General features: G+C 41.6%; 1 protein-coding gene across 3 annotated transcripts; it reads left to right on the top strand.

The window, feature by feature from the left end:
- The first annotated feature begins 21,309 nt into the window (after nt 1-21,309).
- On the top strand, nt 21,310-27,857 carry CCNA1 (cyclin A1). 3 transcript variants are annotated; one of them, XM_074572947.1, is made up of 9 exons: nt 21,310-21,374; nt 21,806-21,951; nt 23,242-23,485; nt 23,708-23,829; nt 24,553-24,776; nt 25,380-25,584; nt 26,483-26,596; nt 27,265-27,398; nt 27,593-27,857. In XM_074572947.1, exons 2-9 carry the CDS (start codon nt 21,823-21,825, stop codon nt 27,642-27,644), a joined length of 1,224 nt encoding a protein of 407 aa, XP_074429048.1. In that variant the 5' UTR covers nt 21,310-21,374; nt 21,806-21,822; the 3' UTR covers nt 27,645-27,857. The 3 variants fall into 3 exon arrangements, with proteins under 3 accessions (XP_074429048.1, XP_074429045.1, XP_074429047.1); XM_074572944.1 differs by lacking the exon at nt 21,310-21,374 and adding an exon at nt 21,415-21,637; XM_074572946.1 differs by lacking the exon at nt 21,310-21,374 and adding an exon at nt 21,584-21,612.
- The last annotated feature ends 44,232 nt before the right edge of the window (nt 27,858-72,089 follow it).

The raw sequence follows: 72,089 nt of genomic DNA, 5'->3' as shown, positions 1-72,089 counted from the left end.
GAATAAGGGAAGAAGATGGAATATCACAGATAGCACTGTGATACACAAGCCATTGTAGATTTAGATTTAAGCCCTTCTTTTAATTTCCTATGCAGCGAGCACCTGGCTGGGCGGGTATTTCTGGCTGCCTCTGACATCGGAGGGAAGCAGGAGCCTGTTCTGGGAGCTGCACAGGGAGATTTGTACAGTGGGACATTTCTCCCCTCTCAAGGCCACTTAATGTTTCCAGAGTGGCTCCAAAAAAGCTTGTCTTCCTGAGAGCCAGGCACCTTCTTCACTTAGAGCAGCACCAGGGTATAATTGTTTCCTCATTATTTGAGGTCTCTCTCTCCAGTCAGCCAGGGTTGCCTCTGACTCAGGGAGATGATGCACTCTGCGCTGCGAAACCTTGCGAGAGGCGAGTTGATGTTCTCATTAAAGGAACCACGAGTCCTTTGAGAACAAGAGACTCAATTTGCTGTTTGACCTGTTTTCTCCAAAGAGGCCGCTGGAGAACGTGAAGGAAAGGTTTGACCGACGGTACCCACACTGACACGTCGGGCGGAATCACGGGAATACGTCTTTTATGAATCGCTGTGTATTGATTCACCTATAGCTCTACAGAGAACACAACTTGCAAAAAACATGCTTAAAATGTTACCTGAGGTACTGCATAGCTCACCAATTAATAATCAGTAATCCACTAATAACAAGCAATTTTTACAGTTTAATAGAGTTCTGTGCTGAACTTAGATGACAGATTGTTTCAGGGGGTTTTTAGGAACTATAGATTTTATATGTGTATGTGCGTGTTTGATTCCTCACTGCCTAGGATTTTTGTATAACTGCATGCATGTGGAAAAAAGCTGGAAAGCTCTGTTAAATCACACTGGTAGTGATGCACAGTTTGGAGAGTTGCAGATGACTACATGGCTGGAGAATCAGACCCTCTTCTGTGAAGGCAGCGGTGAAAGACCGGGCTCCAAAGCCTAACTTGGACAATAAGAGATAGGAATAGCTTTGTAGCAATTCATTAAAAAATAGTGCATTTATTCTATATAGCTCTTACTGTGGTGGCTTCTCAATGTGTCATTTTAGCAATCTTTTTTTACCAAGTCTCAACTGATCATGCTAAAGCCTGAATTGTGACTTGGCAGTCACAACATTAGTCTGCTGCACATTTAAACAGACTGTTGAAAGAGAATTTTTTAACAGCTAAAATCCAAGCACCTGGCAAACAGAATGTTTTGCAAGGAGATTGGTTTATTTCACTTGACAGTTTTATTAAACTTTAATCACCTTCTCAATGCGTGCATTGTTTAGTACCCGCTGTTCCTGTGGCCTAAATCAGGGACTTTTAAAAAGATGAATGCTTATTTTTCTGATTCTCAAGCACAGTGTAGTTCTGCTGTCTTTCATTATTAACTGTAAACCAGAGACAGAAATTGGTGAGATAAAATGAGGCAATAAAACAAAATTAAAGTGCTGTCAACACTAGATTTGTCAGGAATTTAATGAGCTTTGCAATAAAGGATGCTGATTATAGGTAATATTTCACAACGCCATTCATCACTCAACAAAATAATATACTTTTAGAAGACAACTGTAACTGTGTTCTGACAGGATGGAGGAACTTACAAATGAGATTGATGGGTGCTGTGAGCAGGTGCCGTTGCCACTGTGCTCCAGTTAAAGGCTATGTGCATTGTACGAGGTTAAAGTCATCTCTTAGCCAGTGTTTGCTTTACAGAAAGCTTAAAACAGTAAGAGAACACCAAAATCAGCTCAGACTGTCTCCTGCTAGACATTCCTGTGGTTTTATGCAAATCCCATGTTTTCCCCGTTTCCTTCGGATCTCTACGTCTTCTTCCGTGCTGCAGGAATGCGTTCGGCAGGTGCGTTTGAGGCATGTTAAAACTCAGTAGCCAAAGGCATGTGACAAGGCTACTGCCCAGTCTGGCTACAGTGGAGCAGATGCCCGTTAGCAGCCAGGGCTCCAGGGGACAGCCTTTACAGCACGCACTATGCAATGTTTAAATTTCTAGCATAGAGACCATAGTGAGACACTTCAATTGCTCTGTCACTGACCCAGCAACCTGGGAAACTCACCCTCCAGTTGTTTTCTAGGAAAGTGAAACACCTGAAGAATTTACTGGTGAATTTAAAGGCAGGTTTTCCTGCTGGGTCAGATCTTTCATTTACCTTCAATCCTTTTTTCTGAACTATAACTCTGGTTGCTTGCAGAGATTACTTTCACTTCACGCTTGTGCAGATGAGCAAACGGGGGCAGTCAGATCTGCGAGGTGTCATCCTCTGCTTATTTGCATTGGCGTAACTTAAGGTAGTTGCTAAACCTGTAAAAACAAGAGAGGCATGAGGATCTATCAGCACAGTGACTCACACCTGGTAGGTGTGTGCGTATCAGAAGCGTCTTGCCTGATGGGGAATCTGCTTGGAAACTGATCCTTTGTATCCGCAAAGAGCTGTGTAGAAATGACAGCGTGAATAAAGAAGCAGCTGACTTCAGTGTGGACGCAGGTACTTAGATGTCCAAAAGCTGAAAAGAACTTCAATTGAACATGCACCTTTATCCTACTTGTTATTTTTGGCTGCAATCACACAAAACAATATTGTCTGGCTTTCTTGTTAGCAGAGATTGAGAAGATTACATCAAAGTTAATCAAAAAGCCAGTTTTAGAGCTGAAAGCTATGATATGTCAGCCCAAGTCCTGAAAATCCTAATTGAGCCTGGTAGCCTGACTCACTCAACCTCTTCCTCCTTGTCAGAGCCTTCTTCATCTGAAGAAGGAGCACTGAAAAGTCTGAGAAAATCTGGCCACATATTACCTGGAGCTGGCCCAGTACAGCTGTAAGATTCAATTCATTAGAATTTCTGAAGCTAAGAAAGAAATAATTTATATGCACTAAGATCTTAATTGGTACCTGGATCAACGGCATTCAGTATTCCTCAAATATGCAGCCATTACTTTATTTTAACCACATTTTGTCACTGGTCCTTTTGATATCAAGACATCAGGACATCAAGAATGTAGGCCTGAGCCTATGGAATATCACGTGAGGCTATCGCAGACACACTGCCTAATCCACTATGGAGAAAAAAAAAATCAAACCCACAGTTAGCTGTGATCATTATCAATGGCTTACTCCTTACTCACCATCGCCATTGAGTTACTTAGCACTGAGTGGCCCAGGGCAAGCCAGGGGCTCTAAAGCTGGGGCATTTTCTGGTGTCCTTGTAAATGTCAGCCAAGGCATATATAGTATCATTTTGCTTTTTGATGCATGCCAAATCATTTCTGGATTGAGACTTGTAAAAGTGATTTTCATTCCTTTTGTGGCACTCTGGAAGAGGCTGTCAAGGTTGTGAAAAAGGCTCACTAGCTCTTTAATATGTCCTGTAAATGCTGGAGTGAATGGAAAACTTCTTTTTTTCCAGTCATGGTTAGATGAAGACACAAATCTCCTGGGATTCATCACAAAATCCAAGCCGATGCAGGCCAGTTCAGCACCCAGTAGCCTGAAAGTCCTGAAAGTTGACTTTGATCAATATCTGGGGAGATTTTGCACAGTCATTTTCCTTTGGATAATCATAGTCTGCGGACATGATCTCTTTGGTCTTTTTCTTATTTCACAGGGACGAGATCCAAGCTCAGTGTCCACCACTGCACATACAACACAGGACACCTCCAGTCCGGTACCCGCATGACCCCACGCTCCTTATGACTGAGAGGAGAACCACACACCAGCGGCCACATTCCTTGGTAAATTCCTACTCTCAGACCACAGTTATTCAGGGTGTTATGTCATCTGTTTGAGCCTGGTTTTATTGACTGGGTAAACAACTCTCTTGATTACAGCAGTTACAGTTTTTCCTGTGGTTATGTTTGGCAACAAGATGCTCAGCCTTTTTTAACTGTGCTGTTAATTAGAAGGTCTATGCCTCCCTTCTTGTCAAAAGCAACTAAGCTGCCTGCCACTGGAATTTCTTCTTTTCCCTTCTCCTAGGGTGAGAGCGTGATTGTTTGCTTGGTTACACTTCAAGTCTTCTGTATGCTTTTAATAACATCTTTAATTAATACTCTGAGAGGTTGGGGTTTTTTTTCTGTGGCTGAGCACATCTTGAGCACTATTTTTTAATGGCAGTAAACAAAAATAAAGAATACTTAATTGCGCTCCCAGTACAGCTCTGACATTTCTCGTAATGATGCAATAGCCTTGGGTGGCTAAATGTGAATGTCTAAAAGAAGTCAGTATAGTGTTTGTAACAAGAAACCTGACCTCATTAACTAATCAAGCACTAGAGGGAAAAATCTGCCCAAACATTGACAAATCTTTGGCACTGTTAAAATCCAGGGACACTGGACCTTCTAGGAACACAGGGCAAGCCATTAGTGTCCATTTCCTAGTTTTAGAAGAAAGCAGCAATAGTCTTTGACTTGTAAAAACGTAAAAAGAACATGAAAATCTTGAACTGACTCCAGCTGAAGCCAAATTAAAAACTAGGCATGTCAATATAAGCAGAAATGAGCCCAAAACATCCACACATGGGAAACTGGTAACAGTATTCTTTCTAAATACAGAGTATATATCAATTATTGCCATCAGAGATCAGACTGAGAGTTTAGTTTTAGATTTTGAAAAAAAAAAAGATATTTATATGCTTCTAGATACAAAATAATCACAAGAGATTGGATTCATCTCACGTAACTTGCTGAGGCAATCTCCATCTACAGCCAAAGGAGGCAGAAAGGCACCTCCTGAGGCTGACTCAGCTTTTCAACCTTTAGGCTTCAGTCTAAAATGAGACGTGCCTTTCTCTTGCAAGAGAACATAAATTTCAAATTCGCCTTCAAGACAAGAAAAATTTTCAAGCAAGACATACTCTACTTTCCGTATCTGGACTACAAGAAAATTTTCGCTGACTTGTATGCCACTGATCAATATCACAACTGGAAATCTGGAATATAATGAGGATGCAGCACTTTCTGTATTCACACAATGTGCACATGAAAGGAATTTTGTATTTTTCTGAGTAATGAAGTGTTGGTCCTTGCCTGAGGTAGGCTGTTCAACTAGATGAACAACAGGTCTGCTGGGAAGACCATCATTATATACCTATTCATACATTCTTATTTTTGCCTATTTTCATGTTCTTGTAAGAGCTTTACACTACATTTTAAAACCTCAACCTGGCTTTCTGAAAGAAGTTATATTTATGTAGCCATTGAATGAAAAATGTGTTTATTGGCTCTGAAGAAACATACTATTCCCTACTATGAAGTGCCCTGTTCAATACTTACAAATCTTTTACCACTTTCTTTGTACTATAACATTTCCATATAGTTTGATTTGAAGACATCCAACTGTTTTCAGGTTTTGAGATTCCCTTGTGTACCAAGAAACTACATACATAGGTTCATGATGGTGCCTTAGGACAGAAATCACAAGTTGCATTTAAAAATTTGAGCCTGGGAGAGGGCGAAAGATGCCTTATCAATGCAGCCTTCACCATCTTTTGGAGAGATACAAGGAACGGCAACTCTGTCATGCTCAAAGTATGGGTTAAGGTGACAAGGAGGTAGACTGAATACTAGCTGGAATGCTGGGCTGAAAGGGCTGTAGTCAATGGCACAAAGTCCAGATGGAGGCAGGTCACTACCAGGGTACCCCAGGGGTCAATACTGAGGACAATCCTGTTTAACATCTTCATTAACAACCTGTATGATGGGAAAGAGTGCACCCTTAGCAAGTTTGCACAAGACAAAACTGGGAGGAGTGACTGATACACCATATGATGTGTGCTGCCCTTCAGGGAGACCTCCACAGGCTGGAGAAATGGGCTGTCAGGAACAACATGCAGTTCACCAAGGGGAAATGCCAAGTCCTGCACCTGGGGAGGAACAAGCCCAGGCTTGTTGGGGGTCATCAACAAGACGACCACACGCCAGCAATGCACTCTTGCTGTAAAGAAGGCCAATGGCCACCTGGGCTGCATTAGTGAGAATGTTGCAAGAAGGTGGAGGGAGGTGATGCATCCCCTCCACTCAGCACTGGTGAGGCCACATCTGGAGTGCTAGTCCAGTTCTGGGCTCCTCAGTACAAGATGCGTATTTACTGGAGTGAGTCCAGCACAGGGCTACGAAGATGCTTAAGGGTCTGGAGCATCTGACAGATGAGGAGAGGCTGAGAAAGCTGGGACTATTCAGCCCAGAGAAGAGAAGGCCCAGGGGTATCTCAGCAATGCATATAAATATGTGATGGGAGGGACTGAAGAAGAGGGAGCCAGGCTCTTCTCATTGGTGTCCTCCACTAACAGGACAAGAGACCATGGGCACAAACTGAAACACATGAAATTCCATCTGAACACCGTGGGGGTGGTCAAACATTGGAACATATTGCTGAGAGAAGTTGTGAAGTCTCCATCTGCAGAGGTATTCAAACCCAGCTGGGCACAATGCTGGGCAACCTGCTGTAGCTGACTGTGCTTGAGCCAGGGGGCTCGAGGGCGATCTGAAGAGCTCCCTTCCAACCTGAATGATTTTGTGACTTTGTGATCATGACCCTTGAAAATTCTGGTATTGCTAACAGCTTGCTGTAATTGCAGTTGCCTGCAGCTGCAGACTGAATGGCTGTTTGCTCTGTCTTTGTAAAAAGTTTCCAGAAGCTTGGTTAAAACTAGTCCAAACGCATTTGTTGTGTGGTTTTTTTTCCCCACAAAATCATTATTTCGATGAAAATTCCTATGAATATTTCTCCGTATATTTCATTTTGGAATATTTTAATTTCAGGAAACTTTGTAACTCCTTCATATTTGCCTGTATGCATTTTCATTTATTATTTTTAAGTGTTTAATGATAGATCAGGAATGGTAGTGCTACAGCATTGATAGAATATTTAATTCTTAAAATAAGTAAAAGCCGCTAATACATTTTACTGATTGAAACAGATTATTTTTTTTAAGATTAATATCTCAAGTAGTTTCATTGCAGTACACAGAAGGAGTCCAACCACAAAGGAGTAATTTATCTTGATGATTCTAGAGTAAAAGGAAGACAAGGAAGACATTTCAAAAAGCCATAATTTCCAGCAAATTAGGAATTCTATTTCAACTGTCTCAATTTCTCCAGATTAGGACTGTTTTACAAATCCATTTCATAAGCAGCAACTGAGAAAGAGCATCACATAAACAGCGGAGGGCCTGATCCCCTGGATGTCATACTTACATAAACCAGAGCAGAAAGTCTCCCAAAGTCAAAGGAGAGTTTCTTGTGTCATGCCAATAAATGTGAGAGAAGAATCAGGTGTAGAGGTAACCAGTTGGTTATTTAAATACTAATTAACCTTTCCAAGACTTGAGTAGATCAGTGTTTCATAGGCACACAGCAGAGAAGTCTTTCTGGGCATTTCCAGCCAGGTGCTGAGAAGCTTCAGTTTCCCCAAAAGGGGACTGTTTGTGCATATTAAAGATACTCAGCAGCATTCAGGACTGGGTCCAGATTGTCTCTGGTGAAAGAGCATATTTTGGGACTGTCAAATAACCACACTGGCACTGTGTGCTGGGGAAGGACCCTGGAGAAGCGGAATGGCCGTATGGTTCTCGAGCAGGATTGCTGCACAAAGGAGCCAGCCCTGCCTTGGACAACAAGGAGACAGTAATTACAGGAGAAGAGGAAAGCAGTGACATTTATGTCCTGTTTTGGTATATCTGTCTCCAAAAACTTCCTTATTTGCCCTAAAACAGTTGGATCCCACTTCTCCATCACCCTAATGCTGAGATCAATGCAAGAATCAGGTATAGAGCTGTCAGCAGTGCACAACCATATGCTGGAAAAGGACCACCAGGAAAATTCTTAGTGGTCTTAAAGGGTATCATACATTGCTGTCCAAAAATGAGACCTGAAACCCTAAGAAACTGGTAAAAAAGTAAAAGCTCTCTACTCTCCTGGTACTAACCAAGTATAAAAAATAAAAGAAGAAAATATGAATACATATGCTAGATATTAAAAAGAAATCTAAATTCAGTAAATGAAACAGAGTTCTCTAAGTACTGTCTCTGATAGTATATTCTATTTCAAGAAAGGCATTCATTTCTGACTATCTTATCAGTACCACAATGGTAGTCTGTAAGCTAGAGATAAACAGAATTATTTTTTTTTTCTGGCTAACGAATACTTATAGGCCTGGGCTGTTTTACAGATAACGACTCTTCTAAAATTGCTAGAGTTCCTTCACCTCTCAGATGCTTATCTCTTTTACGGAGGGCATCAGAGGCAAAGTTTTCCCTGGCTTTAGAGACAACCTGTGGGTGCTTGTTACTATCTGAGAACAGGACACAGTTGGGTTCTGGGGTGGAAAGGAGGGAACGATGAAAACAGGGAGAAAGCAGCACCTGGAGGACATAAGAACATGACACCAATCTCTTGAATTGCCAGACTAAAAAGGGAGGAAAGAGTTTGCAGTTCTCTTACTGTGTTTTCTAAGGAAAGAGCTGTTTCCAGTGTAGGGAATTAGGCAAATGTAAACGTGCAAGTGAAAACTTACAGGGTCATCTAGTCACTGATGATATAGCCCAAATATAGCTTTACAGGAACTAATTTTCAGATAAGAGTTGTTTTGATCTTAAGGGCCAAAAGTCTGCTAGATCGTCTCACTGAGCTTTCTATCAATTAGCATACCATAAAATTTTTCCCCAGTTACTCTAGTATACAGTCTGGTAGCATGTATATCTTTTAGATAATATATATCTTAAGTAAAGGCTTGCTGAAAACATTGAAAGACACCGTGTTTTCCTCTGGGGGTTTGTTGTAGTGCGTAGTCAATCTCATTGTTACAAACCTTTGCTTTATGTCTAATTGGAACCTGACTGGTTTCGGGTACCTGTCATTGAGTCTTATTATCTTAGTGTCTGCTAGAATAAATGGGCCTTTCAGGCTTGGTATCTTCTTCTCATGAGAGTCCTGATGCAATCCTGTCATCTTCCAGGCTTCTGCTTAGTAAGATGTTGAGATATTTAAATCTCTTCTGTAAGACTTTCCTTTTTTTATAAAAACTTCCACATCTTTTTATTTATTTATTCTTTTCTGCATCCCCTGCTACATTTTCAACATCTTTTTTATATGCAGACATTGGTTTTCCCTATTAAAGTCATCATTCGTGTTTTCAACATTATAGATCTCATGAGTTCCTATTCTCCACCACATTGAATTTGGAAATTCAAACTTTATGATCTCAAAGCCTTCCAAGATGTAGTCAAGATGAATGTTAGTGAGCTAAAGAGCACAGATGACTGCATGAACAGAGCTTTCAAAATTTTAAATGATGCAAAAGATGTGCTGAATTTTCCAGTCCTCAATTTTCTCCTTCTAATTACCCATCTCCACTGCTTACATACAGATTTACTCTTCATTTAGTAATTGGATTATCCTATCGTTTGAATTTCTTTTATTCACACTGTTAGGATTTCTTTTATTCACACTAGATTTTTAATATCTCTCCCTCCCACAAGGTCATTTTTTCCAGCTATGCATTGCATTTTCATGAGAGGGATACACTTGCCATTACAGGTGCTTTATGAATCATCATCACTGTGAATCACAGACATAAATAAACAAGGTTGATGAAAGACCTTTTACTGCTAACAGTTATAACATAAAACGAGTTACACAGACAAGCTGTGACCTGTGAGATCAGATTGGTATCTAGAGTTTTAATCTCTGTTCTTGGTGGCGGTAGAGAAAAATGGCTATCATTTATCACTAGCAAAGCATGCAGTAAGCAATAAGAATGTGTGAGCTCAGCTACATTAAACAGTAGCTGCTGTACACATGCATAAGCAGAGTTGTACCATACATCTACTACAAACATTTATTAGCAATATGCTGTAATTATGAACACAGATCCATTCTAGATGACTTGAAACAGCAGAATTCAGGTAATTGCAATGGGAAAGTGTAATTGCAATGGGCAAGCATCGTTAACTAATGTACTCAGATAACCAAGGGCCAACTAAAATTACCTTGTGCAGAAACCACACAGTATTCCAATTAAAACACATAAACCAAATAAAAACAAAAAAGACAGGGGAGCTCGCCAAGTTACGGCTACTTCTGTTTCTTCTTTCAATACACTTTCCTGGCCATAAGGCTAATAATCCTGGTATACAGTTTGTGATGAACAGTGCATTGTTGCAAGCAGCCATATATTTGTATTTTTCTTTAGTTTGAGAATGTCAAGACTGCAATGCTCCAGGCATGATGAGTACAGTACAGCCTATTTGCTTCACAGGTTATAAATTCCACACTAATGGCCTCATGTCTAAGGAGCTCCTCTAACAGTTTTGGCAAGTCTTATCCTTGACTTCTAGGGGAAATAGGGGAAAGAATGCCAGGGATGTGAAACCACAGGGCAATGGTTTCTGTTAAGCCATCCTCTGTCTAAGCACATATCTGTCCCTTCACCCATGCGTGGTGGCATGTAGTCACGTACTTAATACGTAAGGCATATTAAGTTCAGAGGACAACCTCTCTTCCAGTTTAGAGAAAACCATTGTGAGACTCCAGCAATGCCAAACCTTGCAGTTACTTGTTGGGATTCATTCTGATAAATAGTTGATCATTCATCATAAATTCTGATCATTCTCTCCGAAACCAAAACATGCATTGCTTTTGTTCAGAGATCGTTTGTGCCTTCAACAGAAATATTCTATTTAATTTGAAATAAATGCTTGTAATATCAAAAAGTTATATTACTGAAAGGACAGGTCTGAAAGTTTTGGGGTTTGATTTCTTTCTATTATAAGTCAAAAAGGAAATCCCATACCAAACTTCTGTTCTATTAAGAAAACTATTAAAATGGCTTCAGACAATTATAGTGACCAGTTTTGCTCACATCCTTTAGTTTAGCTGTAACAAAGTTTTACAGTATGAATTTTAGCATGTGAGAAGTCCCAAACAAGTTGCCACTCCATCAATATCCAACACACAGCATTTACACCAGCACTTCAGAGCTCTGCTGGACTGAGGCCTTCATGAATAGCCTTTGCCTTCACAACACTACAGATGTTGATCATTGCACCTACTTATCCAAACAACAAAGATAAAAAACTATTTTCCAAGATCACTGTTGCTATAAATTTTGCCTCATTTTTGGTTACAGGTAGTTGATCTCCAACTAGTCGTGCATACAAAGTTCATCTGCTATATAGGCATACAAGCCACTCCATTTGAATTACTAACACAGACAAGTAGAACTGATAGCAACAAATTAAAAATAACTGCTCTTTTAATGTCCAGATGCTGCACTCTAGGAACATGTCTGTGATTTGTAACCCGAGAAACAGGGCCCAAGGGTCAGCTTCCATAGGATCATCAAGTCAAAACATGGATTTCTTTTAAAATTTTTCAACTGTCAGCTTTTGAGTAGAAATGAACAACAGCTGTCAAAAACAGCTGAGTAACAGATGCTGTGAATGTAGGGCCATAAATTAGGGACCTGATTGAGAAAGATCTACTATACAGCAAGGGCACGTTAGCATGCACTTCAGCAATATCTGGCAGAAGGGCCTAGCACTGGAGCTACATGGTTATTAAAGAGAGTGATTTGAACAACCTGGAAATGTCTATTTCTGAATTATGCAGAACCATTTCAAGGTTCTATCAAAGTTACGGGTGTTTTCCTGTGTTATGCTGAAATGAAAAGCAGGGTTGAGATATTAATGTTCTGTGAAGGACGTTCATTTAAAACAAGCACAGCGCTGAAGTACGCTATCAGCTGCTTTACAATACAGAGAGGCTTGTAAGGGAATAAAATAAGGACAGCAGAAATGTTTGATTTTAAACTTGATATTTTCCCTTCACATGCAGCACTAAAGGGTATAGTTTATATTCTATGATCGTTTTGATACCAAGAAAACTCATTTTCTTGTCCTGGGTGAAATGGGAGTAACTGCAGTGGTGCTGGGCAATCTACGTGGTCACAAAGCTAGACGGAGCAGCCCTAGACTGCTGTGGAGAAGCAACCCCAAAGCTGAAAATGTTTGGAGCAGTATTTGTCACCTATCACACCACCAGATTCAGAAACATCTTTGGGGTCAGCTTCCGGCTATTCTGCTGATACCCTGTAGTGCAAGGCACTGGGGCTAGTGAACCTTATGATACCGGTAAGAAAGGCACTCCGACTCCACAAGCTGTTGCTTAAAATACCATTTTTCTGGAGTTAACACAAGAAAAAGAAAGAATACAGATAATCTTACAGCTTTTCAGGTGCTGGGAACCCTGAGCTGTGCAGCAGTAGACAGACCTTTGCTCAGGGCATGTGGTACAGATCCCACCCGTAGAAAGGTTCACTGACATTTTGGTTTAGACACCTCTTACAGAATTTTCTTAGACAAAAAAATATTGTATTCATCTTTTCTACCATCAAACAACCATATGTTCACATGAGGGCTTGCTGCTCCACGCTGGGATAAAGACAAGGCCATGCAGGTGGTGTAATCAACAACACCGAGTGGGAGCTGCCTGTGGGCTCCTCTCTTACCATCACCCAGCTGAGATTATGCCGTGGCCAAGAGACCTGCGCAGCCCAGCACAGGCCTGAAGGACAAGCTGTACACACAGCACAGCGCGGCACAGCACCGGCCTGTGCCTACTCAGGTTCAGTTATGTGGATCACTAAATCTTTGATGCACAATGATCTTCTGGTTAAGATTGTTACAACCCCAAGGGGGAACATCCTGCACCTGCTGGAGGCTTTAGGCTTTGCTTCCCTGCTGTGGGCATCAACTGGTGCTCTATGCCACCTTGGTAGCTTCCACTGCTCCTTGAGGTGAGTTCTGCCTACTGTCAGACATGAGACATGGTGGCGGAGAATTGTTCCCAGAGGGGTCCCTTTATTATCTAGCATGAGGGCGATGGGATTTGCAGGCAGGCTGTGCTCCAAGGTCAGGGGACCTACAGAGATAATAAAGATCCAGAGTGCATCAGGCACCCAGCATCAACCACACCATGAACAACGCAGCTGCAAGCACAGAAGCAAATGTTCTACTCCTGTAGAGGGAACAAGGTGCTTATGGCACTGTCTGGGATGTAGGATATGTTACTGCTTCTCTTCTTTCTTTGCTTAGACACCCTGGGACTTTCACAGATTATCTCTGTTTTCTGTAGCAAGTGGAGGATGAGTATGTGCACAATACAGGCAAATCTCACAGTCTTACCTTGCGCAGCATTTGCCAAGAACACAGATTGTGTACTGTAACTGAAGACATTCAACATCAGGGGAACAGAAATCTGTTTTTGAGGGCTGCTCTGGGATCATCACAGCTCTTCTTACACCAGCCTCATATGGTTGTCTCCGGGCTGTTCTGCAGAATGGATTTTCAAGAACACTCTACTTACTAAGGTCCTATATTTATTGTCCTCCCTCATGCCCCGGCTCCATATTTCTATGTAAGAATTACTCCACACCCACTTTACGTTTAATTCATTTGCTATGGTGGCATGCGGTATAGTAAGAATCAGAAATTGTCTCATAGTAACAAAAATTGTCCCATGTAACAAAATGAGCCTCTTGATTGATCCTGCAGGCAATATGAACCTCTTGTACTGATTGGTGATTTGGCTTGAGGAAAATCACTCAGTTCACTTTCCAGATAAATTTCAGCTCTCAGATTTGATAATCTGCTATCATACACATAATGAGTAAGAGTTATTAGTTTAGGCCTCTATTTAGGAAGAAAGCTTTAATTCTAAGCCTTGGAGTTAATCGATCTTATAAAGCCAGTATATTTATAAATATACAAAAGTTTGTATTACAGTGGAGCCCTAATATACATAGAGAAAATGTAATTTTGCACAATGTAAAATTGTATGTATGTAGTGGTTTCATTGCTTTCTTTTTTATAACTGAAAGGTTTGGTGCATGAAACCTAGTGGAACTTGCTTAAGAGGGAACACTGTCAAAGTTATAAGAGCAAACTTAATCACTAAACAATTCTGAAAGGCAAATATCAAGTATTTTCTAGAGAAGCCTAAGCAATATCGATGCATTCCAAATCAAAGTTACGTAGACATCATTCACAGAAGCATCACAGAGGGGAAATGTAGATTTTAAAGTACATCAGGTGCACATAAGCAACAGTTTTAAGAACTATGTTCATTGGAAGAAGCTACTTTCTTTTACATCCTGGAAATTACAGGTGAATATTGTTATTCTTATTACACATAGCATCAGCTGACAAGCATACATGTAACCCTATTTAAATTATATCCATTAACACTAATCACTACAACCTGCACCGTTAAGTTTAGATTAAGGGTTAGTAAAAAAAAAAAAAAGATAAATAGATTCTAAACATTCCAATATAGTTTCCATCTTCTATGACTCAGAACATAGTTATTTTTCTAAAACTTCCCTGAAATATTTTAGAAAAGCAATTTAGTGTTTTGAAACTCTCATTTAAACATGGTATTTCTTCCTTAGTCTCTGCCCTCTTTTTGCCTTTGAAGGCAACAGAATAAACTATAGCTCTGGTTTTCTTCTTCTTTTGGACAAGTGTAACTTTGCAAAAGCTCAGGGCATTTGGAAAAGTTACGGAATAGAAACAGGAGAAACACAAGAAGATGAAAGGAAACGAGATGGCAGATATTACTAAGTTGATTACATCCTGACAACCTCTTTCAATTATGGCCTCTTTTTTGAGTTTCTGGAGGGTGCTGAACAAGCAGAATCCTTACTCTCGGACCATTTCTTCTATGCTTATGAATGTAGGCTCAGAAAAACTTACAGTATTAGGTTCTCTTATCTGTCAAAACAGGGAGTCCACATGTCTACTGCCAATGGGGACTGGTCCCTGGCCATGCGCACCTTTGCGTTATGCTCACAAGCTGTTGAAAAGCACAATCTGCCACGAGCCTGAACTGCAGCAGGGACCATGTCAGAGCTGGACAACAACTGTACGGTATAGATGACCGAACTGCATGGTAGTGTACATTTTCTGGCCCTTTTTAATGCACTATCATAAGCAAAGCAGTAAAGACTGTGTTTCTGACTGCCTACACTACCAACGATATGTTGTCCTGTCTATTAGGTTGTTGGGTGCACAGAGCTTTTTCTCGTTGGGCTACAGAGTTGTCCAAATTCACCCATTCACTGTGAGCTTTCACACAGAGGCATACTAGGTAAGTTTGGACTTGAGTGCTGCTTTGGGCCTGTGCTAAATATCCAGTACAGGTAGAGAAAGCCACAGTGATCTATCTAATAATATATTGCCTGACAAATTTGATGGCCTTCTATGATGTTGCCATAGCATTGGTAGATAAGGGGAGAGCAACCAACGTCATCTACCTGAACTTATGCAAAGTGTTTGACACTGTCGCACATGGAATCCTGGTCTCTAAATTGGAAAAGCATGGATTTGATGGATGGACCACTCGTTGGATAAAGAACTAGCTGGATGACTGCACTCAGAGTGTTGCAGTCAATGGCTCGACGTCCACGTGGAAACCAGTGACGAGTGACGTTCCTCAGGGGTCAGTACTGGGACCAGTGCTGTTTAACATCTTTGTCAGTGACATGGAGAGTGGGATTGAGTGCACCCTCAGCAAGTTTGCTGATGACACCAAGCTGTGTGGCGTGGTCAACACGTTGGATAGAAGGGGTGCCATCTAGAGGGACCTTGACAGGCTTGAGAGGTGGGACTGTGTGAACCTCATGAAGTTCAACCAGGCGAAGTGCAAGGTCCTGCACCTGGGTCATGGCAATCCCAGGCACAAATACAGGTTGGGCAGAGAATGGCTTGAGAGCAGCCCCGAGGAGAAGGACTGCTGGTGGACGAGAAGCTCAGCATGAGCAGGCAATACGCACTTGAAGCCCAGAAAGCCACTGCATCCTGGGCTGCATCAAATGAAGCGAGGCCAGCAGGTGGAGGGAGGTGATTCTGCGACTCTACTCTGCTCTGGTGAGACTCCACCTGGAGTAGTGTGTCCAGCTCTGCAGTCCTCAGCACAAGAAGGACATGGACCTGTTGGAACGGGTCCAGTGGAGGGCCTCGAAGATGATCAGAGGGCTGGAGAACCTCTGCTATGAGGACAGGCTGAGAGAGTTGGCGTTGTTCAGCCTGGAGAAGAGAAGGCTCTGGGGAGACCTCACAGCAGCCTTCCGGTACCTAAAGGGGGCCTACAGGAGAGATGGGGAGGGACTCTTTATCAGGGAGTGTTATGATAGGACACGGGGTAACGGCCTCAAACTGAAAGAGGGTAGATTTAGATTGGATATCAGGAAGAAATTCTTTACTGTGAGGGTGGTGAGGCACTGGAACAGGTTGCCCAGAGAATCTGTGGATGCCCCATCCCTGGAAGCGTTCAAGGCCAGGCTGGATGAGGCTTTGAGCAACCTGGTCTAGTGGGAGGTGTCCCTGCCCATGGCAGGGAGATTGGAGCTAGATGATCTTTAAGGTCCCTTCCAACCCAAACCATTCTGTGATTCTGTAATTCTGTGAGAGTTGGTGACTCAGCCAAGGCTATGTCTTGGTCTTGTTTGGATATCTTGGCCAACAACTCCTGAGCCCTGGACTCATGTCTTAATTGTTGGACATTTTTCTGATTTTGGTAGTTCAGAAACGCAAGATAAAATCTACATATTCTTAAATAATGTGAAATTAATTTAGTGGTATGATAATCAAAGCAAACTGCAGCTAGGGAACTATTCACAACCCTAGGAATCATAGCCATATGAAAGAAGGGAGGTCACGTTCTTCATTGCTTTGCTACTGTAAGACTATACAACAAGGTCCTGATCAGACCTTGCAGGTCACTGAGTCCAGGCATTGTTCTTGCTGTCTAAGAGATTTCATAATGCTTTTTATAAACTTTCTTAACTCAAAGAATGCTCCCACAACACATTTTCCAGGGTGTTATGCAGCCGTGCATCAAATTTGCTATGCAGTGGGACTTCCAGGTTTGCTCTGTAATAAGCTGACCTCAGAAGAGTCTGTGGCACATGAGGACCTGCTCTGTGATTGCTCAGTACATTGGTCTGAAAAAACTTGCTGAATATCGAATGTGGCCTGGCCAAGGTCATAATAACTCTGTGTTAACCTGCCTGAATGGGTTTTCCTATATGAATATTGTATTGTAATTCAGCATAAGACTTAGAGAAACAAGGCTGGGAAGTCGCAATAGTCTTACATCAACCGCTTGCCATCTTATACTGACACGTATTTGTTAGACAATGGCTGTTTTGTTAGCAGTGAAGGTGCTACTTCCAGGCTGCAGGCCAAATAGCTATTTAGGCCAAGCTGAAAACCTAGAGATCAAAACACACTAGAGACCAAAAATGCTTCAAAGGATGAAGAGAGAAGTGGACAGCTGACAGTGGTCTGATTTGTGGACAGATGGGAGCTTCCGAAGCAGATGTGTCCTTCTCAAGCTCAAGAGAGGAAGAAATATGCAGAAAAATATTTTGAGTAAAAATATGCTATGATTTCCTTTCAAAAGGCAGTTTTGCCCCAATATGCTTATAATTAGAGCATGAATGAATTACGTAGTTCCAAGCCACAGAGGTAAAGGATGCTCCCTATAAGGGCAACATGACCAAGATCCCAGGGGGAGGGTGGTGGTGGCTCAAAAACTCTCAATTGAATGAGGAAGGGAAAACCAGAATATACTTCATCTGTCCTCCTGCTCCCAGGCACGGTACCAAGCGCCTGCATTTGTACAGGCAACACTTATCTCTCCTTTGAACAAATCTTGCAAAAACATTGATATAAAAAGGAAATTTAAAGTTAAAATCCACCTCTTCAATCTCTAAAGAAACCCTGCCCTCTGCGTCACTTCTGGGAGCTCTGGCATTGGGGCAGAACAGGAGGTCTGGCACAGTCACTCTCCATGCCCCGGATCGTGAACTGAAGCTTGTATGGAGCTTGCTGAGTGATAGCTGGGACTTAACGGTGGTCCTCAGAGAGGAAAGCAGGAGCCCGTGCCTGCTCCCATGGCATGGCAGAAGGGAAGTCCTTTTAATTGAGAAAGGTGCCAGATCAGGAAATTTCATCATTCATAGAAAAAAACTGCGAAAAGGAGGAAAAGCTAAGGAGCTAGGAAAGATTCATGAGGCAGAGGTGAGTCCTAACCAGCCCTTTAATACTATCTTCTCCAGGGCCACAGAGGAAGCATCTTCGCCAAGTCAGGAATTGCTCTTGACTTCTCTGTCTTCCTAGAAATCATAAGGCAGTAATTACTGCAAGAAGCCCTAAGGAGTCCACTCAGGCAGGCTTCAGTTTCCTCTCAAGCACACGCAGGGAAGCTCATTAATGGCCCAAAGCTTTATTTGATCTGCTGCTACAATTAAGTGGTGGCTGGCAAAGCTCACTGGCCTCCCTCAGGTACTAATCCATATTGGGCTGTTTCAAAGAGTTCCTGAGAAAATGGAGTTTAGATAACCTCATTAAAAGCTATTTGAGAGGTGTTTCAGTTACATTAATGTACTATATCACTATTGAGGATATCCATATGCTTCTCATATATAAAAATAGGAATAAGTCATCTGTTGGGTAGCTGAGATTCTTCAGTTATGTCTAAATGGTATGTGGATATGATGCGTATTTGGACATAAAGGATATTCACTGGCTGAAGATGTAAGTAACTTCCATCCGTGCGTTTGGCTAGGGGTGACACGTGATCTTTGTATGATTGTGAGTTGTCTGTTAGACCTGTAACTACCAAGTTCTGACATTTCTCATGAAAAAAAACATATGGAGAGACTGAGTTGTTATAAAAATACGTTTGAGCAGAGGTAAGATTATTTTCACAAGCTATAGACAGTTTTCACAAACAGCATTTACCAGTCTGAAAATACGTACTTGCATAATGTTTCATCTGTCTCAGTATCATACCCGGATGTTTTCACTGAAAATAAAATAAAAAAACCAAACCAACTCTGACACTGCCAAAGGAAGATCCCTTGAAAGAACAGATTATATTTTCAATGTTGACAAAGAATAGGATAACATTTTAAAAATTATGAAGAATTAAACAGCACTTAAACCAGGCATGGAGCGTTAGGTCTATAACGACAAGGGATGGCAGTACCCTCACTGCCTTCCTGAGGCTGGTACCTCAATCTCATAATTTCTTTTGGGCTGGACCTACAGTTCATGGAGCTGTCTGGAAACCCAGCTCAGAGAACTGACCTTGCTGGTAGCAACACTCTCGTGTTGTTACGGCTGTGTTATTTTTCAGGTGGACTAGGTCCTTGGTTTGTCTCATGACCACACAAAACCTTGTGCCAGCAGAAGGGTGGCAGCAGCAGTGAGTGGCTGGGAGCAGGGCAGTCCTTGTCCATGGCAGGCCAGACCATGCTGAATGTGAACGGGCGTGCAACCAGGGCAGCAGGGACATAAATGTCTGTGGGGATCTGAGCCCTAGAGCCTTCATCTCATTGACGTCCTGAGTGAATAAGTTGCCTAAGTCATCCCCTTATTTTTTATATTTTAACATTTTACTCTTGAATATACAACTTCCATTCTTCTGAGAGACTGAAATCAGAGACTGAAATCAGAGTCCTGATACTCCTGAATTAGAAAAACATTGCTAAATTGTAATCTAAAAAAAGGAAATTTTTGCTTTGATGGAAAAATCCCATTTTTTTCTTTCTTTATTCCTAAAAAGTATGAGAGTGGGCTTTTTTTCACGGATAAAATACACAATTTTCAAAAGCCTTTTCTTTTAAAATGTTACTAAAATGGAAAATTTTCATTAAAATGTGGAATATTCACACATTTAGAAATGGTTTTGATTAACATCCACCTTCTTAGACTGCTATAGATTCTACATATATTGTAGCACAGGATTTTTTCAATATTTTTTTAGTAATCCCATCAAAATAGTAGGATAAAAAGTATTAAAAGTTCCATTTAATTTCAAAGGCTGGCAGCTAGACTGATTTTTTTCCAGAAATAAAAACTTCGTATGAAAATGTTTAAAGAAGTGTCGCCAAGTGAAGCCTTCCGTGTGGAAACCTGGGGTTTAGAGGAGACATGGAAGAGAGAAGAACACAGAAGTATAGCGTAACGTTCAGTCCCTCTGACCTGCATTTGCCCACGCCCGTAGCTGTGACAGCTCCACTATGAAAACTACCTGCTTATGACCTTGCTGCTGCAAGGACATGGAGATCCTCCCTTTGAAAAGTAGTGTTACATGGCCAACAGATTGAACACGGGTAACATTTTTCACCTTGAGATATACCACTTACCTCTGATGGCAAATTAATTTGATGGGGGTGGGAAGCCAATTAAAAAATAAACATAAGAAAAGTGGGAAGAAAAAATACAGACCTTAATACAGCCTGGATGACAAGAACTGCAAAACCAAATCTGGCATAAGACCCTGCTTGATGTATCCAAATTTTGGATCATAGCTTCTACATGTCAGTCACACTGCAGAGCATCTCAAGAAGTACCACAACTGCCCAAGGTGGAGTCATTTTTGACAGTAGTTTCTTTAACTTGCTCTGCAACTGCAAAAAAGGAAGTCCCAATATTTCCCATCCTGCCTCTTCTGGAGCATCGCAAAGCTGATATCTAACCTAAATCTCATGCTGAGGTTTAAGCTGTTACACTGCTTGCTCTTTTGTCTTCACTGTGGACTTTCAGAAGGACCATGTACCACACAGGCTATATTCCTGTTTGTTCATGCTAGGAGAGCCACGAGCATGGTGACTTACGCTCAGCCTAAGGTTCACTGTAACCTCCGGGTTCTTCTTCATGGAGCTGCTACCTACCTGGCTGCTCCCCATCCTGCATTTCTGCAGCCGATGGCTCTCTCTGACCTTGCACTTCAGGGGCATCCCATTTTTCATGAACATTTTTCCAGATTGTCAAAATAATTTCTGAAATCTATTCTTGTTCCCCAGCATAGCCACAGCCCTTCCCAGTACCACCAAATTCAGTAAGTGTGCTGTCTGTGTCATTATTTACATCACCGGTGAAAATCTTTGATGGCACTGGACGAACCACTGCTTAATTCCTTTTATAAAGCTCTGCATTTCCACCGTTGACAGCTGAGAACTGCTTTTGTGTACAGCTGTGCCATCAGTTCTGTGGTTGTCCCCTTGCTTAGACTTTTACCAGAGTGTCATGAAAGTCAAATCCGTGCAGAAATAAACTAAAATTTCCTTTTTCTTTTTTTTCCTTTATCAAAGAGCGAAGTCAAATTCTTCCGACTCAACTGTTCCCGGAAAGCTGCTGTTGTCGCTTTTACCTCCTTCTCTCACATTCCGTGTATTTAGGAGCAGCGGGCAGTGCGAGGCGCGGGGCGGCAGCAGGGGCCGCGCCTCTCGGGCAGCCATCGGTGCCCGCGGCCGCTCCGCGGGCGCTGCGCGGGGCGGTGCGTGTCCTGCGCGGGGCAGCGCGGTCGGGCCCGCGGCGGGCGGCCCCCCCCGGCGTTTCCATGACGACCCCGCCGCCGCTTGGGTTGCCAGGGCGGTGGCGCCGAGGGTTGCGGCCCGGGCTTCCAACTGGCCGCGGCCAACAGCCACCGCCTTCATTGGCCGCCGCCTATATAAGGGCGGCGGGGGGCGGGCAGCCTCCGTGGCCGTGCGGGGCGCAGCGTTCTCCGGGGGCCGGTAGCGAGCGGGACCGGGCAACGCGGTGCGGGCTCTCCGGCAGCGCGACCGACCGGCAGCCTGCCTTCTTGCGGGGCGGGGGGGGATGCCCGAGGCATAACCGAGTATTTGTGCTGGTTTGGGTTTTAATTCACCCCCTACCCGCCCCCAACTTTACTTTGGGTTTTGTTTTGGTGTTTTTTTCCTCCGAAAGGTACCAACGTCGGGGCGATGCGCCGCACCGGTGAGAAGAGCCGGGCGGGCCGGCGGGAGCCCTGCCCCGCCGCCCCCCGCAGCAGCGGCGGCCGGGCCGTTCTGGGAGTGCTGGCGGAGAATGGGCAGCAGCGGCCCGGCGGCCAGGTGAGCCCCGCCGGCGGCGGCAGCCTCCTCCCTCGCTGCCCGCCGAGCCGCTGCGGCGGCTGCCGCGCATCCTCTCCCCGCCGAGGGGCCGCGGCCACCTGCCGTGCTGCCCCCGAGGAAGCCCCGGCCGGCCGGTTGCCCTCCCCGCGGGCCGGAGGGAGCTCCTTGATGCGGGCTGGGAGCTGGGGCCGGCCGCCTGCCGCGGGTGTGAGCGGGCATGCACCTTCCCTGGAGGCGGCAGGTAAAGGCCTGGGGGCGGTGGGGTAGGGAGCAGAATCGGGCTCCGGTTAATGAGCGTGAGTTTCCCGAGAAACCCTGCTAGTAACTGCTTAGTCCTTATCTGCTGACGCTCTCCCGTGGAAATGCTTTGAACAAATAATCCCTCCTGGAAGGAAGGGAGATGCAGTGAGACTTTATTTGGACACTTGCCCTCTGAAAGTGTAGGGGGTGATGGAAGAAAAGTCTTCACTGATGCTTACCCAAAGGTCCCACTGCCGTGTGGCTGGCCATGCTACCATCAGGGTGCCAGAGCCTTCAAGAAGCTGAAGTTCACAGCAGGGTGTCTGTCTGCATTTCTGTTCCTTGAGGTCTCCTGAAGTCTGCTGGTGTAGCAGGGAAGGTGGTGTTGTGCTGATTACAGGACCTGGAATAGCAGCTGTTATGTGTAAACAAACTTTTCTCAGTTGTGACTGTGTGAAGCACCTAACCCAGTTGGTGGGTCACTGATAGTAAACAGTGTGAAGGATTGCATCTTGGTTACATATTGTAGTCCTAGGGGTTGTGATGCTTGAGCTCAAAAGTTCAAAATTTGGTTTGTAACTCAGCATAAAATGCATTCTTGCAGGTGAAGTCCTTCCTAAGTCTTTTTGTTACTTTAACTTGCTGCACTTCAGAGCAGCTGCTCCTTGCCAGAACTGAATGTGGAGCAGACCCTGCGCTTGCCAGCCCCATCAGAACCGAGCAGCACCCTCACCTCATTCTCCTTGGGGGTGGGCACTGGAGATGAGGCTACTCCCCTGGTTCCTGACTTTGGCTACACCTCAGCCTTGCTGTGAGGAGTCTATTGCAGCAAGACAGCAATGAGTGGTACTTCCGAAGCACTAATGTAGTTGGTGGGTTTTCCAGTTAACTTTTATATTATTGGTGTCTGTTAGGCAAGGGAAGTGATTTTACTTTCTACAAGAAGTGATAGAAGTGTTGTTTTCTTCCTGAGTTGTAAAATGTTGTAAAACAAGTGTTGTTTTCTTCCTGAGTTGCCCTCCCACAGCATTGTTGTGTGCTCCCTTTCAGGGTGCTGCTGTTATCAGACGCTTCTCTGGCTCTGAAAACACCATCCCTTCATCTGGAAAAGATGAATTACCCAACTGCGTGGTCAATGCTGCATCAAAGCAAGGGTTTTCTATCTACATAGATGAACCAGAAGAGAAAGAAAACTACAACTGCCAAGTGGCTGAAGAGCTGGAATCAAGTCTGTGTGAACTGGATACCAGTGCAATGAAATCCAGTATTCACCTACTACTGGATCTGAGTACAGGTAATGCCTGCTACTATGAAGGTGGTATCTACAGCACAAGAACATGTAGAGTGGTTATGAATTACGATGCTGGTAAGCTAGTCAGTCGCTTATGTTACAATAAATAACGCTTCAAGATAATTTGGTTTGTGTCTACATGAGGTACAACACCTCTGTGCTAGAAATAGCAAGAGGTGAAGGGGCTAATTACTAAAAAGTCTTGCTGGTCCTCTTACCTGTTAGGATCTCCTATGGTAGTGGACACATCCTTCCAGTCCCAGCCCGAGGATCACATGGGAGATGCCATAACTTTGACTGTGGGAGAGTACGCGGAAGACATTCATCAGTACCTCCGAGAGGCTGAAGTGAGTTGCTTGTAACGAGCTCATAGGTATTTGTGGTCTCTGTGATGGGCTGCAACACTGCAAAGACACATGGCTGCCCCATGATAACTTGAGGCTGACACTGAGCTACAAAGCAAGCAGTAAAAGACATCTCTGAAGCTAGAATCACGAGCAGCTTCTCAACAGTGATAAGATCTTTCAGAATTACTCTGCATCCCAGAAATACCCCACTGTTGGAGCATCTCTGACTCCTTGGGATGAAGAATTCTTGCAGATGGGAGCTGAATACTGCAGAAATACTAAATCAGTTGGATGCCATCTCCCTGACAGTTCTCTCGTTATAGTGCTAGTTTTTCCTACCTTTCTGTATGAGCAGTGAAATGCAGCCTCCCAATAGGAAAAGGGGAAAAATGTGACTTGTTCAAAGTCATTCTCAGGTCCCTCTGAAAGGCTTGGATGTGTTTGATGTCAAAAGCTGATTATAGTCCAGGAGGTCTTTTACTATGCTGCTACTAACACAGTAGCTCCTATTTCTTCAGTGTAGAAATACTACTTTCTACAGATGCTACTAGCAGCTAATTAATACTACTAGTGCTATAATTATACTTAGTAGTAATGACTTTATTAATAGTGGAACAACTCATACTCCTTTTGCTGCAAGTATAAAGAATGTTAATCAGCTCAGCTACCAATGGCTCTCTTTCAGGGTGAGTGTCCTGATTCTTCAACTCTCTCTCCAAATAGGTAAGATTCAGGCCCAAGCCCAACTACATGAGGAAGCAACCAGATATCACAACAGGGATGCGTGCCATCTTGGTAGACTGGCTGGTGGAAGTAGGGGAAGAATATAAACTTCGGACAGAAACTTTGTACTTGGCAGTGAACTTCTTGGATAGGTTTCTTTCCTGCATGTCTGTTCTTAGAGGGAAGCTGCAGCTTGTAGGAACAGCAGCAGTTCTTCTGGCTGCGTAAGTGTTTATCATCTCCTGAAATATTGGTGTTTTTGGAATATTTTTGGGCTGAGGCTTTTAGCTTAATTTCAAGGACTGAAGCTTGCAGTTGTAGGTAGCTTTTCATGATATCTCAAGACTAGCAACTTTGCTTTGGCACTAGCAAAATTAAACATTTAATGTTTGTGATGTGAGGAACTGTAGTGTCAAAACCATAACAGCAGGAGCAAAACACTACTGTGTTAGGCTGCTAGGCTGTAGTAGATTCACAGCTGCAATCTGTAATTAGCCTTGAACTGCTTGAAGTACCCAACATAGCCTAGGAGTGCATGGGTTTTTGTCTGAAATGCATTATGTTACTGGGGCTTTCTCTCCGAGAGAGTGCTATTTTTTAAGAACTAACTATGTGAGTGTGTTTCTAGCTAGACTGATGACTTGGAGTTCTAAAAAATCTTTGCCCAAATTTGAAACTAAATTGTTACCAATCCTAGAGGCAGGACTAAAATAAGAGCTCTAGACAAGTCTTAGTAATGTCATGTCCTCATCCTGACATGGGTCCAACACAAGGCTTTCTTTTACCCTTTCAAGCTGACAAATGTGGCTTCTGTACTCCTTTTTCAGGAAATATGAAGAGATCTATCCACCAGGAGTGGATGAATTTGTGTATATAACAGATGATACCTACACAAAGAGACAGCTGCTAAGAATGGAACACCTGCTTCTCAAAGTGCTGGCTTTTGACCTAGCAGCTCCAACCACCAACCAGTTCCTCCTTCAGTATATTCAGAGGCATGGAGTCTGTATGAGGACAGAGAACTTTGCAAGGGTATGAATTATCCTCCTTTTAGGACCGAGGGGGAGAAGTGATCCTAGAAGCAGAACCGCTTGTATTTCAATAAGTTACCTGAACAGACAGGTTCTGCTACTATACTGTGCTCTAGCAGAAGATACTCTTTTTATGTCAAGTCTTATCTGGAACTGAAACAGGCCTGAGACCGGATGTTTGTGTGCTGAGACTTCTGGATAAATGTCTCATGGAAATACTAAGTTTGGTCTAACTGTCTAGTTTAGTCAGTCTGCGCTGCCCAGGCAGCTGGGTGATAGGAACATGGCTGTTTTTTCAACAGTGCCTGCATAGCAAGTCTGCCCTGGATGTGGTGGTACTACATATTGCTACACAATGACACAGCGCATGCCGGCATAACTGCATTGGCAACCCTGCTTAGAGTAACCCAAGCTTATAGCAAAACGTATGACCAGCTGCTTATCTGCACTGAGTATAGGATTGTAGAGCGGCTTGGCTCCAACAGAACCCAAATTCTATTTCTTAGAGCTGTCCATTTATCCCTGATCTCCAAGTGAGCTCCACCTATGTGAACAAGAGCCTTGGAGGATGGGAAGAGTGTATTTCATTTTTATAAAACATGAATTTTCTAAGTCTCTATTGGTAAAACTATACCAGAGCTGATGATGGGACCAGAACTTCAGATTGTAGTGTAGCTTGTTCAGGCTTTGACACGTGGTCTTTCCGTCCCCACTGAAACATTGTAAAGGTTCCATAACATCAACAGGAGTAGAATGCTATTTCTACCTACCAGACATGTAACTCATGGTTTTGTAACATGAAACAGAGACCACTGACACTTTTCAGTGCTTGTTGTAGTGGACTGACTGCACCAGCTATGCTTGTTCTGCTTGAAGGACTTGTGGCTTTTTTTGTTCAGTATCTTGCAGAGCTGAGTCTCCTTGAAGCTGATCCTTTCCTGAAGTACCTTCCTTCACAAACTGCTGCAGCAGCCTACTGTCTAGCAAACTATACTGTGAACAGGTCTTTCTGGGTAAGAACAACTACTGCATGTTAATGAGTAGCTCAAGCATTTCATGTTATCATTAGAACTAGGCTGAGAAGCAGGAGTAGCTTCAAAGTATGAAGGCTGAAATTGTAGGATGAGCTGCTGTTCCTGAGCTTGTGGGACTACCTGATAAATGAATATTAAATCAACCTGAAGTATCTTGCCTCTTCTCTGAAATGGGAGGGACCTAGCTGTCTTGCTCACTTGCATCAAGTCTGTACCTAAAGCCTTGTCAGTCTTTAATCTCTGAAATTCGTCCCCCAAAACCAATTTGGAGCTTTCTGGGAGGGAGAAGAGCTGCATGTGTCCACTCGAGCGCAGTGATCATGCTGAGCGGTTGCTTTAATGCAAGCCTTGGTAGGCCTTTCAGCTGTGTGTTGAAGGAATAGCTTCAGCAGAGAACAAAATCCCGAAGATATGTACTGCATGCCACATGCTTAGAGCAGAAGGAGCTTCTTGTCAGGTCTCCTGGCACCAAGGAAGACCTAGAGTGAAACTGATGGCAGGATACTTCTGAATCCTTCTCAAGCCTAAAGAATCTAGAGTGAACACTGAAGTAAAAACGTGTTTTGTTTCTGTATTAAATGTATCTTCTAGATGAATGTGCCTACGATAGAGTAACACTTGTTTTTTTTTTCTTCTGCTCTGTCCAGCCAGAAACGCTTGCTGCATTCACTGGGTATTCATTAAGTGAGATAGTGCCTTGTCTGACTGATCTGCATAAAGCCTGCCTTGATGCTCGCCATTGCCAACTGCAAGCAATTAAGGAGAAGTATAAGCGCTCAAAGTAAGTAACCAGGAAGCCAGTGTTCTGTAACTTGGAGGCTGTAAGCACAAGATGGCTCGGGTTTAGCAGCTTGGGCTACAGCTGCTGTAGCTGACAAACTTCTCATAGTGTTGAGAAGATATCACCTCAAGAAGGTGCTATCTTTAAATTTGTCAGCTAAACGAGTATCTTTAGTGACTGCATTTCTATTCCAGGTACCTGCAGGTGTCTCTTCTGGAACCCCCAGCAGTTCTTCCTCTACAATAGAGACTGTGGATCCTGGACTTGGAGATGACTTCCTCGCAATCAGCAAAGCTGGTCTAGTATTTCATAGAGCACTGCAGGTCATGTGTCTGTAACCATAGTGATCGGAATGGTTTTTAGCTAGTATTTTTAATTAGATGCCTTTTCAAAAAAGGATATTAGACTATAGCTCTTAATATAACTGACAGCACTTTTAATAAATGTCTTATTACACTATTGCTTTGTGAATCTTCTGATTTCTGTTAATATCTCTAGTAACAGTGGGTAAAAAGGGTTGTAATTTTTTACAAAATCGTTGTGAGCAGGGCTCTTTAGCTAGCTAAACTGGATAAAGCATGGCTTGAACCAATACAACCTGACATCCCCATAGATGCATGTGACTTGCTGCAGCATTTTATCTGTTTCCTCCTTTTCTATAAGACAAGATCACGCAACCATGAACAGAACCTATTTTCTGGAACTTGTTTACCATATTGCAGCAAAAGCATCCAGATGCAAATGGTCTATGAACTCTGAACTTGTGTTTAGAGGATCTCAATGTTGAGGTGAAAGTTAAACTTGCCTTTATTGAGGTGAATAAGGGAGATTCCTTTGTGGGAGTTTGAGTAAGGTGAGATTGTGGCTGGCAGAGCCTTACGAACACTTCAAGCACTGGTGGACAGACTGCAGTGGAGAGCACAGCTAACAGCTATGACAAAGAAACTGGGGTGTGTGAGGTACTAGAACAGTGGAGTTGCGGTAGATGGCCGTTGTTGTGATATACTTGTGGTATTGAGTAGTGTAATGGTGTAGCTGTCTGAGAGAACTTCTGCCACTAGAGCACTACTGAACATGTGTGCTCTGCAGTCCAGAGAAACACCACTTTTGGCAGGAATGAGCAGGGTGATGGGACAGGGCTATTAACTCTCTTATCCTGAGCTACTACACTTTCTTGCAGCTTCTCCCCCGCCTGCCACCCCCCCCCCCCCAGTTTTTTGTTAGATAGTGTTCTTAAAGAACAAAACCCCCTGTCTGAAGTAGTTTTAAAAAAAAAAAACACCACAAAACTCAATTGATCATGTTGGTCAACATATAGAGAACTACATTCAACCCATCTAAATGGCAAGGTAAGTTTAGAGTGTTCTCTTACTGCAAGAGTTTAAAACCTTCAGTGCCTACTGCTTCCTCAGAGTAACCTGTGCAGGGCGTGATGTGTTTCTGAGCAAGAATATGCTCAACACTTGACATTAACATGCAATTCAGCAGAATTACTAAGTATCAGTTAACAAGCCTCTTTAATTTTAAAACCTGATTACACCAGTGTGTGTGTCATGAGGCTCTTAGCTTCAGGGGTTTCTCTTCCCTATGCATGCAAAGCTTTTTCCCCTGCTTGTTCCCTGTCCAGGCTGCTGAATCCTCCTAGTAAAGCAAATGCTTGTATTCCTCCAAAATGGAGGAAGTGGTAATGACTGATTCACTTGCCTCAAAATAAATAACCTTTAAGGGAGGGGAGCCTTAAGTTTCAGTCTAGCCTATGCAGTTCTTGGTCTCTTGCTTCAAACACTTTCTAGTCAAGTAAATTAGTCTATCTTGGTATTTAGCGATAATGACAGATGTGACCAGATATCTCATACTCACCTCTATGGTATCCACTTTATGGTGGGGGGGCCTAGATCCATGGATTGTCTCCATGCAATGAATTTCATGGCTTGTGGATGAATGTCTTAAAGGTGAGCTATGAACTTCACTCATGCGTGCAGCCAGGTCCTTTAAAGCAGGTGGCTCAGTGCTAAGATCAGAGGCAGTGGTGCCTAGTTACAATGGGGAGTGATGTATTTCTTGGTTGCCTGTTTTGTAAGGAAAAGGTGAGTGTACTGAGAAGGAGTCTGCTAAATCTACCAGGCTTATGAGAACCAGCTTGTTTATGGTGTTTTGGGCTGAACATAAGGTGTCCTGAAACCCCACGTTAATCAGCCTTTCTAGTGTTATAGCAGTTTGAAAGTATTCATACAGTCTTGTCATGTAACGGGGAAGAGATGAGTCTTGATCTTATGAAAAGTCTGTGACCACAGTTGTGTCTTGTATTCCTGAGCCAACAGATATGGTACATCTCACTCAGTAGGAGGTGGGCAGGTCTGAATTTACTAAATGTTTTACTATATAGTGCCTTCTTAGAAGCCAAACTCTCCCTCTGTTTCACTTTTTTAGAGTTTACTTAGCTGCAAGACAGATACATAGTTGCATTTAACTTCCTTGAAGCTTTTAATTCTCTGGTATACAAACTTGCCTGATTAATTCTTTTTAACTGTAATATCTGGAGAAGAATGTGCTTTGTCTGTTTTCATGTTTGTCATTATTTTGTAATGGAGCTAGTGGCTTAATTATTCTTTTATTCCAAAGGCTAAAAAGGGAAAATGGAAAAAAAAAAGTTAAGTAGTTAAGGTGAACAATCATATAATGCTGCAGTGTGAATGCTAATAACAGTTTGTGCAAGATGGATTAAATTTAATTTGTGAGACAGAAGAAACTGATCTCGAAGTGGTCTCATCTGAGATCTGTGGTTAATAATGGCATTTTGAATGTTCCTGCTCTATTCTCACTTCCTTTGTATTTGTCTTACTATTCTTGTATGAGTGAGCCTTGACTCCTCCAAGGTGAAAACTGTGGGCTCTCTTCTCTCTCATTCCCTGTGAGTCATCACACTTAACTCTGGCCTGCCCCTCATGTGGGCAGTCCTCTGCAGCTGATACTTGAGAAAGGTATGAGAGCTGCTTCTGTTGGGTGTATTGTGGTAATGAGGGTGAAATAATGCTGTTTATGCATCTGCATTTAAGCACTTCATCTTCTTAAAACACTTAAGAGTACTTGAAAAATGCACTGAAAATAATCAAGTACACAGGAATATGGATTCATAAGGAGGGAGATGAAAACAACACAAAAGGAACCTTTAAGTTTTCATTGATGTAGTGCCTATACACAAAAATTAAGACCTGTAAAACTCACAGCTTTGTGTGACATCTGAAACAAACAAAACCGGACTTCTTGAAGACAGCCATACCCTGGAAAAGAAATAAAGGAGAATCAACATTACAGACTAAAGAGAGACAATCTCAATTTTTGACCATCTTACTTAGTGGCTTGTAGACCATGGCTATGAATAACACCTCATTTTCTTTGTTCAGGAAATACTTAAAATATTGCAGTTTCAGGACTTTTAAGCTTGACCTTGCTCAGTTAGCTCTGCTATAAACATCAGTCTAACTTTCAGCACGTGTATTTCAAAGGCCAAAAGTTGACTTCTATGCAGGTCACTGTATCTTCCCCCAGTTAAAATGTCCTGAGGACAACATACCAGGAATAAAACCTCTTGGTGAGACAGCAGGCTGAGTGGGTGGAGTGGGTTGGAACTGAGAAATGTTGAGGATTTTAACTTTGACTCATGATGTTCAGTTCAAGAGCTCCTTAACAGTGGTACTAGAAACAAAGAGAAAGCTCCCTAATCATATTCCAGCAGTTTCCATGCCGTGACTTTCAGAAGACCCAAATGTGCTGTGGTTGCATGATCCTGATTGTTCTGTGTTGTAGTTATTTTTTTTAACCAATAACTTTGAACATTGTAGCTGCCTGTGGCGTCCTGAGAAAGCTGTTCTTTACAGCTGGGGATGTGTTGTGGATCTGTTGTTCCCTTAAGATTAAAATGGACAAGCAGAACTCAAAATAATACTCTATGGGAAGGTACTGATTTAACAACTAGCATCTGTCTTTGTTTTCTTCTCCTCTGGAGCGAGTTAAGAATATCTGAGAGGTAATTGGGTAATTAGGGAGAATGATTTAACTGTGGTCAGGACAGTTAAGCTATTAATTCGTGACTGAAGGGTGTCTGCCTTGCTCGGAAATCTGGCTGTGTGATTAGTCTGTGTACATACCTGCTTGTTGTCAGTTCTACAAATGACTAGAGTTAGCTCTGACTGCCAAGTTTGGTACTTGTTTTTACCAGTGACCTTGAAGCAGCCTGTGGGGCTGCTGCTAAGGATGAGAAACAAGCCAGCAGCATCAGTGATTGCTTCCTGGAATTAGGCTTTTTGTCTTGCAATTTTTCTCAGCACCTGCTGTCCCAGAGCAAGACCATCTTCATATACTGACCCATCCCCTATCACTCAGGTGTTTTAGAGCCCTGTCAAGTTGAGTCTTATGAACTTTGTTAGGTCCTCTGCTGGTTATAGTGGATGCATGTATTTTACATTGCATCAGACAATTAAGAGTCTCATTGAATACTTATTTTTAGCTCTCGTGTCTGCTTCATAGTTTCACTCTCCTATGTTAAGCTCAGACTCCCTCTTGGGTGCTTGTTCAGATTGCATCCACTTAATACAAAAAATACAAAGCTTTGCATGATGAGGTTCCTGTAATGAACATCCCTGGCAAGATATTTATGAAGGGTGTGCACTTTATCTGATGCTCCTGCAGAGATGTAGAGAAACATTGGCTTAGAAAGCCTGTGTGATGAGTAGCTACTATAGCCAGTCCTAGCTCTTCTGTGCCCTGCTTGGGGTTTGTCAGTGTAGGTGGCAGCAGTGCAAACATTGAAGGGGATTAGTACAGACAAACTTCCAGGACAGTCTAAAGAACGATACTGAGCATACAATACAGTTAATCCTAAAGCACAAGCCTACCCTCATCTAATTAACTTGAGTCTAAACTAAGCCAAGGCAAGAAAGACCAGGCAGTCCTGGCTCTAATCCTTCTAAAGATGCTAAAATGACGGCTCTGTGTGCTGGACTTTTGTACAGTGCTTGTCTAGTTAGGCTGTGCTGGTATTGAAAAATAATTGCGGGTTGAGCAGGGACTGGTTCCTGGCCAAGTGTCTGTCTCCATTTGGCTAGTTTCCATGATGTTTAGGGCTAGCTCCTTTCTAAGCAGATTTGTCCTGGTGAGAGCTTGTTGGAGCAGGACAAAATAGTCAGTGTGAGCAAACAGGCTGTGTGGGTGGCTGTGTTCAGTGCTCATGCTTGCTGTCTGCCCCTCTTTTGTCCTAGCAATGTGCCCAGAATGACCGAGCGAGCGTCCCTGTCACTAATACCAGCAAATACCTAGCTAAACCCTAAGGGAGTTGTCAGTCCTTGTCTTTCAGATGGTCAGACCCTCTTTATTTGAACACAGAGGAGCATTACTGGAGCCAAGTGCTGGAAGAACAGGCTCGCGATAAAGCACTGAGTTCTGGCAAGAAATATGTCTTCTCCCTCCACCATCTGCAGCCAAGCTGCCTTTTGTGTTTGTTTATTATTGTTTGTGTTTTGATGTGTAAATAACTCAAAAAATTAGGAGAGAGCGCCTTAGAGCCTTACAGTATTCAACAGATTAGGCATTTGGTACTAATCAGTGAGCTGCTTACAGCAGAATACTGTAAATCCTATCCCTATCTAGGCAGAAACTGGAATGTGACATGTATGTCAAAACAGAATCATGCTCCATTTGGTTCTTTTTTTGTCCCTCATAAGGAGGATAGAAATATCTGGGAATTAACAAAATGGATGACAAAACAGACTGCAGATGAGGAGCAATAGCAGTGCTGTTCTCCCATGTGACAATGGAGTGAGATGTCAAGGTGGCAGAACCAGGTTCACCCCAAACCACATTTGTATAGCACGTGCTTAGGAACACTATACCTGTCCCAGTGCTGTGATATGTTGTCACCTCTGTTTACTGAAGAGGCCCATAAAAGTGTTCTCAGGTTCAGCCATACAAGAAAAGATCTCAAGCTTTTTGTTGTATTAAACCAGAAGTGAAGAGGATATTGATTTACAGTGAAAATACTAGTGATATTGTACTCTGATGGTCTCCAAAGAATAAAACCAGAAGAGGGCACCAACGTCCTTGGTCCGTGGCTTGAGTGGAAAGTCAACCTAAGTATTTATCAAAAGGATGCTGGGTCAGAGCTGAAGGGGCTATTTGGTCTTGGACTCATTTTTACATGCTTTTGGTAAACTAACAACATGTGAGATCACTCCAACAATACAGTTATGTTCAGTTATTTTGTCATTAAATGTAACTAGGATTTAGTGAAGCTGAAGCTGTCAGCTGTGCTGTCTGTCTCTCACATGTGTGCTCCAGGGATACTTGAAGAGAATAAATGCAAGTTTTCAGAACATCCATGGTCTTGTACTGTGAAGCTTGACTTTTTGCACTTGTTTATCCAACACTTTCAGTTAGCCTGGTTTGTACAGGAAAATATCTATCTGATATTTACTTAAACTTAAAACCTGCTTCAGACAGGATAAAAATATGATGGAAGCTGTTTATGTTCATGACATAAGTGTTCGGTTGAAGCAGGTCTGGTGGAGGTGCATCTCCTTATATTGCAGATTGGGCAGATGAAGCTCTTGTAGTATTACAGAGCTTGTATGGTTTGTGCAGGAAAGAGGGCATTCATGCCAGATGATTCAGCCCTATTTGGAGGAAGGTGAAAATAAAATTTAAAAAATCAATGATTATTTTAAAGTTAGAATGTGTTCTTCTTACTCATCGAAAACTCTTGTATTAATTCTTGTTTCAAGGTAATCTAGCCAGATGGAGCATGGTTATGTAAGAAAATTATTGCCTATCTTGTGTTTAATTGTCCTTTTTTGGATCTTAATCATGTTTTCCTATTCTGTTACAAACTTGAGTTGAGTTTTACTTTCACAACCTGCTCACCCATTCAGATCTATATATTTATTTTTTTTTTGGTCTGAAGCTATTTCTAAAGTCTGTTTGCTCTCTGCTTTAGCCTCTAAACAGGAGGTGCACTAGTAGAGTCAGTGGAAAGCTTGTATCCAGAGCAATCATCGGAGAGCTGGAGCAGTAGTCTAAGATTATTCAATGCAAAACTTGTTGATAAGGCACTTTTTAAGTAAAAAACAAACAAACCCCAAAAACCCCACACCACTGAACTTGGGCAGTTATGTTGCTGAGCAGTGACTGAGCCTAAGTTCTTTCTTCTTTTTGAGCTTTTGTGAATGTCTATACAGATGTATTTTAAGACAGTTGCTGAACCAGTTGTCATGTGCAAAGGCATGGGCTGCCTGAGACACTCCGTAGACCTCATCTAGAAGAAAACAAATGTTTTGCTCTGGCTAACAGTAGCAGCTTTTGGGAGGTGCTGCTGTCTCTGTAAAAGAGGTATGGGGGACAGCAGAGCCTGTTCACAACATGCATGTGTATCTTCAGTAGGCACTTGAGCCCCCTTGAACAAATGCAATTTTCTGCATGTGCCTGTGCATTTTCTAGCTGAACATTGTACTCGTTCCTCTGTCTTTTTTTCCCCTCTTCATTCAGTGACTGCTCACAACTTTCAAATGATGTGGAACGAGGATGTAGCTCTGCAGAGGGTCCTTCGCCAGCAGGATAATGCTGTGCAGGGCTGCTGGCTCAGGGCCAACAAATAATAAATCTCCCATCACGCAGCACTGACACAGTAGTGCTGAACAGAGCACACATTCTTAAAAGCATCTCCCTGCACCAAGTCTTGCAAGTGAAGTTGGATCTTAATCTTTTTTAGCTAGTTATCCTGTATCACCTGGTGAAAAGACAAGCCCAGCAGGGAGTAAATAGGCTGTGATGGCTTTATTTTTTCAGGAAGTAATCAGGACAGAAAGCTCTGCTGTTTTCTGCCTCACAAAACTGTACTTTCTGTAAATAGCCTCTTGGCTTAGTGCATGAACACTAGCCTATCATGAAACTCACAGCACAACCACTGCCAATGCTCCCAGACCACTGAGCAGGGCAGTATGTAAGGGATGTACGAGTAGGTTCTGCCATTTAATACCATTTTCTGGGCCAATTCAGAGGTTACAGTCTGGGAACTGCTGATCTCTGTAACTTCCACTTGAGTTAAAGCAAATGCTGACTGGACTTAAACTGGGAAAATCCCTTATTTTATTGTCAGATGAAATCTCCAGAACCTTTTATAGCTATCTTGTAAAGAGAAAATGGGCTTTTATAAACAAAACAAAAAACAACCTCACCAAACTTAGATTCACTAATCTAATTACGAAGAAGGCTACATTGTCAATATTGTATCAATACTGTACTGAATTGTCTCTAGCGAACACACTGTTAATTTAAAAGCTGCTGTTTCCTTGGAGAAGAGAAAATTCTGGGTGGTTTGGGATGGGAAAAGCTTCCACAGGTGGCTGGTAAGTGTTTGAAATCATAGTATTTTAGAATCTTTAGGGGTTTTTACCTTGTATGGTGTGACGTGAGTGATCACTTTAAGGATACTCAAGGAGACTCTGGGAATTTCTTTGTGCTAATTCATATTAAAGATACTGAAAAATTCAGGACTAACATTAAGTGTAATGGTATAAAATTCAATGTAGCATTAAAGCGAAAAAAAGTCTCATTACAGCATCAAATGTAATAAATCTATCTGACCTTGATGTTCTAGAATTGACTTGTCTAAAGGATTAATGGTTATCACTGGGGTTTTGTTTATTGTTCCTCGAGCGCCACTACCTTGAACTAGTGAGAACTTCAGCAAATCTCATACTGTCTTCAAATGGGGCCTGCATTTCACCTGGTATTTGAATGACCCAAAATCAGCAGCTTCATGTCTTTTTCTAGAAACAGGGAAAGGCTATTATGAATACTGCACCCAACAGTAAATGTTATAGAAATATTCAACATAGTGTAACTAGGCAATTATTGCAATATTGATTATCTATAGAGGGCTGATTCTGTATCAGGTCATGAAATGAACCGCAGCTTGTTTACCCTGTGGTCAGAATTTAAGATAAGAACATACTTTACAAATATTTTGACTACCTATGCTCTGCATCCAGGGTTGATGGTGACAATTTCTGAAAGCCCATCAACAAAAGAGGTGCTGACCTGGAACCCTGCATTGCTTGGTAAAAGGCTCATCTCCTTGCATTTTTTTCTAAGGAAAGTTCTGTATCGCACTGCAGGGAGCCAAGAAAACACATGAAGCCTCCAGTGCTCACCAGTAAGCATTTGAACAAAAATGAGTGGGTAGTCTCATTGTGGCTGATCCCGTTGTGCAGGCTGAACAGGAACATGGCTTCCTCTTGTTCAGAGCGCCCCTAATATGATCACTCTTTTTCTTAATTCATTAAGCCTCATTTGTATTCATTCTGTCTAATAAATGCTTTGTAGGGTCCTGCTGAGCAGAGTGCTTTTAATTTGTTTCACCAGGGGTTCTGCTCTCTGGACCTTTTAGCTTATTCTGTGTATGAACAGTCTCACATTGTACTTCAGCCATAGAAGAAACCTATATATGTATATATATCACCAGAGACAGGTGGGATGTTAGGATAGTTGTGGGCAATGGTTAACTAGAAGGCCCGTTGCAGTTCAGGCTTTGGCAACAAAAAGTGATTGGGTTTTTTTGCTCAAGATAGAGTCAGGGTGTATAAAGGCCTTAGTTGACACTACAGATGCACAGATTTGTATTTTTTTAAGGTCACAGAGATTATCAGATTTTCTGATGGCTTTTGTACTTGTTTAACCATTTTTATTTGCTGCTAAATAACCCTTGATATTAGAACCTCTATATTTTTTACTTCTACATAACTGTCTATAATTTCAAGTCCTTTAGTGTTTTCCTTTTCCCAACTAGGTTAAAGAGCCCTTCACTAACTGCATTTTCTTCCCATGTGAGAATGTAGTCACAATGATTAAGTTATCCCATGGTTTTCCTCTTGTAAATGAAACAAACTGATGTTTCTACGCTTTTTATGGTAATAAATTATTTCTAGCTGTTGTGTGTTTAGCACTCCTCTCCATCCTCTTAAAACATGGGCATTGGAGAACGCAGCTCTCCTTGTGGTCTCATGAACGCAATAGGTGTGAGCTGCAGAACCCCAAGGCGCGCAGTCCCTGAGGAAAATAACCTTCTAATGAGTATTGAGAGTAAGTGCTGGCAGCTACACACTGCTGAAGATATGACTCTTGCTGAAGCCTGCTTCTAATGAAAGCTGATTCACCAATTTTTTTTTTTCCCAGTGTATACAAATCAAAGGCAGTCTCTCTGCCTCCTGGCAAGTTACCAAAGCCATCAGTTAGGCCGCAGTTGGCCAGATGTCTTCTACACTGAGAAGCACTGCTAATATATACTAATTGCAATTATTATGCCAGTATTAAATATCACCATCTGTTTCTATCTGAGGTCAGTGCCACTAAAGGACTTTAAGCTCGTCAAGGTATTTCTTTAAATTTCAGAGGTGATGGCATGGATTTTGGTCCCTATTTTGTTTCCAGTAATACTTACCTCAGTGGTGCTTGGGTGGTCAAACATGGCTGGGAGGGAATTCTCAACTCTTCCTTTTTGTAAGTGTAGTGGAAGCAAGTAATTAAGGTAAAGGAGGGTAAACATTTTATGTAGGTAAAAGTCTGAAGGGGGCAGGTGACTTAGTGGGGAAGGACACAGCAAAGCCTGAGGTGGACAATGGCGTCTTTCCTGTCGGGATTTTGTTGAGGCCTCTGCTGTCTCTGAGGGCTGGGAGGGTGGAGGGCCTGCAGTAGAAGAGTATTGAGTCAGGGATCACCTAAGTAAACAGGCATTCTTGGTGTCTGTGGCAAGGTGTTGGCAGGGGAGGCTGCAGGGTGGCCTCTGTGAGGAGAGAATGGAGCCGCCCAGTACTGTACACAGCCGGTTGCAGCCAGCTCCAACAGGGCACAGCTGAGCCCCGCAGCCAAGATGGTGGCACCTCTAGGAAAGCATATTTAAGAAAGGGTGGAAAACATCAGACAGAGGAGAAAGCTGAGGGAAGACCAAGGTTGGAAGAAGAGGAGGTGCTCTCTGGCCCCAGAACAGCTATCCCCTGCAGCCCATGGAAAGGATTCATGACACAGCAGGGAGAAGCGCGAGGAAGATGGAGGGTTGAGAGGAGCCATCACAGGCTGACTGCCGCCCCCAGCACTGCTCAGAGCAGGGAGAGGAGTCTGGGGTGAAGCTGAGCCTGGCAAGGAGGGGAGAAAAGCTGTTTTAAAGTTTGCCTCTTTTGTTTCCCACTAACCAAATTGGTAGTCGAATATTTATTTTAATTGGCAATAAGTTACTTTTCCCCAACTCAAGTCTGTTTTACCCATGACTGAGGAAGCTTGTTTAGCCTGGAGAAAAGGTGGCTAAAGAAAACTCAATTATTTTCAGTTGCTTAAAGGAAGCTCATTAGAAAGCTAGAAGGGGATTTCTCTGAGGGGCATCGCTGAGGCTGGGACGCAGCAGCTGCAACTCACAGCAAGGGAGGCTCTGACTGCAAATGAGGAAAAATACTTCACCATGAGACTGGTTAAGCACTGGTGCAGGTTACCCAGAGACACTGTGGGACCTCCATCCTTGGAGGTGTCCAGAGGTGAATGGAACAAGCCTGGAGCACCTGCCCTGGCCGTGAGGTTAGCTCTGCCCTGGGCTGGGGGCCTCCCGCGGGGTGGTCTAACCTGGATCCCTCTGTTGTCCCACAGGATGCGCTGATGGAGTGGGGAAACGTAACTGCAGAGGGACTGGTTTTGCCCTATGTACCTGTTCAACATGAACAGCTAAATATTAATTAAAAAGACAGTGAAGGATAAGAAGAGCAACATTATTTTAAAAAGGTGCGGGGTAGTTTCTTGATCACCTGAGCTACTAAGCCCACCCCTTTTAGTATCTTATGCTGTGTGATTGTTTTTATATATATGTAAACATACATAAACATATACATACACATTGAGGGGAAAAATGGTGAAGGGTTGTATCCAGGCTTCCTACAGTCAGTGCCTGACCTGAACACAATGACATCTAAGGCTGAGGAAATGCTGACAGTTTTGGGCACCTATTTCTGAGACCTGGAAGAAAGGAGCTATGGTCACTGAGAAACAGTCCAAGTGCAATTTAATCCTCAACAGTAAGCAATCCTCACAGAGTTGAATCTTAGGATGTATAGTATCGCTTGGCATACATTCTGCAGATTTCAGGTCAGTACAGAGATCAAACAGAAGTTGTCTTGCTGTAGCTTTGAATCACAGCTACATTGCTTTGCTGCCATACATGAAAGAAGTACATAGTTCTAACTAATTGTGTATCATACATATCAGTAATATTTTTGTTTCATCAATGCTTATGAAAGCCATGAGAATGGAAAAAAAAAAAAGAGAAAAGCAGACTCTTCCTAAGGCAGAATGCAATTTTTATCAATTTTATTTGATGTACATGTGCCTCCGGCTAACACCTTCTACTCATACTGCAATTTTTTGATCATCTAATAATATACTAAACATTATGCCACTGATTTTGATTATGGCAGCAATTTACAATAGTTTTCACATTTTGAAATGACTATGTAAATACATTTTCTCAAAATTCCACAGGAATCAGGGTTGTAGAAAACTCTCAGCAGTAATCTAACAATAAATGTCTATTCTGTTCACTCCAGGGTTGGTGGTTCTGCTTATTTATGTATTGCCTCTATATTAATAATTCTAGTCATAATTGATTTCCATTTCTAGAAAAGACTGAATATTGCATTAGACGTTTTGAGCAGATCAGCAGCTGCAGCGTTTATAGTCTTTTGCCCTTTTATATGTTTTATGGGAAATGGCTTCAAGTCCATGTTGGTGTTACCTAAGTGGAGTAGCTTCATGCATTTTTGTACAGTTTTATTTTTCCAGAGACTTTGCACAATTGTTTTGCAAAATGCTATGTTTATAATTTCCTAGAAACAGATGTAGTGTTTACTGACTGACTAAGAGGAGCCTGGGAGCTAGGCTTCAAACTGCTTTGAGGGAGAAAATTAGGGTGGGGTTTTTAAAGGCACTCGGTGTTGATCTAATCTTTATTCCTATTGAAGTAGGTGGGAGTGTCAGAACTCCTAGGTCTGCTTGAAGGAACGATGTGAAGCTTTTTACAGTAAGTTTAGCCTCATTTTCTTACAGTTTCTCTGTCTACAAAAATGATGGTAGTAATGATCCATCACAGCCATGTCAGTTAATGTCTAGTAAGAGGAACAAAAAACCTGTTAAAGTTTCTTATAGCAGGAAAAATTGCGTACTGGTAACTCTGATTTTTCTGGTTTTGTGTTGGAATGATCTGAGTTTTCCTCCCTTCTTTCACAAAAAAACCCAGAAGCTGGGATCAGAGTAACTGGGCAGACATCTGGGACTGGTGACATCGGGTCAGAGAAGGGATTTGGTCAAGAACAAAGGCAGCTACTAAGATGAGATGGATGAGGTGCAGAGAAGCTGTTGTTTGCAGCCCAGGATTTAAGGAGCTAGAAGGGGTGACTGTGGGGAGGGTGAGTCTGACTCTCATTAAACTGTGCAATCTTCCCTTTCTCTCTCTAGAAGCCATCACTCAGGTGAGTTAGAGCACTCAGAACTGCTTATGAGATCAGGAGAGGAATAAAGAGGTAAAAAAAAAAGAAAACAACAGAAAGAAAGTAAAACTCTCCAACTCTTTTGGTCTTGATACCAGCCGTACCAGGAGTAAGGTTCTTGCTGTGGAAAAGAGGAGGGTGAAAAGATACCATTTCCAGCCTAACAGAACTGCCTTGCCCTGAGGCATCTATGGATAAAAGCTGTGGGGCAGAGGCACCTGCTGGTTATGGTTTACATACTCTGGAGCTCCTGAATTCAATTCTGTCCCTGCTAAGGCAGGTTAAGCCTCTTCAGTTTTTCATGGTAATTGTGACAAATGGGAGCCCAAGGGCTTGGCTCCTTTCCTCTGAAAATCAGGATTCCTGTGTGGGTGGTTGATAAATGGAAGTCTTGAAGCTTAAAATGTCCGCCTTCTGCTCTTCTGTACCTTTTTTCACCTACAAAGGTAAACGTATTTCAGCCCAGTTTTCTGAAGATATTCTGAGGCTTTTTCCTGAGCAATTAGCAGGTGCAAAATTGTATACAATATAAGAAAACAAATGCATTAGTAATAAGAATATGAACATGAAAATATTTCTATGGGTACCCAAAGGAAAGAAAAACCTATTTACTTGCCACTGAGTCTGGGCAGGCAGAAGTGCTAAATGCCTTCACCTTTTGGTGGTTGTAGTTGGACTGTTAACTATCATTAGTGGCAACAAGATGAGAAGTCCAGCAATGATAGAAGTAATGTTGAAAGAGTGAGCCATTAGCAATCCCCTCCCAGAACTGGAGGGGAAGTGAGGTTTCAGAAGACTGTAAAAGTCAAATTTAGGATTTTTTGAGAGGGAGGGGGAAAAAAGGAGAAAGGCGGTACTAAGAAGTTATAGATTCTTGGCCTCAGTTTTGAACCAGGAATACAACAGAGGGAATGTTAATAATACAAATCAAATCACTTCTAACCACCTAGACAATAAATAAGGTGAATAACAGCCAACATGGTTAGATATGAGCTAATTATGTATCAGCCTAATGTCTCCCTAGGGTGGGTGTTGTAACTTAAGGAAAAGCAAATATGTAATTTTTTCTTGGGTTTTGTTTTTTGATAAGGCTTTTGTCTGTGACACTTGTGAGAAGAAACATGGATTTGATGAAACTGAACGGGGTTATGTGTTTGGTAAGAAATTATACTCAGGTAGTAGTTATCTCTAGCTAGTTATCAAAATGAATTAATGACTTAGATGAAGTAGAGAGCATGCTTATAAAGTACAGGTGGCACTAAGGTGAGAAAGGATGCAGATACCCTGGGGGACAGCCTTCGTGTTCAAACAGTCCTGCCAAGCTGAAGTAGCCTGCGCAGAGGATGCACTTCTGTAAAGTAGAAGCATGTTTGCACAGAGGCAGGAGCGGGAAAGCTGGGGAATACAGAGTGGGGACAGATTTCTGGGGGAGGGCTGCAGGAGAGACAGGAGTCAGCAGACTCAGGCTGGGAGGTGCTAAGAGGAACATGGTCTGACAGGTGTAAATTCAGTCCTTGCACGCTGCTCAGAGCAGTAAGGAGGGTCTGAAAGGGTCTGAAGGGAGCATGTCCAGCTGCCCACCATGCACAGCTGCTGCAGAAAGCCTGGCTTTGCTCACCTTAGAGAAAGGAAGGCAGAGGCAGTAAGTGAGTTTGGTCTTCAAATACAAGTAAGGAAGGGAAAAAATCAAAGGGGCAACAAGAAGTAATAGGCTTACATTGCAGCAGTGGAGGTTTCAGTTATCTCTCAAGAAAAGTGCTATGTAGCAGGACAGCTGAGCATGGAAATTGATCATCTGGGTGGTATTGCTTATGGAGGTTTTTAGGAGTAAGTCAGGTAGGTAAGTATCTATTGAGAACAATACAGGTATGAGCACTGCTCCCTCAGGAATGGGAAGGGTAAGATATCTGCATAAGGAGATCATTTTAACACAGTCGTATGATTTTTACGAAACGAGCACAGAAATGGTAGGGCAGAACTCATATATGACACTGTTCTCTTCACATTTTCCCAGGATATGAGTGAAAATGTGGCTCTTAATGGCTCTTTACCTACCACTTCTGCCAAATGGGGATCTAGCTGAGAGCTTGCTGACTGTCCAGTTGATTGTTTTTGCTCGTGCTGGCGCTTGTTAAAACATGGTTTGGAAATGCTGCTGATGCTAGGGAAGAGAATAAAAGCCAGCTCATGCTCCCATGGCTCTGTGGACTCAGCACTGTTCAGTGTATTCATACTGTCTTTGATGCAGTTGCAGATAGCCCTGAGCAACAGAACGGCCATATAGCTAACACAAGTATTAGCCATAGGGACGTGACCCTGTTGTACTTGTCCACCAAATAGTCCAAATTAAATAAAATCATATAAATAATGAAATTGTGGTGGGTAAACATGGGCATCTGACAGAGGTTCTGCCTTAATGCTTATGGAGATTGGTAGTATAAAGTGAAAACTAAAATGCTGACATGAAATTGCTGTGTAAAAGGGCAGGTGGTTTGTCTCTGTGCTCTCTTTGGGGAAAGAGTGTGAGCTGTCCTTCAATAAACCTAACTACGTAGCACCTGGTGCCTTGCTTTTCTGTGCTGCCAGCAGTGATAACTTAGATATCCCAGGCTTTTGACAAATGAAATGTCCAAAGGCATCCCAGATGTGCTTTCTTGGAAGCATCAATGGAACACAGTTTAAAATTACTCCACCCCCCTGTTTCACTCTTTCTAATTTGGTTACATTTATTATTTTTTTTTCTCTTGGAAAAGAGGAAACTGCAGGAAAGGAGAAGGTAACTAAAGCTGCAGAACTTTTGATTTTGAAGGCTGCTCATCTGAAGTCTTTCTTATGTGCAGAAAGAAGACAGAGAACGAATTCTGAATTTCTGTAGTAAGAGAAAAATGACAGGCTTCTCTCCTGTTCCGTATAAACTATGACGAGTTCATCAAATCCCAGGATAATTCAGTAGCAAGGTACCTCTAGTTCAACCTCTGGCATGAAGTGGGATCAGCCATGAGGGCAGAGCTGGCTGCTCAGAGCTTTGATCCAATTTGGTCTTGAAAACCTCAGAGGACAGAGATAGCACAATCCCTCTGGGCATCCTGTTCCACTGCTTCACTGTTCTCATGGTGAACAAGCTCCTCCACACAGCCAGTCTGAGCATCCCTTGTTTCAGCTGGCAATTATTGTATCTCATCCTCCCATCATGCACCACTGTGAAGAGCCCAGCTCTGGTCTCTTGATGACCTCCTCATAGATACTGTACAGCCCTTTTTCTCCCCCACTTCCATTAGTAAAGCAAATATTCTTTTCAGTCTTACTGCTAATGTATTTGTCCTTGGGTGCGAGGAAAACCCCAGTACCTCTCCTTTTACAGGTAGAGAACCAATCTTAGCTAAGTGAATTTATTAGATTACTTAGATGTCCTGTTGATCTGACAGTAAGGTCTAACTCAGCTCTGGATTTAGACGCATTTAGGTTTCTGCATTGTGGATGCCTTCATGTGAAGTGAGTATCTAAGCTGCCATTATATTCAGTGGAGGTGAGGAGGTGAAGTGAAAACAGCAATCAGAGCTTAGAGGTCATTTGTCTCATACCTTGGTACGCTCAGGTGTCTTGTTCTCTGGAGTCCACCACCCATACTGAGTAGATCTCCACTGGATATAATGGCATTGCCTCACATGTAGCCACTTGCATTGCAGAGACATAAACTTGTTCTTAAACACCGAGTTGAATCCCATCATAAGAAACTCTCTCAAATTGATACAGGAAGGCAGCAGCAGAGCATCGTTTGAACCTGTGTATCTCTAGCCCGTACTGGATGTCCTTCATACTGGAAGAGCTGTTCTGTTTCAGGGTATTTGTGTCACTTTGTCCTATGAATATTAGTGAACAGGGAGGCAAGTTTGTTCAAAGCAGCACTAGCAGTTTAGAGAATGGTGCACATTAATATTTTTTTCTTAGGCATAAAGCTTGTTTGACAGTTCTGCAGCAGCATTTTCTATGGTTTCCAGTTCAGTGGCACTGGGTCTAGACGCTGTGATTTATTCTCTCAAGTAATTTACTTAAAACTCTGACAGCCTCCTTTTGGACTGACACATGGAAATGACAGTGAATTCAATATTGAGCAAAATGAATGCTTGTTATAGAGGTGAATTCAATGCACGTGGAAGTAGAGTGACAGTTGTAATTATTTAACACTTCTTTTAAGGGAAGAATAATTGATCTGATCATAAAAAGCTTTAGAAATGCTGATTCCTTTTGTGGTTACTGAGATGAGAGTGCACTATTAAATATATGAAATAAAAAATAATACTGAAAGAGGTGTAAAATATCTTTGCTGTTCAGAGTATTTGGCTTTGTGGAGTTCAGCTGTACATCGATGTCTCTCTCTTCTCTATCTCCTCAGGCTCTAGCAGATTGCATTCCCCAGTTCTTTTGTTGCATTGCTAGTTTAGTGGTACCATAAGGAGTCTGTGTCTTTCAGGATGAGGATTTTTGTTTAACCAAGCCAGGAAAATGATCAAAGATTAACTGGAAGTGAACACAGGATGACACTGGGCTTTGCTAGTGGTCAGGAAGAGTGATGACTGCTGTTTGGAAAACGTCTGTCTTTGAAGTTTAGATGTTTCTTAATTACTTCTAAAAAAATAAATAAATAAAAATATGTATATATAAAAAAATAAAGCTATATGGAGGCACAGTCTGAGTCCTCTATTGGTATGGGGAGAGAAGACAAAGTCTACTCTTATATTTTTAATATCCTGGGAAGATAAATTTGGTGGAATTACAAAAAATGAGAAAATTTAGAAACGTAAAATTGTAATAGAAAAAAAAAGCAAATAACTCCATCTCTTTGCTACTTCTAAAATACCCAGGTCTCCCTGTTACTTTCCATTTCTACTTCTTTTCCTTTATGACAAATATTCTGAGGTGGAAAAGACAAAAATTTTAATATCTTAAAATGTATAAGGCTAGGTACCTGCAACATGCTTAGTGCTGCACTGATTTAATCTGTGTTCAATTCTAGTCACTCACATTCAACAAAGTTGAATTCCACAGAGGAAGAAAAGTTTAGTAGGCTGTTTGGTCCTTTCTGATGAATCTATGGTGCAAAAGTAAAGTAAAAACACCTTTTCTAATTTATCTCAGATTGGTATTCAGCTCTCCACAGATACAATATTTATTGTTGTATGAACATTAGTAGGGAAACAACCTCTTGAAGATAAGAAGCATGAAAAGATGGATCTCAGTAAGTTTATCCTGGTTCTAGGCATTGTGGAAATAAAATTCTGGAAGAGCCTTCCAATAGGAGCTGTGGGCCAAGAAGCAGTTTACTTCTCCTGGATTACGACAAGGGAGTGTAAAATGTGATAGCATGTGACAGCACACTGAAAGAGCGTTTCAATTTTGCTCAATAAAGGAGGCCAGGGAACAAGCCCAAATTTCCCAGCCCTGTTTGTTATGAGTTTACTTCTTGTTGTTGCTTTGGACTATGCCAACTAGCACTCTCAAAGGTGACATCCAGGCATGGTTCCAAGGACAGTTTCCTTCAAGGCTTCCACACAAAAAATGATATAAACGTGAATGCACCAAGGTGGGTTTTCATAGCTCTCCAAGGCTGTCACAGGGGGCTTTGCACTCTTAAACATAGTCTTATGCCACTTCCTGGGGAAGTTCAGCTGCTGCATGGTGTCTTGATGGCTCTTATCTCCAGAGCCTGTCCACTCTATAAGGAAATGTAGGTCTCCCAAGTCAGTGCCTGCAAATCCTCAGTCCTACTTAAGGGTCTCTTGACCACCTTGGGGGAGGAGGTCACCCATTTCAGGTGATAAAAAAATTGACATCTGTATCAGTACAATTACGAGGCCTCTGTTCCCAGCCAGTGGAAGAAGTGGTAAGAGGCCACAGAAGGCTGTACAAGGTCTCAGGGTCTAGTGGAAATGTTTAGGAACCAGGCAACCTGAGTCCAAATTTCCTTTCAGTGTGTGACATAGCATCTTCACTAATTTTCCCTGCTGGGAGAATTGATTGGCACATATTGAAGTCAAGTCCACGTGCACACCCGTACATACAGAGTAGGCACTGTGCGTACTGACAGACAAAGACTAACTACAAAGGAGCCAAATGGGATCACTTAGATATTGCTTCCCACTTAGGCAAGCATCCCAGAATGCTTCTTCAAATCATATGGTCTCTCTTTCTAAAGGTAGAGGCTTTCAATGGGTCTTTGGGAAGCCAGTGGTACTCACACCAGGTTCCCAAAAGACTGGCTTCGTAGTCACTATGTCCAGCCTAGGCTGGGCCAAGCATCAGTGTGAGGAAGAGGCTTCACAGAGTATCCTTGGATAAGAGACTATCACCTCCCATCGATTTTCCACTTTCTGAAAATAATTGCTAGTGGTTAGGTGCAGCAGGGCAGCACTGCATGAAAAGCCTGAGGCACCTGACTGCTCAGCTCAGCTCAAAGAGTGAGTTCTGTGACATCCAGCTGACTGAACAGCTGCTGTAGGTAGTTCCCAGATCAGCTGTTGACTCTGACATCTTCCTGAAACTGTCTATCAAGCAATCTCAGTTAATGGATACTTTTGTCAAAATTGTAGTCTTGCAAAATTGTAATCTTCCTGCAGTTGTGAGCAGGAAAACACCTACGTTTATGGGATGTTCTTGTTAGTGGTTCAACCAGTCCGACAACAGGAAGAGTGTATCACAGAGGTTTCATATCTCATTCCATTTCAGAAAATTATATCCTCATTTTACCATTCTTATCTCTAGAGAGCAACAGTTTTCCTACCCTTACATGTGTGTTCTTTTAAAGTGCAACGAGCCACCGGATTTCTCTGTGGCTCAGGCAAAAACAGAGCTGAAGGGCTAGTGGCCACCTCATGGAGAGTAAATGATAATTGATGGAGAAGGAGCAATAGGAAAGCATCTGGAAGGCCTGACTTTTCTTTTTCTTTTCCTTTTCATTAGTGTTAGCAGGTGGCACTAAGCCATAGCCCAAACCCCTGCATTTGGGAAGGGCATAGAGACACACTTCACCTGTTGTCTACCTAAGCTGTAAAACAGCAGTGCGGCCTCAAGTTTAGATTTTTCGGAGCTCCTGGCTATAAAACAGTGAAGCTCTGGAGTTCTTCCATCGCTACGCTGCTGCCTTTCAGAATCAACTGTTATCATGGGCATGTGCAGTTGAGGAAGATGTGCTACTGAATTTCATTTTTGAGCAGCTTAGGTGCTGATAACCACTGAGAATTGTATAAGGTTGTGACATTTATAGCTCACTTTTTGAAAGGCTGAAGCTTGTTCTGGAATATTTTACAGGTTTTCCTTCCTTTTTTTAAAACCATTATTTTCTATTTACACATTTTATCAAGCCCAGTTTTTATTTGACTTGCAGAATAAAGGTAGCTACTCCCACTCTCTTTTCTTTAGACAAAAGTAAAAACATATGTTGTTTAACCAGCACAGGCATCTGAAACATTTTTTTTTTACTGATGTAAGGTAAAATCAGAAATTAAGCTTATTAATGAAACTATGATTAATGAACTGGTTTTGCTATATACAAGATTTATATATATTTAGTTTTATATAGGTCACACAGGAAGAGTGGCCATCTTGTAGGTAACTCCTTTGGGACTGAAAGAACTCCTTTGGGATTGGATGGTCTGATTTCTTGAAAGGAAGGTGTGCTTTTCTTGTGATTTTTGTTTAGTACAAATTCAGATTGGATTAGTTCTAGCTACAAGATTTTATACTCTATTATATTGTTGTATCCAGTCTTGATTTCTTATGTATGCATTTAAAAATCTAAAGATCTACAGCTCACTGTCCTTCTAAAGTCCTTTATTCTTCCCTTCTCCTCATTCCTGTTTTACATGAGGAAAGTTTTTTTGTCAGATGATTACAGATGATGATGCTATCTAGGTAGAATGTGCTCTGGTAGATAAAAATGTTTTAAATTCATATATTCAGGTCTGAAATTCTGTTTTCATTTATTTTGGGGTTGTAAAGATTTTAAAGAGGGTAGGGTGGAAGTATGGAGTTTTCAAGCAAAAATAAAATAAAAGCCATGTCTAGCCTTTATATGCTAAGGCTCTTCCACCAATCAGGATAGAGGCACTACACAATCCACTCTTATAACAAGACCCCTCAGAATTATTTTTCATTTCCTGCAGAATTTGATCACAGATGAAAAATACACACATGCTTTCTTTCAAAATTTCTGTCTACTTTGTAATTATTAAAGTGTCTTTTGGAGACTTTGAAGTCTGTCCATTTGTCTGGGTAATTGACCTAATATATACAGGCTAATGATTAATGTATTGGCTTTTGGATTTTACAGGAAGCATCTTCTTGGATTTTAATCTGATTTGAACAGACAAGGAGCACATTCTTATCTGTACTCCCAGGATGAATGCAGTAGCAAAGTCGCCTCCCTTGCCTTTTGATTACATTTAAACTGGCTACTCATGCTTTAATTGAATTTTTATCAAATGACTTGAAGCTTCCAGGCTAATGAACCAAGTTTAAATTTTGTGTTTATTATCTGCTAACACAAAAAGCACACAGTTATCAATTTGTCTTATTTTTCTTAGGCCAATGCTGTTATAATTTTTGTCAACAGAGGCAAGCATTCCTTATGAAGACCAGATCTCAGAGCCTTGGGGCAAATTTGTAGTATCTGTTAGCCACACAAGCATGTGGGCTCAGTTCTACCCTCGTGTCAAGCAGCAGTGAAATTCTGTCTTTTGAAACACTAGAGAGACAGATCATCTACGGCAAACCAGGGCCCTCTGAGAGGAAATTAATTCAAGCAGTATTGTATGATAAGCTAATCCATGCCTCGGGAGTAATATTCTGCACATCACTTCAGCAAGAACTTGACAAGCCAGTTTCCCAAGAGTGACTGTTAGGGTCAAATGTTTTTCTCAACCATGTTCCATGATTTCTCTTCCTGGTCCCTGCCTATATTTTTTTTTTCTACCGGATATGTCAAATACGCCAGCTGGGCTCTGGCCCTCCTGAGATTTTTATGTGGGACAAAGATCCTCCACCATCTAAGCTTCCATACAAATATGCTTTTAATGCACGGTAAATCTGAAGTGTATATAAGCACAAAGTACAGACCTTTTTATACACTTTTTCATCAGTCAGTGAACTTTTTGCAATATCAAGGTGGAATTCCTTTGATCTAAAACTCAAATGTCTTGTCTAAACCAGCTGCTTGGTCTCAGACTCCCTAAAGTCAACGGGGGGATGAAGGTCCCTTCAAAAGCTGTTATCCCTTGTGTCTCACACACATGCCTTAAAATGAGATGAATGACTCCCTCGAGGCACCTGTTTCTTTCTGTTGATGCTACAGGAAGCTTAACTTCCACATCTAATCTTAAACATCCAAAATGATCCCAGAAACATTTCCCTTAACTGTTTCATTGGCATCATGAGTAGTAATGACGATGTAATTGCTGCAGGAAAAATGTGCAGGTAAGAGAAAATGGAAATGAGAGAAAGAGGAGGGAAAAAAGGGGAACAGGCAATTTTTCTACAAACAATGAACAAATTAGTAAAATGAAATGAAGGATACAAATAGCACTGGTCCTAGAAGGCATTAATTTTTCCACTGAATGAAGTGGCAAGGCACTGAATAAATAGTGACATTTAGTTATTATTTCAAGGCGCCTTCTATCCTTCAGCCCTGCTCATGTCTACCACTGATATCCCTAGGATATGTTCTGTTTTGGTCTCAAGATTAAAGAGCATTCCTGACAGTCTTTCTTCTTGGGTAACTTAGATGCCTCTTTTCCTTCTTCCCTAGCATGATGTTGTATCTCCCTACTGTCATCTCCAAAGCCCGGATGTGATTCCCTAGTTTCTGTCTGTGATCTCTTATTTTTGTAACTGTGCCTTCTGAAAGTATTAGAAGCCATGTACCACTGGTTAAAAATTACCTGTTTCTCTTTAACCTCCTTGCTCATACTTCCTGAGAAGTTAAATTATTCTGCCAGAAAGCAAGTGAGTCTCTTGAGTGCTCTGAGAATTCTGTGAGGCATCAGGGTACTACAGTGTCATATGAGCATTTAGAAGTGATCATCCAGTGCAATGCACCTGAGGAACTGGCACAGTCTTAATAAATACAGGCCTCCACAAAGCCAGGCAACTGTGTTCATGACACAGAGGTGAGAGCATGTGGTTCATTGACTGTTGTGCCTCTCTGATGGAGGAGAGGAAAAGAGAAAAAGGATATTCCTCCTCTCAAGTTCTCAGTACATCTCTACCCCTCAGAAGAGTTGAGGGGCGCATGATATTTTAGATAGTTTAATTCGTCGGAAAATTATACTTGAGCTTGTTATCCTGAGTCAATGATGTCTTAAGGAGGAAAGAGCTTTTTTTTGCAGGCTGTGGCAGTACTTCAGACATCTTCTGTGCCCACACCTCCCACCAGACTCACCAATAGCACTGCCTGCCCTGGTAGAACCAGAATTGTTCCTCCTACCTGCCCAAGACACTGATTTTTGCAAAAAGTGACTCAGTGATTCAAAAAAATACTGTGCTATCTTAGGGAAAGGTTTAATTATAGGTTTGTTTGTTGTGGGTTTTTTTTAGTCTTTATTTATATTTTTAAGATCTTTCTTAGTCTTTAGTACCTGAAGGCTTTGTTCTTTAGAAATGCTGGGCCGGCAATGGAAGACTGCAGAAACAGTTCCTCTGCTTTCTCCATTTATGCATAAAAGAAAGAAATGTGTTCTTTTCCAGTGAGCCAGGGTGGGTTCAAGTTAGATAATCTCTCTTCACCTGGCTTTGCAAGCTGACTTTCTGGATCTACTTAGTCTCATAGGATCCTGTTCATAGATCTTGAAATAGTGACCATTATTTTACCGGTGATGAGTTGCTCTTCCCTGTGACTCTCTGAATCCAGGAGGGTTCATGGAAACCACACCTCATGTGCAGGATGGGAGCAAAAGATGTTGTTTATTGATACAAAAGGAGCAATTAAAATATGTTACCAGTTTAATTAGATGGCATACATTGCTGCTTCTGATGCTATGAGCCCCAAAGTGGCGACATTGGATGGACCTCGTCTTTGGTGTACAGCACTCTGTGAAGTCCCACCTATGTGGGCTGACAGGGCTTCCCTACTTTTATTCCAGCACACGTTCCTTTTACGCTCCTTCCTTTGTACCATAAACAGCTTATATACCATGCAGTTGCATGCTAAACTTGTTGCCAGACCTTTGTCTATGGCCACTAGCCCCTCATGGTAACAAATACCTTCCATGCTTCTGCTACAATTGCCATTTTATAAAAGTTATTTTCTCTCATAAACATTTGTAAGTTTGGATTTTCCCTCTGCATATTTGCCCTCTGCACCTTTATGACTATTAGTCTTAATTCAGAAGCTCAGAACACCTACAGTCACTAAGCTAAAAGTAAGCTATTTTTGCATTTTTACGTTGATTCTGACTCTAGATAATTTTTGGTGTGTATGTGAGGGAGACAGAGCAAAATTCAGGCTCCCTGGTATTTTAACATTGTGAACATCCTGCTGAAAATATTTCTGACACCTGGACACTTCAATTTCTTCCTGATATCTAGTTAACAGATCAATTGGCAGCTTCATCATAATATTGGTGTACTTTGGTTGTGGTTAGAGAAGTTTGAAGTATCACTAGAGGAACTGCAAGTGATATCTGTCTTGCAGGTTTATTTAATCTTTGTAGAAGAAATTCTGCTTCATTGTCACTGAAGTTCTCGAGACAGGTTCACAACATAAATAAATAAATTCTAAACCTCTCTGTAGAAAGCTTTCTTTTTATCCCAAAAAAGCAAGCCTAAGGGAAGACACAGTGCAATATTTCATAGGAACCATGTAGAAGAATGCCTTTTTCATTGCTGCTGCCAAAAAAAGAGAAAGGAAGAATGAAAAACCTTCAACCAGCCCCTCACTCATTCTTCCACCGCACTCTTCAGATGTAGCACTAATCTAAATGAAGTTGCAACTTATTGATTCAATGGGATTTTTTTTGCCAAAGATTGAAGAATCTCATGCCTTGTTTGCAATTCTTTATACTCTTTTCCTAAAAATGCAAAGAATTTGCGGATCTGCTTTTAGAGTAAGAAATATCTCCTTGGAGGCCATCAAGAAGATGCTGGTTTTCAAGTCACTACTACTGCTTGTAGGAAGCCTATGCAGTGATACTTCTCTTTGTTATTACACTGTGCATTCGGTATTACATCACATACTCCAGAACTCAGAATTACTTTCTTCCGCAGCTACTGGTAGTTCCTTTGTCAGATTAAACAGGATTTTCCTTAGCTCCATCAGGGTTCTAGAAACACACACCTTCTACACCAGTACACCACTCGAAATACGTGAAGTCAAAGGAAAAAAGTCTTTTCCAGTCTGTAGTGAAGAGTATCTGAAAAGCCTGGAAACCTTTGTCTTCTGTATCCATGGCACATGAGGGCAGAGACAGCAAAAGGTGTTCTTATCCCTGCTTTAAACTGTATAGTTTCACACCTTATTGGAAGTACTTTCTGCAGAATCAGACCAGAAGAGAAAGGGAAAAAAAAAGGAAATAGATTAGGATGCATCTCAATAAAGATTCACTTTATTTTGTAACATATACTCCTGATTCCTTTGCATGCTGTAATGAAACTGGAGGAAAAATGACCTCCAATTGTACTTATAGAGGTAGTAAGGATACAAGAAGATGGGTAGATGTTAGTTATGATTGTGAATGATAGTGAAGCCTATTGTAGGAACAATGCAGGAAGCCATGTATTTAAGATATCACTGAAAGATACACGATCTGGATAACTACCTAAAGAAAGGGCCAAAATCATGGAAGATCTATGACTCCATATCTTTGTGGGAACTACGTGTGCTTGTGGTGTACTCCTCTCAGATGGAAGAGTGGATTTTCACAGGCTTCATGAGTGAACTGAAGAAACTTGTGCTGTGGAGATGTCATCTGTTGGTCAAAAAAATCTCCACAGATTGATATAACATGGCCAGAGTGTCTTGCATGATGTTGCTTTGCATTGAAGGTCTCCCCAGGAAAGGCAATAACAGTCCAACACATTCCAAGTTTGTAGGTTGTTATTTTCCTCTATACAGGCACAAGTTTCAACATATATAAACAATAGTAGTGAGCAATACTACCAGCTCTGTGTCCTTAGAGTGCCTCTCAGCTCTTCCCATAGGAAGTCCAGATCATGCTGGAGCTAAAATGATTCATTTGTGTATGTGACCATAATTAACACAAATAAATTAAAGACTGACATATGATCTGTAAAGCTCCTAGAAAGAGAATGGATTTGTGGTTTGATGCTTATTCCCTGGATTTCAGTTAAGAAATATTTTTCCCCTAGTTTCTTGGGGCTGGGGGAGAGGGAAATGGGCCTTGCTCAGGTCTCTGTAAGTGCTCCAGAGATGGTTTACCACGGACATCTTCTACAGAGAACTTGCACACAGTTTGGGACAAGCCAGAAAGGGTATGTTGTAATGGGAAGTTAAATACTTTTCTTTTATTCCCTCTTCTGTCTGGCTCCTGCTCACCACCATCCCGCACCCGCAAATCCCAATTGTTAAACTAAATGATTAAGTTACTAAAATAATTATGATAAGACTGTTCTGCCTGGATAACTAGGCATGCAATAGCTGAAAAATAGCACTGTAGGTAGAAATCTGATTTCTTAACTTGTGTGTTTATGTTCTATTTCCATCATATGATCACCCATTATTTTGTAATTAATACAATGTATTAAGATACATTTTCTGCATCTTCCAGTGCCTTCATGTAGCAGAACCATATATGACAAAGTCCTTGAAAACAAAGCTGTAGATTAAACTGTACTTCAAGCATATACACTACTTTGCCTGGTCATCACTAGTGTAAATCTGTATAACTTCAATAAAAACGGATTTCCAGCAGCAGATTTAATCTATATAAATTATCAAACATTAGAATGAATGTCTACTGGTATGCCTAAGTTTGCTATGTAGTTAACCGAGTCAGGATGCTCTTAAGGATCTAAGCACCCTGTAGGTATGTGCTTTGTTAAATTAGCCTTGTGCTAGAATTTGTGCTACCTATAATTAAATGTTTTGACCTTGAAATTGCCTGGGCTATGTTTTTGTATTCATACAATATGTAAGACTTTCAAGTCCAAACCTTAATGATCAAGAAAAGGATCTATATGTAAAAAATGAATGAGAATTAAGCAGTAAGATTCCTAGAAATTGCATGTTATGCAGAGATAACCCAGACGTCAAAGGTGGTTCGTGAACCAATTGTCAGTGACCTGACAGAAGTGTTATCTCACATGAACACAGTCCTTCGGGTGTGCTGTCAGAATAATTAACTGGCAACTAGAAAAAAATACTGTGTGCAGGACCACATGTAGTTAATCTTTTAAGATGCATAATTTAATTTTCTATTAGAAGTGGTATAACTGAAACTTTTAAATTTTGCTTAGGGGAAAAAATGTACACATTTTAGACCAGATTCCTAAAAGTATTCAGATGCTAGAACGACAACAAAAATCTGGCCCTCAGTCCATGTGTTTCTGTGGAAATGCAAAATGCGTAAGTTACATTCTGTTCGTTTCTGCATAATTACATATCCACCCCAAGGAATGAGCTGTAGTAAGTTCCATTTTTGCATGTTAATTTCTTAGCTGGAACATTTAATCACAAAGTTGAGAAAAGAGTAACATTTAATCACTGTTAGAGAAGTGGGAGCTTTAGCAAAAGGATGGCTGGGCATAGGGACACTGGTCACCTGGGGAGCCATTCACCTGCAGGTCCCACCAAGGTCTTGGCCAAGAGCCGCTCCTGCCTCACAGTGTTTCCTTTCTCACTAGAAATGAACCTGCAGTCTCAGGCTATCACCTTTGCCTCGGCTGTGATCTGGCAGCTTCAGAAGACAGTCAAAAGCCTGGTTGACTCCAGAAATAACAGGGCTAGCTACAGAAACTGGTATTCCCACCAGGGAGGGAGGCCTCACCAGTATGAGGGTGACTTGCTCCATTAAACTGCCCTTTCTGCAAAGAGCCAGAGGACTCCAGTTCCCACCTTTCACCAGTAATCTTCCCATGTGAAGATCCTTATTAGGATTTATTTTGTGTGAGATGTTATGCTTACAGTCATGGATGTGAAAAAAACCAATCCCAACAACCACACCATTATTTTTGACCGTGGCCCGTGGTATTGACAGGTAAATGCTGTTCCCTCTTGCCTGCATCTGCTAATCAACACACGGCCTGTCCCACGCCTGTCCTTGCTCAAAACCCTGCAGGCTTCTCAGTGCCATCCCTGGTTTCCCACGAAATGAAGTTTCAGACAGTTTATGTGTGGAGTGGCAGCTTGTGCCGTTGGCCGAGTCCAAACTATATGGCTGAAGGGAGCTATCTCAGCAATAGTACCCTCCAACAGGACTTATTAAATAGTGGAAGAGAGAAAGTGAACGTGCCCTGACTGTGAGAAAGGCTGCAATGTTTACCTAAACAACAGAGTCCGAGAGAGACAGTGTGTGAGAGCGCACGAGGGACAGCAAGGGTACGCGTAAGGATACACCTCTGCTCGCTGACGATCTTGAAAATGTTCATACCTAATGCACGCTTTTTCAGTCATCAGCATGAATCAGCCTAAAGACAGAAATCCAGGGGAAAACAGCCTGCATCAGTTCAGCAGCTCATTAGCTCTCTGGTGTAATTGCTTCAGTGATGAGCCAGAGACACTATTTGATATGTCTGTGTATATTACACAAGTCACACTCTGAGCTAGTTAAGATATAAGAACTTTGCTTGGTATTTTAAGAATCATACTATTTAGACGTGTTAAATGCTATCAAATACTTTCTGTCATCAAAGGAACACAATATTATCTTTTGATCTTCAGAAATAACAGATCCAAGGGTAAGTAAAACAAATGTATTTTTTAATTACTGAGGCTGAATAGAGCACACTTTAAAGCTCTAGAGCTGGTAGCGATAGTTGTATGAAGTAGAAAAATTTTAGTTCTATCTTCTTGCTTATATGGGTATGTCACATAAATTCCGATGAGGTCAATGAAGTTAAGAGACACAGAGCTAATGAGTATGAGACAGTTATCATAGAATCATAGAATCATTTAGACTGAAAAAGAACCTTAAGATCATTCATGTCATGCAGCAGGTTCTTCAGTCCTCAGAGTTAGGTTTGATGCCTTTGCCTCAAGGGAGGAAAAGTAACAATTTGGAAAATTCAAGTTATGTGAAGTATAAAAATACTTTTCGACTTGTGCCTTTTCTGCTGTACAACTGAAATGAGATGGCATTCCTGTAATTTTAAATTCTTTGCATTTTGAAGTATGGGTGAAATGAACTGAAACGCGGAAGTACATTTTCTTCTGTGGCAGTCCGGAAAATAAGCTGTTGCAGTCAGTCTTTTTCTGGAGGGAAAAAAATCCTATTATGCTGACTTTCTTGTTTGATGCCAAGCTAGTCTGCTTGGCAGAGTTAATCAAACATTGATTCTTGGACTAATTTTCACTTTACTGTGCGAATGTGTGACAGAAAAGAGAATAGTGTGTAGTGATGAGGTATGCACGCTGGCTTGCTCTCTCTGTCTTTGCCTTTGCAAAGCTTGGGAAAGCTTTGAACTCAAAGCACGAGGGAGCGAGAAGGAATTAAGAGGCAAGTCCTGTGATCAGAGGCAGCAGATAGAACCTTTATGTGCGGTCTAGGCATTTGTCATGTAAGTATTTAGCCTGGGAAAAAACCCTATTGCTCACGTTGCTTTCTAATGTGGATGCCCTTTGAGGAGCTGTGTGTGGTTATCAGCCACAGCTTTTCCTCTTTACAGGAAGGAGAATAATTCTTCCTAAGGAACACGAATTCTTGAGATGGGGTTGTTGCAGGGGCACAGTACTCTGAGGTCTGGACATTGCCCTTGGACTGAAATTGTCAGTATTGCTCCAAGTCAGGTACATGTAGAGTTATCCAGGCATCACGTCATTGCTGGTTTCCCATGGGAAGCTGACCAGGAATACTCAGCATCTGCAACTTCTCAGTGGTAGCAAGGTGGGGGTTGGTCTCTTCTCCCAAGTAACAGGCAATAGGACAAGAGGAAATGGCCTCAAGTTGTGCCAGGGGAGGTTTAGATTGGATATTAGGAAAAATTTATTCACTGAAAGTTTTATCAAACATTGGAACAGGCTGCCCAGGGAAGTGGTTGAATCACCATCCCTGGAGGTATTTAAAAGACAGGTAGACATGGTGCTTAGGCACATAGTTTAATGGTGGTTTTGGCAGTGTTAGGTTGGTGGTTGGATTCAATGATCTTAAAGGTCCCCTCCAACCTAGATGATTCTATGATTCAGTGAGCAAAACACTGCTCCTTATGACATATTCTCTTACTGTGGGTGATGCCATTTTCCTTCCTACACAACTATCTAAATTCTTGCTATGCTGAGTCATTATGCTTCCCTCCATCTCTTATTCCCCAGGTTATTGCAAAGCTGCATGTGTAGAATCCCGTGCAGTCAAAGCAATTTTATTGTACTTTTCAATATTCCCTTGTCAAGTTATGTCACCTCTTTTTGTTTTCTCTCTCTTCCTCTCTCTAGGTTCATTCTTAACTTTGCACTGACTTCTTTTCAGTCCCACCAAACAAGCTCATAACTGTCAAGACAAAAGCTTTCTTTACAGTTTCTTCCATCTGGAACAGCCTTCTCGTAAATCTCTGCCCCATTCACTCATAATTTAATTTTTTTTGTCATATGAAAACAAATCCCTACTCCCACCTCTTTCCCTGGGTTCATCTCTTCCTCCAAGACACTGTAGCTTTTCGTGCTTTAACTACTTTTTCACTTCATATCTGAGGCCTGAACCCCAGGTCTAATATTCAATAGCTTGGGCTTTTGTCCTTCCCTAGTATATTTTGGAATTGGAAGATGTTAAACCTGAACAAAGTTCTGTTAGGTGGTTTCTGAGAGTAGGATAAAAAAGAAAAATTTACAGACATTTTAATGAGATGTAAGACCAGTTGAAATGTTCCCAAATATTTGTTGTATGGTTCAGGAGGGGGTTTGTTTTAGAGAAATACATTTTCTCCTTTAGCAAAGACAGCATTTTCAGAACCCTGTAAAGAATTAACTAATAACAAAAGTCATCACTGATGGACATTGTCCAAGTGGAGGTAAATTGTAAACATTACTAACTGGATGAAAAGCAAAGATGAAATTTCTTCTTATTAAAAAAAATACAAAGAATTGTCACTCATGAGATTAAAGAGATGTCCTTTCTCCACCTGTCAGAGCTGATTGCCTTTGTAGGTACAAAGGCACAAATCAAGGGTTCACTCATGTTCCTTCATTGTAAGAAAGATATGAATAAAGTGCCTAGTATTCTCTTTCAGTGCCTGTGTCACTGTAATGCTAATAATGGTAGGAATGTTCTTCCATTAGGGCATGAGGGATTTAAATCCATAAATAACTTGTGTGAATAGAAACGATTTCCCATCCCTCAAGTGACCAAATTGATTTTTTTATAACTTACAATGAGGGAAGGTGCCATTAATATTGAACGGGAACATGTCTGAATGGATCTCATGTGATTTCTGCAAGAAAAGGCAGCCCCTGTCTGAAGCCAGAGAACGTCTGGTGTACACTTAAAACCTTTACAGCCTTTATGTGCTAAGGTCAGTGGTGAGGGCTAAAGCAGTCAAGTCAGTACACTTGGTAGATTATATAAAATGGATTTATTTTTGTATGAAAGCAAGGGCCTCGCACTGCCAGTATTTTAATGAAATATCACAGATGCTTTAACAAAAAAAAGTGATCTATCCTGTATTATGAAACTAGAAGCTGATGAAATGAAGCATGAGGTGAAATGTCTTAAGGAAAAAAGTGTTGCATCACACATTCAAATGCAATACAGTGTGGCTTATTCATCCATCTTTCTGGCTGTACGTGAGCATGGCAGCAGAGCAGTGCCCCAGAGCTGGGTTTCATGCCCTCTGTTCTGTTCCATGTACACAGGCTAGCTGTAACCTTGAGATGCAGATTTTGGAGGACAGTTTCAAAATCAATTTTTCCAATTCAGCTTGTCTAACTGGAGCCTTAGCTGATATTACTTGACTGTCAAGGTTTGTTATATGGGTTCTTGCCAGCCACTGCATTGGTATGAAAGGAGCTTGAAATGAAAGCTGTGGACATGTGCTGTATTTTTATTCTGAAGCCATCTGTGTGGAAGGACAGGTAATTAATTCAGCATGAAAATTAAAAGGCATAACTGGAATCTGTTAGAGCAAGTAAACAGACTCGATAGCAGACTGCTGCCCGGGGGGGCTCTGCAACCTGACTCCTGGCTGTGAGACTACTGCCAGTGCAGTTCCTTCGCAGTAAAGTGCTTAGGCACCGTAGATACCTTCTGCTCACATCAGCAGGGAGACCAGCCCAGGATGGAAATCTGCCTGAGAGGCAAGGTCAGCACCCAGACGGTACTGAATGCATGGCTTCAGCTGCACTACCGGTACCTGAGCTAGTTGGTTAGGACTTACCCAAAAGATAAGTTGTGGGCTGCAGCCTACCGCTGAGAACCACCAAATCCAGACCTGCCAGCATTGCCAAGTCTGAAAGCAGCAGGTGGCCATACCCTGATCAATTCTGTATTACCTGTGACATGGGGCAGTTCAGACCTCTGCGGCAGACCCGAGCAGTGACTCTCTTGGGACTGATGGGTACCACAGAAACACGCCTCCTGGAGAACAAAATTCCAGTTGATTTCTGCTTAGTGTCTTGAACTAGCAGCTTGCTGCCAAAAGCAATAGTACTGGCAGCTCTGCATCTTTTCATTAATTCATAGCTGAGGTTGGTGAGGACAACTTCTGCCCCTAGGTCTCCCTCCCCATTGCCTCGAATCGTTCCATCACCAGAACCGTGCAGGGCCAGTTCTTTCTCAGCCCTTATCAGCCTTCCCACATTGCTTGGTAGCCTCTGCCATAAAATCAGTCTTTTGTTCCCATGAAGACAAAGAAAGTCCCAGAATCTAATAAGCAGCTGTGAGTGAATACAACACAACAACACTGATTCACCTTCATTTGCAGATTGCCACTTGCTAGGGGTTTCTTTGCTGCCTATTTAAACTACTGTCAGCTCTTCTCCACAAGCAGGCAAAATCCGCACACCCCTGCTGCTGGTAATGAAGTACAAAACTAGACTATCTGACAAGGTATTTTCTAACTGAAAGGATTGTGCCAGGGTATTTCTTTAATATGGAGTTGCACAGGGAGTGGCACAGAGACTTAACTATGAGTTTACTACTACTAAATAGCTGAAATGACATGTAAAATGTCAGTGGTGATCTTGAAGTAATTATACTCACTGAAAACCTCCAATTAAGATGTTAATTTCCACCAGAGACAATGGGCCAGATTCTGTATCCAAGGTAACTCCACAAAGCACTTTAGGGACAGACTGAGTTTGTACTTCAGCAAAAGATAGTGCGATTGATACTACTAATTTCCTTTTATAGTAGTAGCCCACTGGGAACCTGGAAAGGACTTGCCAAAGTTATTTATATGGCAAACTGAGGTAAACTGAATAAAGGTATATTTTACAGGCCAAAACCTGTTAAGGAGCATCCACCAACCATTGAGATTTCTTATACTGAACAGCAGCATCACTGCTTCAGCGGGTTTGTTGGATTCTGTCTATCACGCTCCTTGCTGAAACTGAAATCACCACAGTTAAACATTTAAAAAACCTGGGCCATGACCTTTTTTAACTTACTGTCATGAGGAAGATGCAAAGGTGCAGAAGCTTCAGCCTTCACCTTTAGAGTATGTTCAGCGTGGCAGCACAAGGTGCAGATTCACTGCAGTTTATTTCTGTGCAGCACAATCCTTTAGTTCCTCAATTCTCATTGTAGCCAGAACAGTAAATAAAAGATATACGTAACCAGATGAGAAATATGGAGAAAGGATAAGAGGAAAAGCAAATCCAAACCTCTAAAAATGTTACCGCCACTTAATAAAACTTACATACCCACTTAATAAAACTCTACACAATGGAAGACCTTCCCAAGACACTCATGAACAAGGTATTTTCACAGTCTTGCTAAAGTGTTTCCTATTCACAAATAATTTTGTCAACATGACACTGAGTCACACAGGACTTACTCTCCATAATTACAGTCAGGGAAGCTCAAGATAATAAGAGGGGTTACAATAAATCCATGGATACAGGCTCTTCTATTCAGAGTTTCAAACTCTTCTTAGCTACATGCAGAGTTTACATCCTTGCATCCCATTGAGATTTATGGAGATCAATTTTTTTAATTGCCTCTCTGGTGGCCTTCCATTGTCCTTAAATTTAACTTCAGAGCTCTAAAGCTATGGCCAGTTGTAGCAGGGAGATTCTATTGTGTTTTCTGGTACAGGACATATATAATAGCAGCTTAATGAACCATTAAATACACTGGAAGTAAAAGAAAAAAGTCCTCGTCTACTGTACCATCCTTTTATTTAATATTTGGGGCCAGATGTTAAAACTGTATAATGAGGTGGATCTTCCCAGAAAACTGACACTCAGTTATCTGAAAAAGATCATAAGCTCTGTCACCTTATCAGGTCTGTACTGTGCCCTAAGAAAGCAGCCCTGGTGAAAGGCAAGACTCAAGCATTTTTGGGAGCAGAGCACTTGGGGCCCAGAAGGGAAGTGCTGGAGGGTGCAGAGGCACAGCTGGCACCGTTTACACCGCACCACGTTGCAGTAACCCACAGAGCTGTGGGTGCACATCTTCAGGGCACGCTTTTAACCGGACACTAGTTAGAAGCCTCTCACATTGCACGGATGAACCTTCACCATGACTCTCTTTGCAGGCATCAGAAGTTATGTCCAGTTGTAGTTTGTGTAAGCTGACAACCTCTGTAAACATAGATGCAAGTCTTAGACCTCAATAGCAAAACCTGCTGTGAGCTGCGACAACTCCCAGCAGCTATTACGGTGTGAGATGTATTTTGAAAGAGCAGTTTATCCTACTGGGCACAGAAGATAACGGTGTTTCTTATGCCTTTTTTCCCCTTATGTTGTTAAAATGCATTCTAACCGCACGTTGGGGTAAGCGTGGCTGATCTGTAACGTAACTTGCCCTTGTGATGAAAGGTCTGGGACTGAACAGCAGCGCCTCTGTAAAGGACTGACAGATATGAAAGTCAAACTGACTATCTCAAAGTATTTCTAGCAGAAAATGTAAAAAAATTGGATGCATGGTGCCTTTCTGTTTTGCAGAAAAACTTCAGTTGCCTTTTCTGGATTCAGATTAATTGAATTTCATTTAATTCCATTTCATTTCTTTTCAGTTCTTACTGTTCTCCTCTACCGCCACTCTCCTTTACTAGGCAATATGTTATTGGCTTCTCTTCCTGTGAGTTTGTACATATAAATTAGAGTGATCTTGATGTCCAGACCTAAATTTTTGTTATGTATGCTTTTATTTTTTTAAAAGTGGTGGAAGACTCTATACTCCTCAATACTGTATGCCCTGTTGTGTTTTTTTTTTTAAAGTTCTTTTTCACTCCATGCTGCCTACTTCTAAATTTCATTCCTGGGCCCAAATACGTATCATATTTTTTACTTTACAGCTTCACAGAGATGTTGTGGTTCCATAGCTAGTAGTGATAGGAAGGTTTTTGTGGATACTGCTAATGCAAGGGTTCAGTTCAGAATTTAGCTGTAGAGTCTCTGGTAACATTTTTATCCAGGAATATTGCTGGGTCTTAGACTTAGTGGTCTGTTTCAGGCAATAACGTTGTGCAGAAGTATTGGTTGCTTGTGTCCCTTCTTCAGCTGCCAGCTGAGCTTCCACAGTGCTCTGGGGTATGGTACCTCAGTGGAAGGAGCTCGAGTTTCTGTTGGTTTGTCGTTTCTGTTTTAGATTAAAATATGCAATTACTAATTTGGCTCAATGTTCTGTGGTTCTCTTTTCACATGAGGAATCAATAACATTAATTGAGAGAATTATTTTTTTTTCTCCCCTCTAAATGATTATAGCTGTTTTGGAGTAATTTCAGGTGTTTGGGTAACTGCCTTTCATTGACATTAACGCTTACCACTTTCTTTCTCACACTCTCCTTGTTGCAGAAAATCTGCAAGATGAGGTGTAATACAGGAGACTTTATTCAATTTCCAAAATACTCTTCTTGTTATGCAGGAAATCAGCTGAGAACTTAAATATGTTTCTTACTTTCTCCTCAGATTTACCTACTGTCAGAATCAGCACACCTGGCACAATCACGGCACACTCATCCATGGCAAAATTATCCAATGGTCTTCACATGGTGGAGCCGGGCAGTGGCTTATCTCAAATGTTATTTCTATTGAAGAAGCCTGTAAGGCCTGGCAAAGGGATTTAACCTCCCATGACACCTGTATTTGGATGCTAATCATGGTGACAGAATAAAAATATTTAACATGCAGGCTTATAAAAACAGTGCTTTCCTCTTCTTTCTTTTGACAATAGTTTCAATCAGAGTGACATTTGATCCTATGAAACTGGCTGTCTGCAATTTTTGAAATGAGTACTTAATTCTTTCTGTTCTGCCTTTTAGCATTCCTTGGCAATATACATATTTCACATTAGAAAAATTATCTGATCTAATTATTTTAGTCCGTGCAGCCACTTGCTTTCAAATGCTTCCCTCACCTCTGAATTAGATAATTGCAAACCCTGATGCTTGATATCCACTAATCACCTACTTGAAGTATCGATCTGCAGCCTTCAAGTCTCCTAGAGATGAGAAATGACCACCTAATGACTTGATTTCTGCAGACAGACAACTGGGAAACATGCTGTACTGAGAGTTTTATACAGGAAATGGCATTACCAGAGGCTTCACCTGCCTCCCAGCTGTGTCTGAAACATAAAAAACATCCTCCATAGCCCCACCAATATATCTTTCTCCCACGGCTGTTGGCTCTGGCTTTTGGATCGTCTCCCATTTAACAATTAGCAATGCTGCAACACTACCTTTTCCCCTTCACAGCTTTCGGAAATTTATACATGAGTAATCAGAAAAAAACCCTTTATGTTTTTATTTCCCTTTTATGTTTTTACAAGAGTTTCATTAATGTGTTGGAATCAAAACCTCCTTCTTTCTGTTTCTATATACACCCGTGTAAATAAATCAGGGAGAGACAGAAGTTCAACACATGAACTGTCTCCCACTGAGATCCAATTAAATCTTGCTGGGTTAGGTTTTATTCTAGACAAAAAACAGCCTCAGGTTTTCACAGCTGAATCACAAGCATGTACTTTTCATAAAAAATATGCAGATACTCAGTGCTTTACAACCTAGTTGTGGTCTTGGATTTAAATGATTCACATGTTGCACTGAAGTCTGCATTTTTAAAGGCATTCTGAAAAAAACCAAACCACCAGATTTGGGACAGGCTGGAGAATTAGAAAGGTTATCAACAACAAATTATCTGTCTTGTGTCACACATTATTAAACATTAATAAATGCCTTGGAATGTCTCACTGCTTAATTACCTGTTTTGAAAATAAATTATTAGTGAAACTGACAATTTTAGCTTTAACTAAGTATGATACCTTGTGTTGTGAAGACCTCTGTGTTAAGTCACCTAAGGGAGTGTTTTTGCCTGTAGTTCAAATGTAAGTACCTGCCTTTCCAATTATCTAATAATTTGTTTCTGCTGTACAGTCACGCCTGGGTGTGGGATGTTATCACAGGGTAGAGACAGAAAAATCGGTGCACTGGCAATTTTTAAATAAAATCCTGCCTTTCATTTCTTCCTTTGCAGCCCAGCTTTCTCTTTCCACACTCACTGGTTCAGAGGACTAACGGAATTTTCCAGGTCTGATGCGTGTGATAAAAAGACAAGGCACCAGAAAATTGGCATGGTATGTTGGAACTGCCCTACTAAATTGGAGCGGTGACCTCACTGGTCCAAAAGTTTTTCTTTCACAGAAATCAAGCTTTGATGGAAAAGGCGTAAACACTAGAGGAGAATTAGAGACTTCCCTGCTTGTATAACTTCTACCCACTCTTTTACCTCCACCAGCTCCCACAGTAGTTATTGTGCGCCCCCAAATAAGTTTGAGATTTAAGTTAAACCGCTGTAATTTGTCAAACACACTTGATGCAGTTGAGGAGTTCACAATACCTACATCCTATCCAATTGTCTAACATTTTTATAAGATGCAATATTCTGTCCTCAGTCATATTTGTGGCAATATATTTTGTCGTTAATTATACGTTTAAAAATTGTATCTTCTGCCTTTGAGTTTCATGGATGCTCCCTCAAGAGAGGGTAAATAGGAGAATCTAATTTACTTCTTTATATTGCATATTATTTTATGTGTCAAACTCCTTTCTTAGGTTCCTCCTTTAAGTTAATAGCCTGTATTTTGTTGCTCACTCTTCACTCTAAAAATCTTTCATCATCACTGCTAGCCTTTGAACATGTCCTAATATCTGCCAGGCCCTTTCTTCAGGTTAGGGCTGTGAGAAGTGCAGATGGTGGTTAGATTGTACAATGGGATTACAGAGGGATAATGAGAAGCAGTGAGAGCAGAGGGACCACTCTGCGGTAATAAAGCGGAGAGTAAAAGGGAGCGAAGGGACATGAGGGAAAGAAAGACAAAACACAATACAGGTAGGAAAATAGTGGGGAAAGTAAATGTACATCATTAGCGCCTATGTCTAACAGTACCCAGAGATACCAAATGATTGTCTGTAGGAGGCAATAATGCCACCTCGATGGCCTCCCCGCACCCTCCCAAGGGCTCACAGGGCAAGGTTTAAATAATTTGCTGCAGGGAATGATTCCATGTTTTGCCTTTGAGGAAAGTATTGGGCGTCGTGCTTAGCGATATGGTTTAGTGACGGGTTTTGTCAGTGTTAGGTCGATGGTTGGACTCAATGATCTGAAAGGTCCCTTCCAACCTAGACAATTCTGTGATTCTATGATTCTATGAAATGGGCAAACGGCCACAAGGCTTCCCGACCAAATCACTGACAGGTGGTAAATTAAACACCAAGAACTGGAATTAGGGGAGACAGTTTTGGAGTATATGGGGGGGATATACTCTGAAGTTGATGAGGAGAAGTTGCGTTGCAGTAATGTCTTCATTCTAACTGAAATGCCTTTGCCTCATTTTGTTATGCCAGTGTTGTAAAACTAATCTGTTTATCCGTTTGGCTGGTTGGCATGGTGCCCTGGGCAGGAAGTAGTGCACTGTTCTCCTGGCCGTGAGTTCTATACCAATAGGTCTCTTTCAGCAGACTGCTGGAGGCTGCCACAGCCAAAGGCCCTCAAGCACAAATGGCAGTGACAGGTAATGGAGAGAAAGTTCTGTAGCTTCAAGTCTATCGTTAATATGTTAGATGCCGTCTCTACAGAGAACCAACAAAAAAGAGGGTATTCCTCAAAAAATGTGTAGTGAAACTGGGGAAATCCTTGTTACAAGTTTACATACAAGCTAAAAGTTTACAGGGGTTCAAGTACCATAGAAAGTTCAAGGAAGGGAAATCCACTGAGTGTTTTAAAATATATAGAAACTTCCTCTGCTTGAAGAAGAATCTGTGCCACAAATCTTGAAAGCTGAAGACTATTAGAGGGAATATCACATATGTTTGCCCTGTTCTTAAACTTTTTTTTGCTGGTGAGATGGTGTGACATGGTACAGTAACTAATATATTCTGAAATGAGCTGAAAATTTGAATTTATTATGATGTACATACAAATTATACTTCTTGTGTTACTAAAATTTAGTAAGCATGGATATATGATCACCAGAACCACAAAAAATGACAGAAGGAAATAATTTCTTGCAAAGCAACCAATCCCTGTCTTATCTTTACATTCAGGCTTTAGGAGGAACCTACACGTTTTCAAGACAGGAGGCTGGAATCAAAGGGGATCATTCTAACAGATGAAAGGCATGGACTCAGAAGAAATTTTGCAGCACAGTAATTTTCCCACATCCCTTCTCATGTCAAATCATTGTTATTCTACAGAAGGAAATGTCTTCTCTCTTTTGCTGTTTCACAAATGTTAACAAGTTTATCATTGCTCCCCTTGCTAACATTCTCCTGTACTCAACAGGCGGCAGGCACCATATTTACTTTAATTGTCTGCATCTAGTGTGAACATAATAGTTAAAACCAGTACTACTGCTCCCAAACTGTTAATAATGTAAAGTCTGCCCTTCCTGCTGCAGACCTGAGGAAAGGTTTGTGTGCTTGAAAATTTGCCAGTTGTTTCACCTAAATTAGTTCTAAAGGAAAAATTTGTCCCTCTCTACAAGCTTTGCACCAATTCAAAAATACAAAACTTGGCAAAAGGACAAAGGAGGAAGGAAACACAAGCCCAAGGAAAAGGGGACAGAACACACAAATCATTACACATTGGATGTGTTAGGTCCCTGTTAGTCTAAGAAAACAAATTTAAAGACCAGTGAGATTGAGAGAGATGACTTCATCCTGAGGAGTGACGGGGATTAGATACTGTCTCCAAAGCTCCCCAGACTAGGCTGGGGTTTAAAGGTGGGTATTACCAAATGATATGTAAAAGGGGAGAAACTCTCCCCTTCAAAGACTGTTCAGTCTTTCCATCACAAAACAGGCAGTGCGGGGGCAGTCCAAATTAAGGGAGAAGCACTATCACATCTTCCTGCTAGAAATTACAGAATTTCTGAGCCAGGGCTACTTGTGTCAAATTGCCACAATCCTGGCATGTACTATTTCTTCCAATGCCAGTTTTTTGAACTGTTGTTGGGCAATTTGGCCACATACTGCCAAATTCTGTCATCAGTACGAACAGGATAATCCACATGAATTTGGGACTTTGCAGGCAGATGGATTAGGCTTTCTGGTTGCTGATGCTCTGGTCACATAGCTGGTGAAGAAAGAAGAGAAACAGGAGGGTGAAACTGGTCATTTCTGGGTATTTCTTCAGAGCAAGTTCTCTTAAGACAAGGAGACTTTCTGAATCATATCAACCGCAGAAGACATTCAAATTTTTCCCAGATGACTCAAACAGGTAGACGCCTGAAGGGAGGAAAATTTTCTTCTGCAGCAAGTTCCCTCTATGAGATTTGATTCTGGGTTCAGCCAGCTAGTTGGTAATTAATACTGCTATCAGGAGATGCTAGGTAATGAAGCAGCCAAACAATAAAGGCCATGGCCATGCAGATCTCACTTCTGGACTTCAGAAGAATGGCGTCATGGTTCTGCTTGCTGTGCAGACATGCTGTGTGACAGAACACTGAGACGTAGCACAGGCACTTACTGTCTCTGGCCAAGGACTCCTTTCATCAAATTTTTGCTGTCTAAAAGGTCTCTGGTTTAAACTCTTTTCCTACAATCGCTATACAGTCCCAAGAGAGAGAGGTGCCTTTGCAGACTGATTCACTCTTTATTTGTTTTATATATCTTTCTTAGGAAAGGCTGACATCCTCTTAAAGTGCCTACCTGTTTTTTTGGCTATAGAGGAAGGGAGACCAGACAGCTGATTACACAAGGTGAATCCTCCTCAGTCTCTTGGCAACCACTGGTCGAAATGCTATTTTCTCACAATTTTAGGATGATTTGTCCATCTTCTTTTCTCGCTCTGAAGGAGTTTGAGAGAAGGACAAGTATTTCAGAAGTCATGTTCCCCCTGCTAAAAGTTTTCTGTAGCGGAAGTTGGAGTTTGGGTGGCTGGCAGCCTGCAAAGGGCAGCAGGCAGGGAGGTAAAAAGAGCATTTTTGTCTCTGTAGCCTGGCCCCTGCTTTGGAGGGTTAGCAGAAGCAGAAGAACTTTGAGGTGAGCTGACCTAAGTTTTTTTGAAGAAAAACACACGTGAGAAGTTGCCTTAAATTTATTGGAAAAGGCAAGGTAAGTGTTTTGCAGAAACTGCTACAGTGGTAACTCACGGGCTTTCTTCTGAGGTTTAAAAATAACTCATTATGGTGCATATCACTGCATCCTGGTGTGGAAAAGTCAAAATCAGATGACAGAATCATGTAAGAAAAGGAAACAGATAAAATCTGGAGAAATCGGAGATTTAGAATATTAATGTAAAGCAAGAAAAGAAACAGGTGAATATTTCCAAGTGAATTGCTTTAATTATGTTGAAAATGTCAGGTCAACAGAACAATCTGTGTTTGTATGTAAGTGTCTGCAGTAAGGGAATTGTGTAATAGAACATAACATACTTCTCTCTGCAGAGGATATTGTACACAGACAAGAAGTTGTAATGATAGAGTAAGTTATCCTCTAGCAATTATGAAGGAAAACATCTAAATTTCATCTCAGCTTCTGCAAAATGAGGCTCCAGCCCTCCTGCTCTCGTTTTATCCGAGTGTAGCCACTGCTGTGGACCTGCACCCTCCTCTTCTTCTGTAATGAGCCTTTAACAAGTGAATCTGGTATTAGTAACATGCAAATTTGCTAGAGCAGCACCATTTGCATCACAGTAACTGAGTACCCACTAGTGGGTTTATTATCCACCAACAATGCTATGGCTTACAGTTTGTCTTCATAGATTTTGCTGAGCTGGAACACAGCATACAGAAAAAAAGAGACACCAAAAAAAAGAAGAAAAGGATGTCTTTCTAACTTACACAAATATATCTAATTATATTCTGAGCCATTAGCATTAAATGAAGCGTTGTTTCTGCTGGGAGCTGAAAGCCAGCAAGTTTCAGAGCTGTAGCTGTGCCTACTCGATCAGGCAGTGGAAATGCGTGCGGAAAACAGCAGCCATCTTTAATGATGTTCATAGCGTGTTTATGGGTAAAACAGCCTCTTTATGATGGATGTTGCTTTTAAGTATTTTAATACAGGAAAATACTTAAAAAACAGTTTTGCCACCTTCATCATCAACTGAAGGGACTCACAAGGTCTTCTGAGATAATCACATTAGTCGCGTGCCCTATTGCTTTTGCCTTCAGGTTGGTATCTTTATTACTCATGAAACCTGCAACTTCTTGAGCACTTTCTCTGTACTGCTTGGCCTAGCCCAGAATTAATGTAGGTAAGCTAAGAAGAGTTTAATTTATGCTGAAATTTTTCAACTCACTGATGTGTTTTATTCTCTATCAGCATTTTTTAATAATTTATCCAAAAGCCTGTGATGCCAAGTGGTATTTTTAAAGCCCCTAGGACTTGAACTCATGTAGAAATATTAAAATCTCTCCAGCTATTTTAAAAAGATAAATCAAGACTTTGTATAACCTTATATTTCTAATACTGCAAATATAAGCACATTTCAGATCTCCACAATATACTCATCTACTCTGTTATCTATATATCTGTGAATTTGCTTATTCCAGTCCTATCACAAAAAATCAAATCTGTTTAAGCTTTTAGTCAGCCTCTCATGTTTTTTAAGAAGGAGAATGGAATTTAAAAACATAACTTTTTTCAGCTCTTTTTCTTTTTAATTTAAGGACTACTATATACAAGACAGTACAGGACACAAATAGATTGGCAGTCACTGCTTCAAATTAATTAATGAAAAAATAACCAAGATATGATGCAGTGCGTAAGAAGGGAAAGGAATAATTCAGGATGTCGCTCAATATATATTATTTAGTTATTTAATTTACTATCTTCCTTATCCTGGCATGCAGGAGCTATCTGAAATTAATGGAATGCATGGAACAGTTTCATGTCCCAAGTCTCTTAGAGCTTTTTTTTTTCCTCCATTCTAGTAAATGAGGAATCTGCCGCTGATACCGCTGCATCACACCTAAGATTTCTAAGACCTGGAAAATGGCCTAGTTCCTGTGTGCAAGAGAAGGCCTAATGAAAAGGCAGAAGTTATTCATGGTGTTAGCATGAAGATGGTTGGATGGGCTTTTTCTGCCAATCAAGCCAGGGATCTGCTTCCCAGCTGAAGAAGATGGTATCAGAAGCATCAGGAGGAGAACTTTAGAGATTTAAACCAAAGGAACCCGCAGAGAAACCTGGAGCCCTTTGACAGAACAAGCACATAGTTTCCTGAGCGTTTAACCCTAGAAAAGAAGCTCTTTTAGAGAAGAAAAAAGGTTATAATTCACCTCATTAAAGCTGTGCCGTTAAAAGATTGTGCATCTCACCCACTCTTCCTAGACTAAGATCACTAGATGTCTACAGAGAGGAA

This window comes from Larus michahellis, chromosome 1, assembly GCF_964199755.1.
Source record: "Larus michahellis chromosome 1, bLarMic1.1, whole genome shotgun sequence".
NCBI classification, from domain to species: Eukaryota; Metazoa; Chordata; class Aves; order Charadriiformes; family Laridae; genus Larus; species Larus michahellis.
This window is presented reverse-complemented; position numbering and strand designations above follow the sequence as displayed.

Coding starts and splice junctions, on each gene's coding strand:
- CCNA1 (XM_074572947.1), top strand. CDS start 21,823: ATGCGCCGCACCGGTGAGAAGAGCCGGGCGGGCCGGCGGGAGCCCTGC. Junction 26,597..27,264: donor CTGTGAACAGGTCTTTCTGG/GTAAGAACAACT, acceptor TGCTCTGTCCAG/CCAGAAACGCTTGCTGCATT. Junction 27,399..27,592: donor GAGAAGTATAAGCGCTCAAA/GTAAGTAACCAG, acceptor TTTCTATTCCAG/GTACCTGCAGGTGTCTCTTC.